This window comes from Sminthopsis crassicaudata, chromosome 2 (genome assembly GCF_048593235.1).
Source record: "Sminthopsis crassicaudata isolate SCR6 chromosome 2, ASM4859323v1, whole genome shotgun sequence".
Taxonomy (NCBI): domain Eukaryota; kingdom Metazoa; phylum Chordata; class Mammalia; order Dasyuromorphia; family Dasyuridae; genus Sminthopsis; species Sminthopsis crassicaudata.
Genome location: NC_133618.1, coordinates 207129474 through 207201562, shown reverse-complemented (window position 1 = coordinate 207201562; position 72089 = coordinate 207129474). Strand labels below are relative to the sequence as shown.

Sequence of the window (72089 nt, the reverse complement as noted above, 5' to 3'; positions counted from 1 at the left end):
AATATTCCAATCTTAATACTATCTAGTTGTTTTGAATAGCCTAAAACAATATTAATGTGGCTGATATATGATGTAGTTTCTCTATTTTTCTCTTTTTGACTAAATCTATTTTAACTTTAACTTTGTCTGAGATCAATGATTACTACCCCTGCTGGTTTTTTCTAACAAATTTTACTCCTGATCATTATTAGTGTGTTTCAGAGAAAATCTTGAAAAAATCGCATGACATAGTTGATAGATTGCTGGATAAATGCTAGCAGTGTACCTTCGACATCAGCTAGTGCTGATGGCAGCATGTGTCTAGAATTAAGAACAAGCTAGACACACTAAAGACACAAGGCACCCAGCAGAATACCCAAGGGATTCTTCATGAATTTGAAGGGGGGAGAAATAATCACCCATTCTGAGAAGATAACATTTTCCATAGTATAAAAGGAGTTTGGGGGATAATAACATCAGTGAAAGAAAGAATGAAAGGAAGGAGAGAAGGAAGGAAGACAGAAGGAAAGAAGGAAGGAAGGAAGGAAGGAAGGAAGGAAGGAAGGAAGGAAGGAAGGAAGGAAGGAAGGAAGGAAGGAAGGAAGGAAGGAAGGAAGGAAGGAAGGAAGGAAGGAAGGAAGGAAGGAAGGAAAGAAGGAAGGAAAGAAGGAAGGAAGGAAGGAAGGAAGGAAGGAAGGAAGGAAGGAAGGAAGGAAGGAAGGAAGGAAGGAAGGAAGGAAGGAAGGAAGGAAGGAAGGAAGGAAGGAAGGAAGTTAAGTTCCCCACCCCATATTGTTTTTATCTTTTATCTTATCAAAATGTTCCAGCTACTAATGTGGATTTCCCTATGACTTAATCCTAGGCTTTCTCCTTTCTTGGCACTTTTCCTTCAGAGAACTCATCAGTTTTGGAAAGTCAAGTATTGACTCCCAAATCTACATATCCAACCATTTATTATTTCTCTTGAAGTCAGTCTGTTGATATTTAGTCATGCCTGACTCCTTGTGTTCCAATTTGGGGTTTTCTTGGCAAAAATATTGAAGAGGTTAACCATTTCCTTCTCCAGCTAATTTTACAAATGAGGAAATTGAGGCAAACAGGATTAAGTGACTTCACAAGATAGTGTCAGATTTAAACTCAGGAAAATAAATCTTCTTGTCTTCAGACTCATGATTTTTATCTAGTGTACCACATAGCTATGCTTATACTGATTCGCTCACCAATCAACTTCATGACAGATATCCATTCCTTGATATCATATGTGCATCTTAAATTTAAAATGCCTGAAAAAGCCCTTGTTATCTCTCCCCTAATCCTACCCCTACTCCAAACTTTCCTTTTTCTGTTAAAGATATCACCATTTTCATAGGTTCATAACCTATGGTGTCATTCTGTTGCCAAAACTTATTAATTCTATCCTCATAATATCTTTTTTTCCTATATACTTTTCTCTCAAATAGCCATTACCCATGTTCAGATACTATCACTTCTTGTCTAGACTATAATAGCTTCTCAATCTGTCCCTCTATTTCCAGTCTCTCTCTTTTCCAATTTATCTGCCATACAACTACCAAGATAACCTGAAGATATAGGTTTACATTGTTCCCTCTGCTCAAAAAACCTTCATTGTTTATCCAATAAAATAGACTGTTCTTAGCTTTGCATTTAAAGCCTTCAGTCTCCTCCTATCTTCTCATCATTATATCAAACCCATTCCCTTTCATGAACTTTACAATTCTGCCAAAATCAGCTACTAACCACTTCTTGAACTTAATGGCCTTCATATATTCACCCAGGGTATTGATCTTTCATCTCTGTCTGAATCTATGCCATCCTTCAAAATTCAGCTTAAATGAAAACATCAATAGGAATCCTTCCCCAATTTCTCCCAATTTGTTAGTTCCCTCATCCTTCTCAATTTTCCTTGTACTATATACAAATAGTCCTATTCCAATGCCTTATCAGAGTATAATGGGATCTCCCAAGGATTTCAATGGTTGCAACAGCTAAGCTATTAATAACTCTAACAGATCCTACCAGGGTAAAAATGTCTTGGATTGAAAATGTCCCAGCAACAGACTGAATCTGCCTTCTAAGAACCAGACTAGCTAAAAAACATGGAGGCTCACTATAATATAACTATATAGGTTAGCTTTGCAAAACTTGTATGCCTTCTATAATACAAATTGATAGCTCAAAATATAACATTTTCTTACAAGTTACTTAAGTATTGAGAAGCATGATATAGGGTCTAAAGAACCATCCTGAAGTTCAGAAGACCTAGGTTCAAGTCTTATCTAGCCAAGGAGTTTCTTAAAGCTAAAGGCAGGCCATTTAATGATTAACAACTGGCTTTCCCCAAAAAATAATTCCTTGTGTCATATTTTAAAGTTTAATTTGCATGATTAGCATTGCTCCATCACTTTCTTAAGCATTTATAAATTATTTTATTATATATCATAAATTTTGATAGCTAGGTGTTAAGGATACAGAGGCAAAAACCAAACAGCCCCTTCCCTCAAAGAGCTTCCATTCTACTGTGAGATTATACTGTGTACCTCTAGAGATAAGTACAAAATACAAGTAAAGTAATTTCAAGGGAGAGAAATGCTAACAACTAAGGGAATCACAGTGCCTCACAAGTTAGGTGACATCCGAAGTGTATTGTCAAGGAAGCCAAGAATTCCAAGATATAAAGAGAAAGTGCATTCTAGACACAGGAAACCACCTCTCATGGCAGTAGGAGGTGGAATGTTGTACATAGGGCACAGCTAGCAGTATAGTTTGACTGAAATGGAGAATGTTTGAAAAAGCATAATACAAAACAAGCCTTAAAAGAAATGTGGGAACCAAATTATGGAGAACTCTAAATGTCAGGATGAGTATTTTATATTTTATCCTAGAAGCAATAAAAATATCTTTGAATAATATGGAAGCATGATTAGATTTATGTTTTAGAAATATCACTTTGGCCTCTCTATGAAGGATGGATGGGAGAAGAGAGAATCCGGAAGCAGGTGAACAATTTAAGAGTCTCTTAAATGTCCAGATTAAAAGTCAGATATTTAGATATTGAGATATGAGTGGAAAAATGAGACCATGGAGTCAATAAATGTCATTGTCATTGTTCAGTTATTTTCAGTCTTGTATGACTCTTCATGAGGTTTTCTTGGCAGATAATAAAGCTGTTTGCCATTTCCTTTTATAGATCATTTTATAGATTATGAAAATGAGGCAAGCAGGGTTAAGTGACTTTTTCCCAGGGTCATATAGTAAGGGTGAGAAGCCATATCTGAACTCAGAAAAAATGAGTTTTCCCCAGTTCAAGTCCAACTGCTTACCTGCTCATCAATGAATGTAGATGATCCTTTCACAGAGTTTGGATATAAAAGAGAGCAGAGTTATGTAGAAATAGCTTTAAGGGATTGCAAAGTCAAATAAAGGTTTGTTTTTATTTTTTTTAAAGATATGTAAGACCTGGTCTCATTTGTAGGTAATTGTGAAGAAGCCAATGAATAAGGAAAGAGTGAGGATAAAAAAAAATGATAGAAGGGTTAAGCTCCCAGAGAAAGTGGGAAGGGAGGGGATCAAGAACATAGGTAGAAGAGCTGGTCTTGGCCAGGAAAGGTCTACTTCTTCATCACAGACTGGAGAGAATGAGGGATAATGAAGGGTCTTAAAGGGGTACGGCAACATAAAAGAGGAAGCCTCAAGTGAGTAGGCTTGGCTTTCTCTGTAAGGTGGAAAGATTTGCCTTCTGCATAGGGAAAAGAAAGGGGTTGGTGTGGGGAATTGGAAATGAGAGGTGAAAGTTTGTAACAACTATTGTAGAGTGGGTAATAGGGAATCAATCAAGAAAAAATAAAATGATTGTAGCCTGGCAGTTATGGTCTAGTTTAGTTTAGATAAATTAGTGGCTTAACTAAGTAAATTGATAGGCAATGAGGTATGGGGAGGGGGAATGAGTACCCTTTATTTGCTGTATAATTTTGGGAGACATAAAGTCCTCAGTTTCTTAATCAGTAAAAGGAACAGAATTGGCTAGTTGATACCCAGATTGCTATATAAAGCTGCATTGGGTAAATAAAACTTCACATTTCCACCCAATATAAGGAGAATATTAGGATTCCATTTTGAAGGTATTTGATGTTTTTATTGAACCCAAACTCTTATTTTTTAATATATTGCTATCATTCCCCAGTGCCTATGCTCCCCATTTCAGTCTTACATTCCAACCACTGATAGAACCCTTCCTTGCCATGAAATTTTGTTAGGCAAAACAAACTAATACATCAGTTATATATGACAAGTATTTTATTCCCCACCTGTCCACCACCTGTCTGCCAAGAGATAAGAGTATGGCTGGACTATTCAGTCTTTCCGAAATAAGACAGATCAGTAGTATTCTTTCAGTTTGTCTTTTCTTAACATCATTGTGGTTATTGAGAAATTAATAAGATTTTTCTGATGACAATATGGAGAGAAACCATGAAATGCCAGAACTACCAACACTGGAGGCAATGGAGAAATGGATGCTGCAATCATACTGCAACTTGTTGGCCACAAGACCCTATGTGACAAGAATAATGTCCAAGACATCACTCAGCCCATATACAACACAAAATTTCATGATAGTACCTTCTGTGGTAGCAAAGAACTAGAAATCACACAGATACCATCAATTAGTAAATGGCTGTGGCACATGATTGTAGTAGAAAATTATTATGCTGTAAAACCAATAAAAATGAGGAATTCAAAGAAACATGAGTGGACTTCTATGAACTTGTATAGTAAAAAATAAAAAAACAGAAAATCATTACACACAATGACTACAACAATCTAAAAAAAAAAGAGCAATGGAATGAAATTGAACGATATTTAATTGTATTAACCAATTTTGACTTCAAAAAAAAGAGATGAGGAATTGTACTTCCTTTTGTTAAATAGGAGAGGGAATATGGATGTGGAATAGTTCATGCATTGTCAGGTGAAATCAATATGTCCATTGGTTTTACAAAACTTTTTTTTCCTTTTTGTGGTTCAGAGGGAAAAGGGAGAGCTGGAAAGCATGCACAGTGTACATCTCCACAAGGAAACTGGAGAGCCTGCTTCCAGAAAGGCCTGATGACATGGAATGGGAGGACCCTACTCCCTATTCTCAAGGATGGGCAAGACTTTCTGTAACTGGTTCTAATTTAATCAAGGCACACATACATAATGAAGAAGAGTGCTTTTGATTGGTCATGGAGCCAGGATACTTTCAAAAGGCATTCACCAGTTAAAATGAAGCTCTTGGGGTCTTCATTTTCTACCATCTGCTGTCCTGTGAGACATTGCAGCGGAATAAAAAAACTTAGGCCCTTCTCCCCCCACCAGGACCATGCTATAGCCATTTCTGTTGTGTCTGTCTTTCCTGTTTTTGCATGAAGAAACAGTGGAAATTACTACTTTATTAACTTTGAAAGATCAGAAGGGAACCCCCCGTAACATAAAAGCTGGCAATTGTGTGAGCACCGACCAGAAACCAGATGGTGAGGGACAAAGCTCCTAACGATCTGTTCCACCCAGATTAAAAGTGGCCAAAGGGGAAAGGTACTGCAGTTCATCTATCCCCTGACTATGGCAAATTTGTACAACAATTTAGCGGGGGAAAGGCTTGCGTCAGCTATTTTGTTTGAGGTAATTGTCCCCAGCGACCAAGATGGTATAGGGAAGAATGTGTCCCTAGATGTTAGGGAGAAATACTTAGTGTTTCTGGTTATATCATTAATCAATCAATAGACATTTGTTAATTGGTGAAATGAAAGTGGGGTGTTAATCACTGGTGCTTAACATTGGAGAGAAAGAACCAGAAAACATGAACCAGGAAGGATAGCATTAGAGAAAATGACTCCTAACCCCTAATAACCCTGAGGGACAGATGCAGCCAGACTCTCTCTGGAAAAGTGAGCTCTGAGTCTAGTCCTGTTGGTTTGTTTTTAAATGAGTTTTTATTGGTGGCTTGTTTCTTGCATCATCTTCATTGTCCCCAGTATCTTTCCCTTATCCCCTCCCAGAGAGCCATCATATGTTTAAAAAAAAAAAACTATTTTTAAAAAGGAGAAACAGTCAGCATTATTGATTGAGACATTGAAGAAGTCTGAAAACATATGCACTAAGTAACATTTGTGTGTAATATCTGGGCTAGCTTTCTGGAAGGCCTTGGGACCAGCCTTGATCTCAGCAGAATAATCATCACGAGAATAGTCAGGAATAAAGTCCAAAGTCTTTATTGTCTGCTTCAATCTCCCAGTCTGAACCAGTCTCCCCCACAGGGCAGGAGAGCCACCACTAGGTTGGTCAAAGATAGAATGTCTGTGGCTGACTTTGTCCTCAATTTAAATACCCTATTACAATTATATCAACTGTAGAACTATTACATCACCATGCTAAGTACTAAGTATATATAAACTAGATAACCATTGTCTCATAAATTCATCTGAGTTAACACCTTGTTTCAAGTATATTTCTTTCAACTATACTTCTCCTGAGTTCCACCCTTTGCAATGGTGGACTTCTCACTTCAACAAAGAGATGGGCTGGGGGTATCTTCTCATAGCTCTTCCTTCAAGTCATGCTTGATCTATAATTATAAGATTCTTTAATCTAATTTTGTTAAATTGATTTATAATTTTGACTAGTTATAATTAATAATTATAATTTTATTTACAATTGTGTTAAATTCATCTTTGATTTTTTGATGTGCCATATGGGGGGCGGGGGGGGTTCATTTACATTGTAGTAACTGTGTGTTTTGTTTTTTTGATTCTGCTTTACTTCACTCTAAATGTTTCCATGTTTCTCTGTATTTAGTAGATTCATCATTTCTTTCAGCACAATAACCTTCTATTATATTCATATATCAGAGTTTGTTTAGGCATTTCCCAATTGATGGACATCTACTTGGTTTATAATTCTTTGGTATTATAAAAAGGGTTGGTATAAATATTTTGGTGGATGTGGGGACTTTCTTCTTATCGATGGCTTCCTTGTGGTTTAAACTTTGTTTATGAGTGTTACAAAGATGTGCTCACACAGTTTAAGGTGAATGGAGGAAATGATGTATACAGAAATGACTGTGATACATAAACAAAGGGCATCAATAAAATTGTGAAAATAAAGCAAAACTACCACCTAGAATACATATGATCAGAAAAGAACATGAAGGGACACACAGAGAGGCGAATGATTAGATGATGGTCTTTAGAAAAGGAAATCTTAGTCATAAATTTTCTGTGGTCTGTCTCTCAAATTTAAGAGATTTTATTTTAAATCATAATCTTTAAGATGCATTTACCACTAATGGTCACTAGAGAGAGCTGTGGGCCTTTAAATACTTATATCACTGAGAAAGTTTAAAAAAGTATTTTCCCAGAATGCGGAGCCAAGAATAACACACACACACACACACACACACACACACACACACACACACACACACACACACACACACACACACACACACAAACACACACGCACGCACGCACTCACGCCCACACAGACACATACATATATAGATGCACGCACGCATTTACACACACACACAGAAAAAAGAAAAGAAGAAAAGGGAGAAAGAAAGGGAGAGAGAAAGAAAGGGAGAGAGAAAGAAAGGGAGAGAGAAAGAAAGGGAGAGAGAAAGAAAGAGAGAGAGAAAGAAAGGGAGAGAGAAAGAAAGAGAGAGAGAAAGAGAGAAAGAAAGAGAGAGAGAAAGAAAGAAAGAAAGAAAGAAAGAAAGAAAAAGAAAGAAAGAAAGAAAGAAAGAAAGAAAGAAAGAAAGAAAGAAAGAAAGAAAGAAAGAAAGAAAGAAAGAAAGAAAGAAAGAAAGAAAGAAAGAAAGAAAGAAAGAAAGAAAGAAAGAAAGAAAGAAAGAAAAAGAAAGAAGGTAGGGAGGGAGGAGGAAGGGGGAAAGAAGGAGGAAGGAAGGAAGGAAGGAAGGAAGGAAGGAAGGAAGGAAGGAAGGAAGGAAGGAAGGAAGGAAGGAAGGAAGGAAGGAAGGAAGGAAGGAAGGAAGGAAGGAAGGAAGGAAGGAAGAAGAGAGAAAAAAGAGAAGAACACAGAAAGGAGAGGCAGAAACAGGGAGGAAGGGAGGGAGGGAGAGAGGGAGAGAAAAATGTCAGCTTGTTTTGAAGGAACTGAGAAACAATGAAACTTGGAAAGAAGATAGAATAAAATAAAGAAAAATTCCAAAGAATGCTTTTTGTTGTTATTCAGTCCCTTCAGTCATGCCCGAGTCATCATAACCTTATCTGAGGTTTTCTAGTATTTGGAAACTAGAGCGATTTACCATAGTCTGCTGTAGTTAATTTTACAAAGGGGGAAACTGAGGTAAACATAGTTAAGTGACTTACCCCGGTCACACAGCTAGTACACATCTGAGATCATATTTGAACTCAGGTCCTCCTAACTCTAGATTTGGTGCTCAATTCTAGCTGCCTCCCCCAGCACCTACCAAGAAGACTAGAAACTTTACATTCTCAGAGGTCACAAACCTCAAACCACAAGCTCCTGGTCTCTCTACTCTAAATTACTTCTTGAGTAGAAAGACAGATTCAAATCCTGACTATGTTCCTTGTTGTCCCACATAATGTTATGATCCCACACAAGTTATATTATCCCTCTGAGTCTCTGTAAACAGAGATAATAATATTTATACAACCTACTTCATGAAATTGTTGGGAGTAAAGTACTTTGTAAATCTTAAAATCCTATAAAATTGGATGTTGACAAGGGCAAAAGAGAAACATTGATCCTGTTTTTCCACATCCCAACAAGGTTAGCCTTTTGTGCATTACCCTCTTCATTCTCCTAGATCTGTCTGTAGCATCAGAGACAGAAAGAGAGACAAAGAAAGGAGAAGGGGAAAAGAGGGAGCTGAGACAGAGAGATAAGGAGAATTCATCAAGTGCTTACTAAGTGCCAGATCCTGAGCTAAGTTCAGAAAATACAAAGACAAGCAAGTAAGATAGTTCCTATCCTCAAGGATCTTCCATCCTAATGGTGGAAGACAACAACTAAGAGGAGCTAGAACATGAGAATGAAGAAAGAAGATTATGATGAGATTAACATCATTAGCATCCTCTTCTGTATGTTTTCTTCTCTTGTGGCTACAAAAACATGACATGCTCCTTTATCTCTGTGTGTGTATTTCTAACACTGTCTCCAAGTACAATTTAAAGACCTTATCCCTGCAAACTATCTGGTGTCACCGTTTTAATCCTATATTATTCTTTTCTTCTACTATAGTCCAGCCAAGGGTTATCCTCTGATTTTGAAGCATGTTCCCAATTTGGCCGTAGAAAATGCCTACAACAGGCTTCTTTACCTTCTTCAACTGTTGACTTTCTTCCTATTCCATTATCTTCCAGCCTAATTCAAATGCCATATGCCCCATGAAGGTCAATGACAATCTTTTTTTTTTTTTTTTCACTTGGAATAATCATTTTATTCAACTCCTAGCTAATTATTGGGTTTTAAAAAATAGATTGTTATCGATATTTTTAGTTTTTATATCACCTAGACATTTTCTTTCATTCTTCTTCACTTTCAAATAGCCATCTTGTATAACAAAATACTGTTTTTAAAAAAAATAAAAGGAAGAAGAGGGAAAAAAATCAAAAAATCATCCATATATTTTAAAAAGATATTATATGCAAAGCTATGCCCATTATCTCTGCAAAGAAGTTAGAGGAAGAAATCTTAAAACTCTTAAAGCTTTGAGTCCAACTTATTCATTGTTATTTGCAACTTTTTTATTGTTTTGGAGTTCTTTCCACCCACACTGCTGAAGTCATATTGTTTTCTAAGCTCTGTTTATTTTATATCAGTTCATGAAAGAATGCTCTTTTTCTGCTTCAATTTCACATAGCATTTTATTTGTACCTTCTACTTGTCATGCAACATTTCATATTATAGTTATGGATGTTGATGTTTCATTCACCCCACTGGACCCCATGGGGACAGAGATTGGTCTTACTCAGAGACAAATTTTTTCTCCCTTAGTGCATAGTTTAGTACTCTGCATATGACAAGTATCATGGAAACAATGAAGAGTTTGAAATCAGAACCCTCAGGTTTGAATCCCATCTCTGATGTTACCCATGTGACAAACCCAGAGAAAAGTCACTGGGCACAAATAAAGTGTTGGGATTGAAATAGTCGGTCTGTGAAAGCCATCTAGTGCCAGTTCCATGATCCTCTAATAAATGATTGAGTAGGAAAGCATGGTAAACAAAAAGAGAAAGATAAGATACATAGATAGAGGAAATAATTAACTAATCAATAAGTAAATATATTGTTGAGACAGGAGGAGGGGGCCAGGATGTACTCTATTACTTCCAAGTGTACTATATTACTCTGAAAAGATAAAAATAATCTCCAGTATAGTCATTCTCTTGCTGGATGCAAATCCACATTCCATGCATTGCCTGTTGATAAGAAATTGATCAGTAAATGATCAGCTTCTGATGATGAGCTTTTCTATGTCTCTGACTAAGCTGGTCCCTGATTGGTTCCACTATATGGCCTTTCCATAATGATTGGATCTTACAGAGTTTTTCCTCTTATATGGGCAAAGTCTTTTAGAAACTAGGAATAATACCATCCCTACCATCTCCAAAGATACAAACACACACACACACACACACACACAATCCTTGAGGGGAAAGATTTTGGCAAAAGATTTTACATCAGAAATGAAAGAAATAAATGTAATTACCAGAATGGCAAAAGGTCTAGGAATCATTCATTGACAAAACTGGTAGATGGTACAATTAAGAATACAGTAGACTAGAGTAAGGAAAAGGAAAGTTTTCATCAGTCTCAGATACTTAATAGATCTGTGATCCTGGGATTTGTTTACCCCAATGTTATCCGTAAAATAATAGCTCTTATACCCCAATGTTGTTATGTCACACATGTAAAATTATTTGCAAATCTTAAAGCAGTATAGAAATGCTACCATGTTTCCCCGATAATAAGACCTATCCTGAAAATAAGACACCCACATACTCTTTAATATTCCGCTAAAATAAGCCCTCCCCCGAAAATAAGCCCTATCGAACTTACTATGAAAACGGTCATCATGGTGATCCCCTGCGCTACATGCTGCGTAGCGGTACCTTCAGTAAGCAGCGCCGCCCTCCCCTCCCGGGTGAAACGCACGTCGCGCTCCGAGCTGCATCCAATCAGAGCTGCAGCAGTGAGCGCGTCATCCTCTTCTTCCCTGGTGATTTGCTTGCTGGCGCTACTGAGAGCAGCGCCGCGGAGTAGAGCTGAGACAGGACCATCTAAAAACTCGGTAAGTTCAGTAAGCGATGGAGAATAAAATAAGCACTCAGGGGGCATGATGGAGGCTAAAAGGGGCATGATGGAGGATAAAATGGGCATGATGGAGGATAAAAGGGGCATGATGGAGGATAAAATAAGCCCTCCCCTGAAAATAAGCCCTCTGGTGTTTTTTAGTCCCAAAAAAATAATAAGACAGTGTCTTATTATCGGGGAAACACGGTAGCTATTATTATTATTAAATGATGATAAAGTTTAGTCTAAAAAGGACCATCACTATTTTCAAATATCTGAAGTCCTTATATTATAGAAGAGGAATTGAATTTTTTCTATGAGGACAGAACTAGAATCAACATATGAAGTTTGAGGACATGGTGGGTTAGAGGAGATTTCTGTTCAGTGCAAGTGCAGTAGATTGGTCAGATGACAGAGACCCTCTGGAATTTTGACTCTATGGAAAGTGTGTACAGAAGATTAAAGGCCCTATCTTGGGCCATGCCCACAACATCTCATTGAAGAGGAGGTGATCTCTTTAAGTCTCATGAATTTCAGATAAATTGAGAGACTCATACTCTTGTGTTTTGGAACCACTTTGTTCTGGGACAATTTAAAAAATGAGTTGTAAAGTTTATATTTTTGCTGAGACCCAGCCTTCTACAGATAGAAGGAAGAGCACCTGGACAGTGCTGACCTCTTGGCAAGAAGTAGATGTCAGAATCAAGCAAGAAGAATTTTTAAGATATGAAAGCCTTAAGGAGGGAGCTATCATGGATGAAGCCCCCTGCAATTAGAGAACCTGACAGATTTCTAAGCTGATATGGGGGAGTAAAAGACTTGGATTTCAGCCATTTATTTATAATAAGCTATTTGAATAATGCAGGTATGATGGGAAAATAGATTATTACTTTTGGTAATATTGGTTGGTGGTAATATATGTTGGGTAGATACATGGGGAATCATTCATAGAATTGGGAGAGGGGCTTAGAGTGGAAAGGGAAAGATATCAAGAGATAAACTTTGAAATATGGCTGAGGACTAGCTATTTTTTGTAACTCTTAGTTCCTCAACCAGCATTATAAACTCTCCAAAAGTCTAGAATGAATCTTCTATATATTCTATACTTTCTTTGTACCTGGTATAATATTGTGACCTCACATTTATTTTCCTTCTGCTTCACAGTAGGGAATGGGAAGAGGGGAGAGGAATCTAAGATCTTAGTGTAATACCAAAGTCCTGTGTAGCTCCCTGAATAGTTGAAAAGACTCCCCAGAATATTGGGGTGGGGCTATCTCATTAGCAACTGAAATTTGTCTTTCAGGTATAGTGCAGGCCCTCAGGGCAGTATCATGAGGGTAAAGAACTGCATTGCTTCTGAGTGAAAATGAAACCCACTGAAATCTTGGAAGATTTCTTTCTAAAATTTACCTTCCATTGGGCATCCACATCACACAATAGTAATATGAGTGAGGAATAATTCAAGACACTGAAGATTATCATTAAAAACTATGTGAGCTCTGTGTATGTGAGAGAGGGGAGGATTGTTGAAGGTTTTTTGAGGGGTTACATTTTTGTCAGATGAAACAATAACTTGTCTGTATCTAATAAACACTGTTACTTTGAACTAAGTACCATCTTAGCCATATAGAGATTTAGCCATGAATTATATCTAATCTATATCTTCAGTTTTTTTAGGGAAAATGTTGGACAAAATAAACCAGTATATGATTTTGGGGGAAAGTCCAAGAAGGGGTTGCTACCAAAACTGAACCTGGTCCCAGAGCTTGGGTCTTGAGTTACACAAGAATAAATTTTATAACTACTGGAGCTGTCCAGCAACGATGGAAGCTACCCTATGAAGTAGTAAGTTGCCTTTTAATATTAAACAGTAGAGGGGCAGCTAGGTTGGGGAGTGGGTAAATAAGTCCTGAAGTCAGGAAAATCTGAATTCAAAATCTTGACTTTAGACATTTTCTAGTTGTGTGATCTTGAATAAGTCACTTAATCTTGATTGACTAAAAAATTTATGTATTGGAACAGTAGAGAATTTCAAGCAGAGATTGGCCAGACCATCAACCAACATAAATGTTATTAGAGGAAATTACTGAAATGAAGTGAGAAGTTAAGGATGGATGAGTGCTAAGGTCCAATCTATCTTATAGAATTGTTGTAGACAAGGTGTTCTAGAAATGCAAAATGGTGCTGATGATAACTCTACTGATCAGGTTTCTGGAAATCAAAAGCAGCAATGACCATTAATCCTTTGATGTGTATAATGTGAAGATTCAATCTCTCATCACTCATGACCAGAATATATTCTGTCTCCATCCCCTTTTGAAATTATTTTCTTCTTTCAGGGTCTAGCTAGGAACTACCTCTTTTCTGGGATTTCTCCAGTTACAAATAAGCTCTCGCTCATATTTTCCTAGACTACTTTGCCTCACTTACCTTTGTCCCATCTCATTCTGTTTTATGTCATCTGGGTTTGTATATTTATGACTTTTCTCCCTATCATGAAAGTCCCTTCAAAGCAGGGACTATTTAATTTTACAATTTTATAACTCCTCTCCTCCCTCTCCTACCAATGAGCAATGTTGTTTTTTTGTTTTTGTTTTTTAAACAAAGTAGGTACTTAGTAAATGTTTGTTGAATCAAATTAATTCCACTCCTAAAATGACTACATATTTTAAAAACTCAACCAAGAAAGGAAAGGATTACTTATTACTAAGCAATGAACTTTTGACCTTGGATCATGTTTGAGATATTCCCCTGGAACTTTTTTCCCAGTATTAAGCCAGAAACAGTCTATTTCACCACCAAATAATAATTAATAATTCTGAACAAGAGGCAGATCACAGTCCTTGTATCCCAAGTGTCACTATCACTAACATGCAGGCAGCCTGGTATGAAGAAATCATGAGATCATACATGTAAAGCTAAAAGAAATCTTATAGGTCATGGAGTCCAACTAGAAAGTTCAAATAGTCATAGAGTCATTTTGTAGAGAAGGCCCTTAAACTTTTCCCCAAATCCCACAGAGATAATGTCAGAATAAAGATTTAAACAGAAATCTGAAACTAAAATCTTTCTCGCTTCCACAAAACCATGTAGTAGAAACAAGGCAACTTGCAAGCATTTATTTTGTGCCGGGCACTGTGCTAAGTGCTGGGGACACTAATATGAGGAAATCACACTGTGGATTATAGAAACCTCTAGAAATCTGAGCAATTCCCCATGCAAATATCTGGTAAATAAAAACTATTAAAATTTAAAAAAAAATTACAGAGTTGGAGCCTTTGGAGTCCCAGGTCCTGACTCTTTCATTTAGTAACTATGATCAAGTCACTTCAATTTTCTCAGTCTGTTTCCTCATTCTGTAAAATGAGGGAAACAATTCCTGTCCTTTTTTACCTTAAAAGGTTGTTATGACAACAAGACTTGTGGGTGAAAGCTTTTGTAAATCATAAAGTGCCATCCAAATACCAGTGATTGTTTTGTATAGGTAACGGAAAAGTGTCCTCTGATGAACTCAACATTATGCCATATGAAAAATGGGGATAGAAGAAGACTTGGTCTAGACCTCTGAGCAGCTTAAAAGCCAGGTGAGGAGTTCAGATATAGACACATAAATATGGCCAGTGCTCAGCAACATTTCAAAACAGACATCTTGCTCTCCTGCCTTTCCTACTCTGAGCCCCTTTTCCAACTCACATGAATCACTCCTTCCCCTATGTACCTACCCAACATCACCATCATCTTCAACATTCTGTGAGAGAATTGGATTCTGAGGATTCTGCTTTAAAGGTCTCTTCCACCTTGTAATACTAGTGATAGAACCCTTGCTTGAGGTCTTCTGGTTAATATTAGAACCACAACTTGACACTGAATCTTCTGCCTCTAAAGCCAGTGACCATTCTATTGTCTGTGGCAGCAATCACAGCAGTGCCATTACTAAACAGAACTATCCTGACAATTTTGTAAGCTTGGAGCCAGCCCTATTAAGCAGTAACTCTATCCCCTTTATTAATTCTCCTCCACCCTCCCAGCCCTGCTGACTATCTCTGAGGCAACCAGAGTTTCAGCCAATGCCAGTTGCCTTCTCTTTGTCTGAGAAGGGAATGGGAAGCCGATAAAGATCCTGCTTTTGATCTCTGACCAGATTTTGGCATCAATATACCCAGCCTGCTCCAGTTCTCCACCTAAGGGTAAAGCCCATCTCCCATACCTGGATATCTGATCTTTTAGGACCAACTAAATTTAGAGGAAACAAAAGTAATAGGGCTTCCAAGGCAAAGACCTGCATCCCCTTCTTCCTCTCCCTTCCCTACATCTCTAGGAGAAGTTGTCCATGTGAAATTAGTCTCCAAGGAATTTGGAACTATGTCCAAAGGGTAATCAAACTGTGTATATTCTTTGATCCAGCAGCGTCTCTACTGGGCCTGTATCCCAAAGAGATCTTCAAACAGGGGGAAAGACCCACATGTGCAAAAACATTAGTTGCAGCCCTTTTTGTACTGGCAGGGAACTTTTAAGGTGATGTTCATCAATTGGGGAATGGCTGAATAAATTATGGTATATGAATGTTATAGAATATTATTGTTCTGTAAGAAATGACCAGCAGGATGAATTCAGAAAGGCCTGGAGAGACTTACATGAACTGATACTAACTGAAGTGAGTAGAACCAAGAGAACATTGTGCACAGCAATAAGATTATGTGATGATTAACTTTGATGGATATGGTTTTTTTCAACAACTAGATTAAATTCCAATAAACTTGTGATGAGGAGAGCCATGTATCGAGAGAAGATTGTGGGGACTGAATATGGCTCACAACATAATATTTTTACCTTTTTGTTGTTGTCTGTTTGCTTTTTGTTTTCTTTTTCATTTTTTCCTTTTCTGATTTTTTTTGTAAAATATGATAAATGTGAAAATATTTATAGAAGAATTGCACATGCTTAACACATATTGGATTACTTGCTGTCTAGGGGAAGAGGTGAAGGGGAACAGGGAGACAAATTTGGAACACAAGGTTTTGCTAGGGTGAATGTTGAAAATTATCTTTGCATATATTTTGAAAATAAAAAGCTATTATTTTTTCAAAAATCACTAAATGAAAAAAAATAAAGAAATGTGATTAGGAAAAAAATAAAGAAATTAGTGTCCAGCCTGGTCTTATTAGAAGACTGTTATCCCTCTGGTAAGAAATGCTTTCAGTTTCCTGGAAGGACTCCAGATCCCTTCTCCATCTTTTCAACGCATATACCCCAAGGCACATCTATGGCATGCAATCAATTCCTATAATCAAGACTACCTCTTATCAACAGAACATGAATGTTACAACCTCCATAATTTTTCTGGCTGTTTTGTTTATCCAAGAGAACTCTGACCAGAGAATTAAGGCTAGAGCAGGGAGATTTAGAGCTAGTAGAATCTTTAAGCAACATAGATATATTGTATTAACAGTACCTTTGGTCCTATGGAAACTGTGTGGGAGAGTGTTCATAGGTAATCCTGGAATGTCCCTCTCCATGTCTCAAGGAGGCTGGAATTCCATCATTGGTGAGATTAAAAGCATGTCTATGACTGGGATCCCATTCTTGATTTCCTATTTTCAAAGAAGGGATGAAACAAGCATTTACTCAGCACCTATGTGCCAGGTGATATGCTAAACACTTTGCACATCTTTCACTTGAGCCTCAAAACAACCCTGGGTGTAAATAGTATTATTTATCTCCATTTTACAGATGAGGAAACCAAGGCTAAGAAGTATTAAGTGGCTTACACAGGGTCACATTTGAATCCAGATATTTCTGACTACAGGTAAAGTGTTCTATCCACTGTGCCAACTAGCTACTTCTAAGATTTACAATTACTTGCAGCATAAGGATATGATTCTTTTGTGTGGGTGGTTCATTTTCCCTGACTATTCAGAGAGAAAATACTTTGAATCAGAGGGCAGCTAGATGGTGCAGTGGATAGAGCACCAGCACTGATATCAGGAGGATCTGAGTTCAAATCTGATCTCAGACGCTTAACTCTAACTAGCTATGTGACCCTGGGCAAGTCATTTAAACCCAAATATATAAATGGAGGAGGGGAAAGGAGAATACTTTGAATCCTGAACAAAAAGGTAACAATTAATTTGATCCTGACCAATTTGACTTATTACACAAGTTTAGGTAATAGTATTCACAACAGAAGGCTTTGCAACTTGGAAGTGAGATGTTCAAGCAAGAAGAAAGTAATCTCACCCAAAAAGTCTGCTCTTAGCAGTCACTGGGGGAGTAGAGGCTGGGAATAAAATGATGGGAATGGCAGGACATCACCTGAGGCTGTAGGAGTCTCCACTAAGGGTTCCTGCCTCCTCCCTTCTCACCATATCTTCCTATCTGCCTCCTCTCTCACCAGACCTTCCTGCCTTCTCCCTTCTCACCAGACTTTCCTATTTATCTCCTCTCTCCTCACCAGACCTTCCTATATTCTCTGCTTCCTCCTTCTATCTCAGAAATGTCTCCAATAATCTCTGCTAGAACCAGAAGATCACTGTACACTTCAACAACAATACTGTATGAGGATGTATTCTGATGGAAGTGGAAATCTTCAACATAAAGAAGATCCAACTCACTTCCAGTTGATCAATGATGGACAGGGGTAGCTGCACCCAGAGAAGAAACACTGGGAGGGGAATGAAAATTGTTAGCACTAATATCTGTCTGCCCAGGTTGCATGTACCTTCGGATTCTAATGTTTATTGTGCAACAAGAAAATGATATTCGCACCATGTATTGTACCTAGACTATATTGTAACACATGTAAAATGTATGGTATTGCCTGTCGTCGGGGGGAGGGAATAGTGGGAGGGGGGGTAATTTGGAAAAATGAATACAAGGGATAATATTATAAAATATATATATATATAATAAAAAAAATAATAATAATCTCTGCTAGTCTATAGTATCGCAGGGACCCATAAAATCCACCCAAGGATAAGGCTTCATTTAGATGAGGAAGCTGAGACTCAGAGAGAGGAAGAAAGACTTACTTTGCTGAAAGTAGCAAAGCAATTGGCAGAGCTGATACCCTAAGCTTTGTTCCCATGGTGGAAAAATTAAAAAAATTTACAAATGGCACCCACAAGTCTATGAGCTTTTTAGAGGCTCGGTGTCTAACTGAAACCCTGCACTTGATTGGTGCTAAATAAATATTTGCTGATAGATTGATGTGATAATGTTATTTTACTCTTTTGTTTTCAAAGAGAACCAGTGATTTTTTCGGGTAATGACTTGACTTTCTCATTGGATTTAAATGAAGCTGAGTTGCACTTACTTTCTTTGCCAGAGTCATCAAAGTCCAGTGGCAAGATGAAGGGTGATGGATGACCCTGGCATCTTTGACACCTGACCAAGTTCCAAGTGCTCCATAGCAGCTGCTTCAGCAAGGCTTTTTGGAACAAATTATTCTCATCTGCTCATTCTGCCAGGGAATGTCTTCAATGCTTAAGACAGATATTCCCCTAATTTAAGGAGGCCTGTCAGTTACCTTCATCCTGGTTTAGCTTGTCTGCAGAAATGGTTTTTACCGGAGTATGCAAATGCTACTGTTTTAGGGAGCCATAGGTGAGTGTTGTTGATAAAATACTACTATTATAGTATATATCTCCCTTTGGAGAGTTAAATCAAAAATTAAGTCAAAAGAAATGTGAGTTCCAAACCTCTTGACACTTTCTATGTGATTATGGACATAGAATTTTTTCTTAATAATAGCTTTTTATTTTCAAAATATATGCAAAAACAGTTTTCAGCATTTACCCTTGCAAAATTTTTTTGTTCCAAATTTTCCCCTTCCTTCCCCCAACCCCTCCCCTAGACAGCAAATAATACAATATATGCTAAACATGCTGCACAGGAATAATCAGATCAAAAAGGGAAAAATGAGAAAGAAAATAAAGTAAGCAAAGAACAACAAAAAAAAAAAAAAAAAAAAAAAAAAAAACATGAAAATACTGTGTTGTGATCCACATTCAGTTCCCACAGTCCTTTCTCTGGGTATAGTTGGTTCTCTCCATCACAAGTCTATTGGAATTGGTCTGAATCACCTCATTGTTGAAAAGAGCCACATCCATCAGAGCTGATCATCACATAATCTTGTTGTTGCTGTGTACAATGTTCTCTTGGTTCTATTTACTTCACTCAGAATCACTCCATATATGTTCTCGCCAAGCCTCTCTGAAATCATCCTGCTGGTCGTTTCTTACAGAACAATAATATTCCATAACATCTCATATACCACAATTTATTCACCCATTCTCCTATTGATGGCCATCCACTCAGTTTCAAGTTCCTTGCTGCCACAAAAAGAGCTGCTACAAACATTACAACAGAGTTCAGTGACTTGTCCAGAGTCACACAGCTAGTTAGGTATGTGAGGTCAGATTTGAATTCAGGTTCTCCTGCCCCCAGGCCCAGCACCCTGTCCACTGCACTACCTACCTATTAATTTTTGTTATTGTTATTATGCTTTATTCAACCAAGTTCCACTTGATATCATAGAAAGATAAATTTACAGTTTGTGACTATGGGGAAATGTTTCCTCCCCTTTAAAATAAGAATAACAGCAATGACAACGGTGGTAGGTATTAACATTTGCACAAGTATTTACTAATCTCATCTGATCTTCACACCATCCCTATAAGGTAGGCAGGGTATTATCCCCACTTCTCAGATATAGAACAAGTCAAAAGAGTCATGAAATTCCTTGCCTAAATCACAAAGCTCATCAATTACAAAGTCACAATTCAGACAAGGGTTCACCACTGTCCATACATTTTTATGAACTGCCTTCACATAGGTATTATAAGGAAAGCATTCTGTGGATGTGACCTGCGGTCTAGCACAAACCATACCCCCATCCCACCTCAAGACTCCAGATTCACATGGATTAGACCTAATATCCCAGGAGCTAAACTCAAAGGGATTATTTACTATCTTTGGTCTATTGTGCCCACCTAGAGCTATTCCTGGAAATTTTCAAAAACAGCTTATGCTTAGGTCTCCTCAAATATCAGAAATAGGATTCATAGCACTCAATTATTGGGAATGAAAATTAGACACTGGATCATCCTTTTTTCTCTCCACAGAAATATGAGGAAGTGTGGAAAACTGGTAAGAATCCATGAATACATAAAAAAAAAAAACCTAAATCCTTCAAATCAGCAGCAGCAGCAGCATTATTATTTATTTCATAAATTTCTCTTAAAGAAACTAAATTTGAGATTACCATCTGGTCATTCCTTTGATATTTTGATAAGTCCCTCTTTCCCATAGAATTCTTCACAATCCATCCACAGCTAGCACTGCTTTGTGATTTAAACTGCTCTCTCCTGAAAGTAAACATGAAAAACTAAAAAAAGCAATCACCTTCTCATGGGACCTCACTGTTCAAATAACTCACTTTTGTGTGGGGTGGCAAACTCTATATAGATTACAAGCTCAAGAACTATGTGAGCAATTAATCCCCCTCTTTCTCTAGAAGATCTTAAATCTTTTTGCTTTCATAATTTCTCAGTTACATGATTAAAAATTGTTTTAACATTTTTTTAATTTTGAGTTCCAAATTCTCTCCATCCTTCTCACCCTTTATGTATGTCTATATTGATAATACATGTGATTATACATATACATGCTAAACTTGTTTCCATGTTAGCCAGTTGCAAAAAAATACACACAAAAGAAGAAAACAAAGAAAAATGAAGTAAAAAATGCTTCAATCCCCATTAGATTTAATCAGTTCTCTCTCAGGAGCTGGATAGCACTTTTTATTACACATCCTTTGGAATTGTTTTGGATAATTTAATTGATCATAATAGATAAGTCTTTCCCAATTGATCATCCTTGCCATAATCCTATTTATATGTACAATGTTCTCCTGGTTCTGTTCTCTTCACTTGACATCCATTGATACAATCTTCTCAGGTTTTTCTGGAACCATCTTGATTATCATTTCTTATAGCACAATAATATTCCATCACATTCATATACCAAAACTTGTTTAGCCATTTTTCACTTGTTACAAAGCTTTAATTCTTGAACTTGAGAATTTGAGAACTTAGGATACCTTTGAGACAATTCCCATGGTTGTCACTGGTCAGGAAATCTGAAAAGTCTTAAGAATCAGAGCATTTGCACTTAAATCCTACCCACTGATATTAAGTCTTTGTGAGGGTCTTTCTTGGACTCCAAGTTTCCTCATCTACAAAATTAAGGGAACTAGAATAAATGGACTTTGACATACCTTCCAACTCTATATCTTTGATCCTAGGATTTTTTCTCTAAGTAGATTTTCTTCTGGAATCACATTACTTTGACAGTCAAAATCTTGCCCTACTCCTGCACAGTTCCTTGCACAGACAACTAAGGTTCATGAATATTGTTCATGAACTACCTTCTTAAGCCACATGGGAGCACATATTGGCTCTTGTCATGCATTTCTGCAACAATACCTTGGCTGTTGCCATTTCTTGGGTTGGGAAAGTTGAGTCTCAGGAACACAGTTTCAGACTCATGCTCAGATACATATAACTACCAAAGTCCTCTACCCCAAGGAAGTTATTATAATTTGAGGAGAATACAGAGCATAAATGTGTCTACTTCTTTCTCTATTCTATCTCCTTGTAGTACACAGTCCCATATATTCTGCTGTTAGTAGGACTTCTAGAGGGGAAAAAAATTGACCACACTAGCCTATTAGATCATTTCTTTTTATAAACCTTTTATAAATGGAGTAATATGGTTCCCCTAAAAAGATTCCATCCTCTGAAGTGCCAGCCAGCCAAGCATGCTGGAGGCATTCCCAGTCCAAGAAACCAATGAGAAATTGTTGACTATCTTCCTAACAAGACACTAATTTATCTCCATTCTCCATAGAAAAAAAATGATGCTGAAAATGATCGGTTCCCTTCTCTAAACCATAGTGATGGTGGCCTTTTAAAACAGCCTCTGGTTTTGAAAGTTTAGTCTTCTTTGCAGCCAGGTACCTTCTACACTAAGCATGTTTCTTCCTCATGTCGTACCATTTTTTACATGATAAGTGTTACATCTGGAGTTAAAATTCCTGCGTTCTATTCCTGACTCAGTCTGCTCACTGCTACCAGTATGAGCTTGGACAAGTAATTTAACCTCTCTGGGTCATTTTCCCCAACATGTAAAATAAAGGAGCCAAAGGAGGGGACCTCTAGTTTCTTTTCAAGCTCTAAAATCTATAGTTCTATTATCCTGTGACCCATGGTACAGGAGGGACCGTGAAGGCCAATCTCTAGCACCAACTTATCCTGTGATATCAAAGGTAGGAAATAATATCAGGGAGATCTTCCCTAAAAAATTCCTGTCCTTCTCCTTTGTCATTGAACTTGACCTTGAGCAAATAACTTAATCTCTGCCTCAGTTTCTTCATTTGTAAAGTGAAGATAATTATAGCACCTTTCTCCTACAGTTGTTATAAGGATAAAATAATATTGTTAAAGTAAAATACTTATATTAATTTATTTTAAAGTAAAATAAATATTTTAAGCCTTAATGTAGTTGTTAGCTATTATCATCCTTACTATTCAGTCATTTAAGTCATGTCTAACTCTTTGTGACTCCATTTGGTATCTTCTAGGCAATGGTTTGCCATTTCCTTCCTTAACTCATTTTACAGATGAGGAAACCCAAGACAAACTGGGTTAAGTAAGATGCTCAGGATCACACAACTAGTAAGTGTCCAAGGTCAGATTTGGACTCTAGAAGATGAATTTTCTTGACTCCAGGCCAGGCACTCTACATTGTGCCATTTATCTGTATTATCATCATCATCATCTTAAGCTTTATCTCCATTCATAAAGTGACAGTAAACTGAGGTATCCACCTGGGAAAACTGAGAGTACAATTTAACCTAGATATTCCAAGGTCAGAGGTGGCCTCTAACAGGAACATTATGGACTCAATCCCTTTTCCTTGTGTGAGTTAAAAGGTTACCAATAAAGGTTTCTTGACCTTTTTTGGACCATTCTAATTCATTTGCAGTCTCCTTTGAATCCCAGGACAGCTACAAGGACTGAGATGATTATATAGCCCTGTAGAAATGTGGACCATTTGGCTGTCCAGTTGTAATGTCTGCAGTAAAACAAGCAGTTCTTTCTTCCAGTCTTGCTTGAAATTGTTATTGTAACATTGCAAGCAGGATCAATTACTATGGTAACCAAAACGTGGTCCTCTGGCCAGAGAGGTTTAGCAGCTGCTGGAAATGCGTGGAACTTCTCAGAACTCAGATGAAGAGTCCAACAATCGCTGGACCAACGAGAAAGTGTTCCAGTCAATGAAGCAACTGTCAAAGGGGCTTGTGGCAAGCCAAGTGTTTAAAATCAGCCTTTTGCCTGACTCTAGGTCCACTCTTCTCATCAGAAGATTGAAATTTCTGAAGAGAGAACAGGTAATATGAGAAAGCACTAATTGTTTTGTTTTGCTTTTTGGCAGTTCTTCATAGGTAACTCAAGTAACCATGTATATAGGCTTAGGTCATATAATGCCAGAGCTTTAATGGGATTTATAAATAATTTGCTCCAACCTTCTCATTCAACAAAGGAGGCATTGAGAATACAAGATTTCACTTGAGTGAAATATAAATAAATGAATGAATTAATAGATCGATTTTAAAAATGAATTTAAAAAGCATACAACTACCTTTACCCTCCCATCATGGTCCCTTAGCCCTCTCTGCTTCCCCTCGCCTATAATTCATTAAATTGTTGGTTTATTTAATTTTTTATGTTTTTAAACAAGCTAGGAGTTCCTTTAAAACATTTTTTTCTATTTGTTTCTTTTTTAATTTACATTTTAATGTTAGCTTTTGTTTTTATAACACCTTCATTTCTCAACATATCCCTCTACTTTCCTTTTCTGAAAGAGCCAGAAGATGTCTTATATATGTTGTAGCTCAATCCCTGGAGGCTGGAGATACCCTTCTCCTTACTTACAGAAAGGCATGTCTTCAAAACATCATGAACAATGTCTTTTCTCTTCTGCTGGCAAGTCTTCTATTTTTAGTTCTCTTGCTCAATCTCTGCTCAGTATGAATGAACACAGATGAGCTAATATTCCTCTGTGAGATTAATTGAAAATAGGATACACTGAAGGCTGAAATTAATACAAGTATATCCAAGTTTTAAAAGGTTGTTTGTTTGTTTTTTTTCATTGACCTACTTACTAAAATCTAAATATAGATAAATACTCTTTCTCCATAAACCTTCTGTAGAGCCTGTCTAGTCACATACTGGCCAGCAGAATATGAGAAGTGTAATTTTCCTAGATGGAAGGAAAGCCTTAAGCAGGGAGGGTTAGAGTGTAAGCCTAGCTGGACTGGGGAAGCCTGGGAACTTGGGAGCCCTGGGGGCTGACTGCAAGGGAAAGGCTACCCCTAACTGAATATTATCCTGGGCAGCTAAAAGCTTGTCTGACTTACTGATCTGCTTTCTGGATGGAATTTGCTACAGCATTAGTCACCTTTTCACTTCTTCGCCATTCTCTGCCTTACTACAAGGTAAACTGTCCTTATTTATCTTCAAATTTTGTTTATTTATTGTCTGTACTTTTATAATGAATTTTTATTTCATTGCATCTCAAGCTTGTGTTTAATATATAAGAGTTAACCACTAATAATTTTGGGGGGGAAGGAAACTCACAGACCCACTAATAATTTTTGGGGGGAAGGAAACTCACAGACCCACAGTTCTGGATCTGTGAATCTACATTTAAACTACTTCACTATAGAATGAAGATAATTTGGTTTGAAGAAAGTTATTAAAGACAAGTCTAAGCCTAGAAAATTACATCAAGGTAGAAGAACTGTGTGTATGGAGCTAATGATGCTCCAGGACTAGCTGAGCTCAGTTTGGACAGGTTCACTACAAATAAGTTATGATATTTTTTTATTGTTTGATCATTTAAACTCATGAAGACCATTTTAAGACAAAAAAAGTGATATATTTTCTTTAACATATTTAACATGTATTGGTCAACTTGCCATCTGGGGAAGGGGGTGGGGAAAAGGAGGGGAAAAATTGGAACAAAAGGTTTGGCAATTGTCAATGCTATTAAATTACCAATGCATATATGTGGTAAATTAAAAGCTATAATAAAAAAAAGATATATTTTTAGTGAAATTTGAGTTTATCTTTTTCAACTAATAAACATCTGTTTCTTTCTGCCACCACCATGCATTAAAGAAAAAGAAAAACAAAACCTTGTAATGAATATGAATACTTAAACAAAACAAATTCCTACTCTGACATGTCCAAAAATATGTTTAATTCTTCTTTTTATTTTTCTTAATTACATGTAAAAAAATGATGTACATTTTTCCAATTTAAATTTTTCTAATTCCAAATTTCTCCTATTCTCTTCCCCCTTTCCTTTCCTTGAGAAGTTCACAAACAATTTAATATAGATTATGAATATGCAATCATGCAAAAAAAAATTCCATATTGGCCATGATGCAAAAGAAAACAGACAAAAAAACAAGAAAAATAAGCTTTAAAAAGCTTATTATTGCATTTTTTACATTTAAGGGTTCTAATAAAGGCCTCATTTCTAAAATATATAGAGAATTGACTCATATTTGTAAGAAGTCAAATCATTCTCCAATTGATAAATGGTCAAAGGATATAAACAGACAATTTTCAGATGAAGAAATTAAAACCATTTCTAGTCATATGAAAAGGTGTTCTAAACTATTGTTGATCAGAGAAATGCACATTAAGATAACTCTGAGATACCACTACATACCTCTCAGATTGGGCTAAGATAACAGGAAAAGACAAGGACAAATGTTGGAGGGGATGTGGGAAAACTGGGACACTGATACATTGTTGGTGGAGTTGTAAATGGATCCAGCTATTCTGGAGAGTGATTTGGAACTATGCTCAAAGAATTATCAAACTGTGCATACCCTTTAATCCAGCAGTGTTACTACTGGGATTATATCCCAAAGAGATCATAAAGGAGAGAAAGGGACCCACATGTTACAAAAATGTTTGTGGCAGCCCTTTTTGTAGTGGCAAGAAACTGGAAAATGATTGGATGCCCATCAATTGAAGAATGGCTGAATAAATTCTGGTATATGAATGTAATGCAATAATATTGTTCTATAAGAAATGATCAGCAGGATAATTATATGAACTGATGCTGAGTGAAATGAGCAGAACCAGGAGATCATTATACATGGCAATAACAAGATTATACGATGATCAATTCTGATGGGCATGGCACATTCCAACAATGAGATGACTGATGCCAGTTCCAATGACCTTGTAATGAAGAGAGCCAACTACAGCCAGAGAAAGGACTGTGGGAACTGAGTGTGGATCACAACACAGCATTTTCCCTCTTTTTTATTATTTGTTTGCATTTTTTCTTTCTCATTTTTTTCCTTTTTTGATCTGGTTTTTCTTATCTCAAAAACAATCTATTGATAATCCTTTTAACATTTATATGGTGGGAAATTGCTCAAGTTCTTATATTGCTCATGTTCATATATTCCCTATATACCTTAGATAGCAAACCTCTGTTCAATGCAATTCAATGCAAATATTTTTTTCCTATTTAAATGTTTACCTTCTAATTATAATCATATTGCTTTTGTTTGTACAGTACTCTTTCAATTTTACTTAGTCAAGATTGTCCATTTTATGTGCTGGGATCCTGTCAATCTTTGGCCAAGAATTTCTTCCCCTCTCTGCGGATATAAAAAGTACTTCCTTCAAGTTTCAGCAAGTTGTTTGAAGTCAATGACATGCTAGGGCCAGTGAGGTGGTGCAGTGGATAGAGAGTGCAACCCCTGGAGTCAGAAAGACCTGGTTTCCAGTCTCAGATATTTCTTAGCTGTGTGACCCTGGGCAAGTCACTTAACCCTGTTTACTTCCATTCCTTCCATTCTGTGAAAATAAGCTCGAGGAGGAATGGCAAACCACTCCGGAAACCCCCAAAATTGGATCATGAAGAGTTAGACACAATTGAAGTAATTTAACAACAATGACATGCTCCTGGTTTAATTATTTAAATTACAGAATCATAGCATTTAAGAGTTGGAAGGAACCTCAGTAATCTAATTTCCTCCCACTCTACTTTAATAGATGAGGAAACTGAGGCAGAACAGAATAGATATTTATTTAAGTCCACACAAAGCAAAACAGTGACAAAATAATCATTATAGTCAGGTGTCTATTGATCCAGTTTTTTCCATCATTCTTATTTTACCTTCCTATCAAAATATTACACATATATACACATATATTACACACATATGTATTTACATATGTGTATACACACATATACATATATGTGTGTTATCTATATATGTAAAGTATGCATGAAAACATATACATATATATTTAAATTACATAATAGTGTGTATATATATATATTATGTATTTACTATTTAATTACATCAAAAGAGGGGTTCTGAATATTTTTCTGATACTATTTGTCCCAAAAATCTTAAAACTAAAAAATTTCCAACTTTCAAGTTTGTGTCTTAGAAGAGGAAAAGGTATTATCTAAAGTATTTAAAAGTTTAATTGAAAGGACAAACAAGCAGTAGACATACCAGGAAATGATGAAATTTTAGTTCTTGCTTTCGGTCTCCATAAAAACAAGAATTTCAGAAAGCCAGGATATTAAATTATATATTAGAACCCTTTTACCTTGGGATTCACAATCTCTCCTGGGGCCCCTCTTGGGAAAGTATTTCATGTGTGGGAGAAGCTAAAAATAAGTTACTGAAAAACTTGGATAGTTAATATTAACTGGCATTTCTTTCATGCATAAACAGCATTTAACCAGCTCCTTGCATGTATCTCGCAAGACCATCAGCCAAACATGCCATTCTGGGAGACATCTGCTAGGCATATGCATTCCATTCCCCTAATATGAGATAAATCACAAAATTCCAGAATCGGATGCGGCCTTAGATCTTCTAATACAAGTCCTTAATTTTATAGAATAGTTAACTGAATACCAAAGCAGTGAAGATATTTGCTCAGGTTATCATAATGTCAAGATCCTATTATCCTGGCATGGACATGGCTGAATGAATGAGCATTTATTAAATGCCTACTGTGTAGTAAGTAATATGTTAGGAATTAGAGATAAAAGTACAAGTGTATCTCTGAATATTAAGGACCTACTATGTGCAGAGTAGTGGATGTTCTGAAGGATATCCAACCGAATATGTTATAATCTTCAAAGAACTTATACTTTCAGAGGGGAGAAAAGAGATTAAGCCAATATAGGCAATATGGTACAGATGAACATCTTAGTATATTAGAATAAATTTGAGTGAGTTCCTTCACCTTCTTGGCCAAAGTTTCCTTGTAAAACGAGTTATAGTTAGGCAATATTTCAGTTCTTTTCCAAACCTAAAACTATGATCTTTTCATAATCTTAAAAAATGCGGTTTGAGATTAGGTATGTATGGGCAGCTAGACAGTGCAGTGGCTTAAGTAGACTTAAGTAATGCATTTTAAAAAAGCATTTTGTGATATATCTATCTATGAGTCAGCTGAGTAAAGCAGAGAAGGCTTTATGGAAGAAAAGGCATTTCAAACTGGTCCTTGAAGGATGGATGCATTGAAATAGGCAGTAGTCATGGTGAGAGACAGACAGGAGGAGTTAAGAAGAAGAGATAAAGGATGGCATTACAGGGGTAGGAAATAGCTTAATCAAAAATAGAAGGGAAGAAAAGCAAGGAGTGTGTCTTTGGGAAGATGGATTGTAGAACTGGAGCAAAAAGTTGAAAAGGATGAATAGTCCATGGTAGTGGAGAAAGAGGGAGAAGATCAACTTTCACTTCCACATGAACAGGCGGAGCCCCAGCTGCCAAGAAAAATATTTCCCTCCAGACTTTGGGTCGGAAAATTGCTTAGGAATATGTCTCCTGAAGAACCTCAGGCAAATGCAAAAATTCACCAGCTTCTTAGGCTGAATGCTATTGTATTTCAAATTGTAATTTGCTTGTTGAAAAATCATTTCTGATTTTCCAAGTTTCAAGTGCATAGTTTTCGAGTTGTGCTTTGACAACAAAATATTCTCACTCACCCTTTACTCATTACAAATTCATGACGATATTTTCCAAGTAATGTGTGAGGCAACATGGGATAATGATAAAGAATATTGTTCTTAGAGCAGGTGGCACAGTGGACAGAGAGCCTGGCCTGAATTCAGGAAACCTCATCTTCCTGGCCTCAGACACTTACCAACAGTGTGACTCTGGCAAAGTCCTGTAATCCTCTTTGCCTCCATTCCCCATCTGTAAAATGAGTTGGAGAAGAATATGGCAAACCACTCTAGTTCTTGCCAAGAAAACTCCACACGAGGTCAGATATGACTGAAATGACTGACCAACAAACAATAACAAGCCAGAAGACCTGAGTTCTGGTTCCGTTTATACAAATGTTAGCACTTTATCTCTTTGAGCCTCTGTCTCTCCTCTATAAAATAATTCAATAAGAGATCAAGCTGGATTACATTTGGGATATTGTATGAAGCTTTCACTATTTCCTGCTGTCAAATCCCCATCTTTCACTTTTTAAAAAACCTATGTTATATTGTATCTAGGTTATATTGTAACACATGTAAAATGTATAGGATTACCTGTCATCGGGGGGAGGGAGTGGAGGGAGGGAGGGGATAATTTGGAAAAATGAATACAAGGGATAATATTATAAAAAAAAAAAAAAAAACCTATGTTGACAGAAGGGAAGCAAAAAACTGAGAAACAATCTCTACGGCCAGTATCTCTGATAAGAGGCCTAATTTCTAAAATATATAGAGAACTGAGTCAAATTTAATAGAATACAAGTCATTCCCCAATTGATAAATGGTCAAAGGATATGAACAGACAATTTTCTGGTGAAGGAATTAAAGCCATCAATAGTCATATGAAAAAATGCTCTAAATCACTACTGAGTAGAGAAATGCATATTAAAACAGCTCTGAGATATCATCTCACACCCATCAGATAGGAAAAGATAAACATTGAAGAGGATGTGAGGAAAACTGGGTAATGCATGCTGGTGGAGTTGCAAAACCACTCTGGAGAGTAATTTGGAACTATGCCCAAAAGGTTGTAAAACTGTGCATACTCTTTGATTCAGCAGTGTTTCTACTGAATCTGTATTCCAAAAAAATCATTTAAAAAAAGGGAAAAGAACTCGTATGTGCAAGGATGTTTGTGACAGCTCTTTTTGTGGCAACAAGGAATTAGAAAATAAGTAAGTATATGCCCATCAATCAGGGAATGGCTGAATAAATTATGCTATGTGAAAGTAATATAATATTATTGTAGCATTAAAAATGATAAGCAGGCTGATTTTAGAAAGACCTGGAAATATTTATATGAAGTGATGCTGAATGAAGCAAGTCAAACCAGGAATATACACAGCAAAACAGCAGGATTGTGTAATGATCACCTATGATAGACTTGGTTCTTCTCAGCAATCCAGTGATTCAAGGTAGTCCCAATAAACTTTGGATGGAAAATGCCATCTACATGCAGAAAGAGAGCTATGGAGATTGACTATAGATCAGACTATTTTCACCTTTTTTTTCCTCATGATTTTTCTGTTTTGTTCTGATTTTTTTCTCCCAACAAGGTTCATGTGGAAATATATAAAAAATAAATGTTTTTACATGTAATTGGGGAAAATAAAAATAATTAAATAAAAAATAAAGTTACAGCTGGTGGAAGTTCTTAAAAAAAAAACACCTATGTTGATATTTTCCCATCATCTACATTTCACACTATTGCAATAATTTATTTAAGTCTTCACATGTTTTCCTTTATTTTTCAGTCATCATTTCTTGCAGTTCAGCAATATCTCATTGCATTCAACTTGTTTAGCTATTTCCTAACCAATAAAAACCCATCTGTTTAACACAAGTATGGTGATGCTATATGCCAGGGAAAAACCACAAGATTTCAAATGGTAATCCATAGATAGGGCTGTGAAAAGATAAATAGGGTTATATGGTAAGGATAAATAAACTGAAGGATATTAGCAATGATAATCTGTGAAAGAAGTAGAGTGAAAACATTGCCAAGGAAATTCATGATTGGAAAAGGAGGTGGGCCAGCTATCCAGAAAGAATGAAGAACAGATGACAGCAAGAGGGTTGCATAGCCACTGCAAAATGTTAAAAAGAGCCAGAAGAAAACTTCTAGCCCATTGGCTAAATCCCCTATGGAAACCCACAGAAAAAAAAGTGCAAGATGAAAAGGCATAGATGGGATGTAATCTGCCCAGATGAAAGGAAGACTCACCTTAGGGAGATAGAATGGGATGATAATACTTGAGCTAACACCCTCACAAGATTGGTTTTGCTGGGAAGGGATGGGTTTTTGTTATATATGGGAAAGCAGCACAATACGTAGAAAGACAGATGGATTTGCAGTGAGAAGAACTGAGTGAGAATCTCAACTTTGTCATTAACCAAATGGAGCTGGATCTGGATCTGGAGTAAGGAAACTAAATTCAAATCCTTCCTCCATCACTTCCTAGCTTTGTGATGTTGCAAAACTCTTATTCTCAACTTTCTCACCCGTAAAATGGAGATAACAATAGCATCTACCTGCCAGGGATTCTAGAAAGATCAAATAACATGACATATGTCTTATGTAAAGTATTCTGTAAACCTCAGGCTAAGCTGTTATAGTTGCTATGTATGTGACTTCAAACAAATTTTTTCACTTCTCTTCCTCATCCATAAAATGAGAACTAGACTAGATGAACTCTAAGAGTCCCCATGGGTCCTCATTTATGATCCTATAATATTTTTGTTATTATTATTTTCATGGCAAAGGGTTTGGTTCCTATTTCTAAATGCCAAACATTTCTGAGTCTCAGCTAATACTCCTGGACAAGTCAACATGCTTAACTCCAGAGAGACAATCAGTAGATGTTAGTTATATTGAAAAAGCTTAGATGATTTGCTCATTGTGGAAATTTTCTAATGAACTTAAATCTAGCTATAGCTTGTCTTGTAAATTTTCCCGAGCCCACAAAGATAGATCATTTGAAAAGCAAGCTTATGTTCTGAAGCAGCATAAATTTCTGCATCTAATTCCCATTGGCACAAGGGAAAAAACAATTGTCTCCTAAATCATCTAGGTTTGTGATAGAAGAAAAGGCATCAGACCAGAAGTAACAATAAAATGATCTTAAAGGCTTTTTCCTCCCATTAATCTTATAATCAGAGAAACTACACAGCAATACAATCATGCTGAAACAATCAATTAACAGGCATTTTAATTAAGTGCCTACTGTGTGCCAGGCACTACATTAGGTACTGTGTGAAAAAATGTGAGATGGTCCCTGCCCTCATGGAACTTCCATTCTACTGAAGGATCCAATGTTTACATAAGAATAAATAGAGGATAAACATAAAACAAATACATAGTCCTTGGGAGTGGAAGGCTTGCTAGGAATTGAGAGGAATTCTTTCTGAAGTAGATGGCACCTGCGTTGAGCTTTGAAAGGAGTAAGGAGTTCCGATACACTAAGCGGAGGAGGGAAAGCATTATAGATATGGAAGACAACAACTTACAGTTTTAATAGCAGAGGAAAAGAGGTATAGTATTCTAGATATGGGAGGCAACAATCTACAAACAGACAGAAAGAGAAAAGATGGGACTATAAGTAGGCCAGTTTGTCTGGAAGGTGAGAGGGCATGAGGGAGAATGATGTGGAAAGGGTAGGCTAGAACTATATTATTAAGATTCCATGACCAAAAAAAGAGTTAAGATTTTAACCTAATAAAATTAGGTTTCATTACCAGGTAATAATATGATCATAACTGTATTTTAGGAAAATCAATTAGGAAAATCAAAGAGGGGAGAGAAATTAGATATGGGGGTTAATTAGAAAACTTTTAATAACTGGGATGAGATGTGATGAGATCTGGACAAATGTGGTAATTGTATGAATAGAAAAAAAGGAGATGATTTTCAGAGATGTTGAGGAGATAGAATTGACAAGACTTGGCAACTAATTGGTTATGGGAAACAAAGGATAGTAAAGAATTTAGAATGACTTCTAGGTTTTAAAATTAGTTAAAATGAAAAAAATGATGGTTCCCTTGACAGAAATAGAGAAGTTAAAGGGAGGAATCAACTTAGTAGTAGAAATGATAATAAGATCCATTTTGAGCATGTTGAATTTAAGATACATATGGAACCTCCAAGTGTAGAGAATTAGTATACAACTAGCAATGTGGGACTAAAGCTCAGGAAAGATATGAGAGAATAAAGATTTAGGAAGTGTCTACATGGATGAGAACTGGATGCATTGGAGCTGGTGGTATCAAGAGAGAAAATACATAACTTGTTTTTAATTTGATGAGTCAGAAGGCATTTTAGGGCCTAAATTCTATTTGGGGGCAACTAGGAGGCACAAAACCTGGATTCAAATCCCATCTCAGACACTTAATAGCTGTGTGACCATGGGCAAATCATTTAGGCTATGTATCCTTGGTTTCCTCATCTGTAAAGTGAGGGTGACAATAATAGTGCCTACCTCTCAGGGTTGTTGTGAAGATCAAATAAAATCTTAATTACAAAGTTCTTAGTATGGTGCCTCACATGCAGTAGGCACTATGTAAATATTAGCTATTATTATTAATTCCAACTCTGCCACTAAACAGCTAAGTGACTGAACAAATCACCTTTTCCTCACTGAGTCTGTTTTCCAATCTGTAAAATGAAGAGGTGGAGCACTTATTATCTGCCAAGTGGTATGCTAAGCCCTGGGGATAGAAATATAAAAGCAAAGATATTTCCTGCCTTTGCCCACAACACAGACAGGGAAATAGTGACCAGGGAGAATACCTGGGTCCAGAAAACTGGTGGAGAGAGAGACAATTGGAGGTGATGAGGGGAAGAGAGACAGAAAAATAGACAGAGGTGACTGATAAAGCTTTCTTGAAATAACAATGTGAAAGAGTAAGTCACTAATCAAAAGAGCAGGGAACCAGTCCAAAAGTTCATCCAGGATAATGGGAAGTCTGGTGAAGAAGCTGTGAAGGAGGTGACCAGACAGGAAGGAGAAATAAATTTCTAAAATACTGTCCAGTTCCACAATTCTAGTCTATGGGAAATTTGGTTATGTGAGTTTGGGAGAGAAATGTATGTTACTGAGATATTTTTAAACTCCAAATCATATGACTAGATATTTTTTGGGAAAGACTAAAAACATGTTTTAAATGATTAACAGGTTGATCTCAGTTCAAGAATTATTCCTTCTCCCTCCCCCCCCTATTTTTCCCCTCTCAGCTTTAGAGTTTCAAGATGATTTTTCCTAAGAGAACAAACAAAACCTACATCAGTATCCTCCAAATGAGATACATCTGTAGACTTAGTTTGCCCCAACTGAGGCCAAAGCATGCATTTCTTTGGCTCCATCTCATTCATCTGGCTGGTTAACCACAGTACACCAATAAGAAGGGGGGAAAGGATGTAATTAAGTAATGCCTTGTTCCCTTGACAATTAAACACAAATGCATGTTAATCATAACATTATACTATATCCTGATTCTCTGATTTTCCTTCCTCACCTACTGGGTTAACATGGTAAATATTCAATTCACTCCCAGGTCAGGAAAGTCCACAAACATTAACTATCCTGCAATCTATTCTGGACCAGAGTCAATGCCAAGTCAAAATATGGCAGTTACAGCTGCAGACATTTGAGTTGTCCTGCCCTGAAAAGACTGAATTTGAAAGTGAGTGAGAAAAGGAAACACAAATATATATGCTTACCCCAAAACCCACTAAGTAAAACATAGAAGCTGTCTTTCTTGAATCCCAGTTTAATTCTGAGACAATTACAGATCTATCTTCTCTTGTTTCATTTATTTGGGAATTTGTCTGATTTTTTTTAAATTATATGTTTATTTTCATTCTAGTCCAATGTCCAGAACCAAGAGCATATTTGTGATCACTACATATTGGTATTTCCTTTCCTCATTCTTGTTCTCTTTTCCCACTCTCCTTCCCTCTTTTCTTTCTTCTTTTTAAAAATCATTACAGACTATTTTTGAACTGGGCCCACTTTCACACACTAAAATTCAGATGAAGAAGGAGAAGGAGGGGGAGGAAATCTAGGGAAGCCCTGCCAACTGAAAGTTGTTCTGCTTTGGGAAAAAGGAAGGCGTGTTCAGTGGAAATACAGGCTGGGTTCTGATCGGGCGAAAACTTCTTTTCCCTCTCCCTTTCCCTTGGTATCCCTGAGACTTCATGCAACAGCCCAAGCTAAGGGGAAAAGTGAAAATTTGAGGTTAAAATGGAGACTGTAGAGAGAAAAGAAATGGAGAGGGGAATAAAACAAAGGAGAGAGAAAGGAATGATGGAGATGAAGAAAAAATACATGAGAGATTAGAGGGAGGACAAATAAAAGGAAGGAATAGGAAAAAAGGATAGAACATAGGGAAAAATAAAGAGGGGAATGAGGAAGGTAAAGAAAGGGAGGGAGGAAGGGAATTGGGGGAGAACAAATAAAGGAAAAGAAGAGGAAAAAGAAAGGAGAGAATGTGGAGGGAAATAAAGAGAGCAATAAGGAAAATGAAAAAGGAAAGGAGGAAATGAGAGAGATGAAGGAGAGGGGAGAAGAGCAAGGAGAGGAAATACTAATGACAAGATAAGGAATGGAAAGGACAAAAAGAAGGAGATGAGTGAGGCAAAGAAAGGAGGAGAGAAAGGGAGAGAAAAGCAGAGAAAGAAGGGATGGGAAGGGAAGAGTGAAACAGAGAAAAGCAAGACGAGGGAAGGAATGAGTGAATACATCAGGGTGGAAAGAGGGAGGGAGGGCGACTGAGGGAATAGAGAGCAGGGAGGGCCTGAGAGTGGGCTCACCGCCCGCCAGCCCGCCCGCCCCTCCCAGTCCCACCCTCTCCCTCCCTTCCTCCTTCCCTAACCGGGATACCCGGAGCTCTCCGTTAAGGCGGAGGCTCAGCAACCTTCTCCCACCGGGGAGGCCAGAGTCGGGCCATGGGCAGCGGGAGCAGCAGGAGCAGGCGGGCGCGGAGGCAGCTGCGTAGCCCTAACAAGAACCCAGGGGTCCCTGGTGTCCAGGAGCTGGGCGATGGGCAGCGGGACACCGAGGCCTGCCAGGAGGAGGAGGACGGGAAGGATGGGCAGCAGGAAGGCTCAAGAAAAGGGGCCCACGGGGATTGCGCTGTCCAAGACTATGAATCGCCCCAAAATGGAAAGGAGAAGGAGCCGGAGTCAGAGTCACTGCTGCTGGACCAGGTACTGGCCGAGTCGGAGGCCTGGGACCCAACATTCGAACCCTGGCCAAGTCGGGCCTCCCACTCTCGGCCGGGACCGAACTCACACCTGGGTGGGGCTCCCCCGTCTCAGTCGAAACTCAGCTGCGGTGGCGAGCGCAAGGTGAGTGATAAGAATCCGCTACAACCCCCATCCTGTCAGTCCCCGGCCTCAACCTGCGCCTCCCTCTTTCGCCTCTCTTCGGCTTCAGTAGAGACTTTCCGGGTCCCCCAAAACCTCTTCTCCTCTGACCTAGCAGCCCCTGTGCGACTTAATCTTCCCATCGCTTCTCCCTCACTCTGCCTGGGATTCCAATCTCCCTGCTTTCCTTAGGTCGCAAAGCAGACCCCTCCTTCTCCTGGGACTCAAACATCATCGGCAGGGACGCGAGGGGGACTAGGGGCTCGGGGACAAGCTGAAGATTTCACCGTCTGAAAACTTCTTGAAATCTCTCTCTCCCCCCCTAACCCCAATCCCCACCCCGTCCCAATTCTCTTTCTCCTCCCTTTCACTCCACTCTCCCTCGCTTCCATTCCTTCTTCTTCCCTCCCTCCTCTTCGCTATCGTTTCTCACCCCATTCTCCCCTGCATTTTTTTTCTCTTCCTCACTCCTTTTTTCCTCCTCCTTTTCTTCCCTCTAAATCTCCCCCACCTCTCTCCATGTCTTCTCTCTGACACAGAGTCATAGTTAGGATCCCAAATGATCCTGACAGACTAGAACATCAGACTGAAGCTAATACAAGGAAACTTAATAAGAATGTATAGACACCCTTAAACTTTGGTTCAAAAAAATTGATTTCAAGAACGCAGAGGAGAGGAGGCAATCATTAGCTAGCAGTTTATCTGGAAAAAAAAAAAAAAAAAGATACGAGGGGATTAGTGATGGACCTTAGTAAGTCAACTTAATAAGTCAAACAGCCAAAACCAAACCAAAACCAACAAAAAACCTAAGGCCATCTTAATGCCTAGGAGAACCAGAGTTTTCAATATTAAGGAACTGATAGCCCTATTGTGTGCTGTCCTGTTTGGCTCACATCTAGAAATGTATGTCCATGTCTTGGCACATTTCAAAAAAGGACATTGATAATAAGGTAGATGGTACAGTGGATCAAAATGCTTCCTGCTTTAAAAAGCTGTGTGTCCCTGAGCAAGTCATTTATCCTCACAGCCTCAGTTTCCTTATCTGTAATATGGGGATAATATCTTCCTCCCAGAGGATAAAATGAGATAAATATTATATAATATAATATAATAGATATTTATAAAGGGCATTGCTATATAAGTGCTAGTTATTATCTTCATCATCAAGAAGAGGGCAATTCAAATTGAAGAGGATTTTAGTTCAATGTCAAATGAGAAGAAGGAATTGAAGAGAGAAGAAGGGAAGTAGCTAGTAGTGCATGATAAATATCTTCAGGCATTTCTAAGGTCATCATATGTTATAAAGATTACACTTGTTTTGTTTGACCTCAAACTAGATGCTGTAAGAGATGGTACAAAGAGGTAAATTTGGGCTTGATCACAGTAAAACTTCCTAATAATTATAGCTACCCCCAAAATGAATGGGATGGCAAATGAGATATAATAGGTTGCATCACCCTTCCTTTGTAGATCCTCAAGGAGAGTCTGGATCAATACTTGTTAAGTAGGTTGTAGGAATACTTTGGGGGATATAGTTAGACTGGATTGATGCTGACAGCCCTTTGAACTCTGAGATTCTGTGATTCTTTCTTATCTTACAATTGTTCTGTGTGTCTGTGTCTGTTTCTGTCCCTCTGTCTCTCTGTGTTTTTGTCTGTCTGTCTCTCTGCTTCTGGCTTTGTCTATATCTCTGTCTTTCTCTGAATCTCCTTCCGCTTCTGTTTTCCTCCCTCTCTCTGCCTTTCTTCTTTTCCCTTTACCTCTCCCTTTCTCTTTCCTCCCTAATAAAGGAGCTAAATTGTAGCTAGAACCTCTGAGTACTAAACCAAAAGTGGTTTTCCATGTATGGTGAAGTTCGAGCGAGGCTAAGGCCCAAAGGCAAAGGAAGTTGGTATCTTATGGTGTAATCTTGGAATCCGTTATAGAAAATCAAAGCTGAAAAGAACCTTAGAGAATATCTTTACATGATAGACTTTACACACACAAAAAAAACTGGGGATCTTGCATTAATCCAAGGTCACAAAGCAAATTTGTAGCAAAACTGGGCTTTACATTCTTCGTTTCCTTTCCCAGCCACCTAAAATAATAACCCTAAAAGAAAAAATTTTAAAACACCTCGATTTGAAGGTTTTTTCTGCCCTTTCCCTCTGAATAAACAGGGGAATTAAAGTCTTTAATACCATGGAGAATCACTTGATCTGGGAGTGCTGTCAAACATCCCCCCTGAAGGATCAACAGCAGGGTCTAAGGATACAGGAAAAGTGAGTCCTAAATATTTATTTGTAACTCAGAGGTTTTCCTTAACAATTATTTTTAAATGAATTTGATGAGTAGAGTCCTAGATCTGAAGTCAAGAAGATTTTATTTCAAAATCAGACTCAAACACATACAAATTGTATAATCCTGGGCAAGCCACCTAACTTCTGCTTCCAATTCTGTAGCTCTATATGTAATAACAATAATATCACTTAATTCCCTGCAGTACTGCAAGGAGTAAATGAAAATATTTGTAAGACATTATATAAATTCTAGCTATGATTATGTTAATTATCCATCATTATAACAATGAATCTTTAAAATTGTATCAGTATTTAATTATATAAAGCTTTAAAAAAAAAAAAAAAAAAAGTAACAGTCTTGGGAGGGGAAAAAAAGAAACCTCTCTCCTGAAGTGAATCTGATCTCCCAGTGGGGAGCCAGGTTTTAATGTTCTTTTGTTTCCTAAGGCCTCTGGTCAACTCAGTTGGTAACTGAGGGAGGACAAAAGGGAGAGTGGTGTGTATGTGTGTTGCAGTCTGATTAGATAAAGAGGATGAAGCACTGAAATTTGTTTTTGGCCCTTGAAGGCCCAAGTAGAAGGACAGTGGAGAGTCATTTAAAGGAAGTTAATACAGTCCTGAAGAAATATCTATTTGGAGATGATTCTTTATAGACTACACCTTTAAACAGTGTATCCTTAGCAACAGCAGTCTCGTGTCACATGACACAATAGAATCTTTACCCTGGAAAGGACCTTAGAGATAACCCAAACCTGAGCTGCTCATTTTACAGGTAAAGAAGTGCTGGCCCCTAGAGAGGTAAAACAATTTCCCTGAGATGACAGAGCTACGTTCCCCCACCAGGGTTCTTTCCAAGGCACCATATGTCTCTCAGGAGAGGATGATAATTATCATTATAATAGTAATAACACCAAGGTCAGACCGCTAGGAGGGACCACCTTAGAGGCCAGCTAGTCTAACTCCTTCATTTTATCAATGAAGAAACAGGTCCAGAAAAGTTAGTGACTTGCCCACTTACAGACTCACTAAATCAACCAACATTTATTAAACACTTACTATGTACCAGGCACTGTGCTAAGCACTAGAGATACTGAGAGACAAAAGACAATCCTTGTTCTCACAGTCTAATGAGGTACACACAAGCAGACAACTCGATTTATCATTTGTTCACTTGTGTCCAGTTCTTTGTGACCACAATGAGACTTTCTTAGCAAAAATCTGGAGGGGTTTGCCATTTCCTTAGCCAGTTCATTTTACAGATAAGGAAACTGAGGCAAACAGGGTTAAGGGACTTAGCCAGAGTCACACAGCTACCAAGTATTTTAAACAGGATTTGAACTTATGTCTTACTCTATCCATTACACCAGGGCATACAAGTGAGACCCTCTCAAACATCCTTGGAGATAGGTGTTCCTCCCAATTTATCAATATAAATTAATTTTGTACATTATTTTCATATATTATTTATTTTATATCTATATATGTGTGTATATGTGTATGTGCCTATACATATACATATATCTTTTCCTAATAGATATAGAGTTCACCAGAATACATGCACATAGCTTAATAGATGCTTGTTTCTTTTGCTTTTGCTTTCTTCCTAGTTTTTGACCATGTCTCAGATATGTAAGGCTTTTACCTCTAGATCAATGAAACTTTTTAAGCTTAAAATTTTATTGATATATTTTGTCTTCAGATTTACAAATACTTTCAGACAAACACTCAAACAAGGTATATTCCTTAAAATATAGTTTCTTTATTGAAAATTAATAGATGGGTGAGCTTGATAGTTTGATATTTCACTTTTGATTAGTTTTGGACACTGTCCATATTGACTTATATTGTTGTAGTCATTGTGTAAATGTATAAATATATGTATTGCATCAATGCATATATACATATATGCATACACACATAGTTTTCTTGGCTTGCTTTTTCTATATCAATTCACACAAGTGTTTCCAAATTCATTTCCCATACTTCTCTGAATTCTTTAGTCACTTACTGTGCAGTAACATTTCATTATATTCATTTTTACAAATTGTTAAGTCATCTATTCCTTGATTGCTGGACATATATTTGAAAATACACCTTTATGAATGCTTTTTGTATTTTCAAAGAAGCTGAATTCATTATCTTCTCCACTTCCAAACTACCTCCTTCCTGAAAGTCTCTATTTCTTACAAGAGCTCCCCATGTTAGTCACCTAGATTCACAACTTCAGTGTTAATTCTGACTCCTCACTTCCTTAATATCACTAGTTGCTACATTTGTTCTTTTCTTTTCCCAGTTTCTGTTTACTCACATAGTGAGTAAACTCTAATCACCTCTCTACTAGATTATTTCACTAATCTCAACCTTCTCTAGTACATCCTCCCCACAAATCCCAAAGTGAGTTTCTTGAGGTTTTAAGTCTGACCATGTTACTCCCCTACTCAATTAACTTAAATTATTCCCTATAATCAAATATAAGTAGCTCTGTTTACTTTTAAAGACCTCCAAAAGCTGACTAATCTACATTTTCTTATTTGTTACTCCCCTTCCCACATTTTATGGTCCAGTCAAACCAGACTTCTTAATGTTCTCACGAAAAACTGTCTTCTGCCTTTGAACCAGCTGTCCACATGTTTGGAATTCATTCGGCTCTTACCTCTGCTTCTTAGAATGCCTTATTGACTTTAAAACTATGTTCATGATACATTCAGCGTGAAGCTTTTCCTAATTATTCCCCTTCCCCAATTTATCTTGAATGTATTGTATGTATACAAATATATACACACATGTAGGTACATACACATATGTGTATACATACCCACATACATATGTGTGTTTATTGCTTTCCCTGATATAAGTTCCTTCAGGGCAGAGAATATTTCATTTTTTTCTTTGTATTCTTCAGAAATTAGAAGATGCTTAATAAATGCTTACTGATATGGTGAGTGATTATTATGTCACAGTTATTTCTGGAAAAAGAAGAAAAATTGATTGCATACATCCTTATGATGAAGAGAAAGAACTAAGTAAAAACATTTTTGACATTCACTAATTTGCAAGTTGGGTTCCCAGCAGTTCTTCTCCTCTCAGACTACTCTCCAATTAACTTGTGGGTTTGTATTTAAATAACTCTAGCTCACAAGCACCTACCACTGAGTTTATCTTTAATAGTAAACCAGGAGACACAATCAGCTTAAAGCAAAGGCATTACTGTGATAAAATGTCAAGAATAGTAGCTATAAAACATCCCTATAAGCCAGGGATACAGCTTCCCCAAGGATATAAAGCATCATTAGGAAGAGTAGGCAAAAACTTAAACTATGCTGGTAGTAAGTTACACATATAGGGAATACATATAGACAAGCCAACTCACATCTCTCATATGCAGGTTACTGATGTCCCATTTATTATTTATTATCCTCATAATACTGTTCTAATGAGTAGTTTCTTAGAGCCTGAGAAAGTAACCAGGTTTCTAAATATTCATTGGAGAGAGAGTGCACTCTGGAGCATGAGTGCAATCTGGGGAGGTTGCCTAGAGAGATCATTTCAATAGAACAGTGTTTGCTGAGACAAATTGCCCCCATTTTTAAGTTAGGGCAGAAACCAGAACAAAGAATTTGTCTTGGGGAAATGTTAATATTAAGATTTAGACATAGGATGAAGTATTCATGCTATAGGACACTTAAAGAGGTCCTAGAGGATCTTCCCTCAGAATAGAGAACCAAAAAGAGACCTCCAATTAATCTGTAATATATTGGTCTCAGAGGCCAAATAAATACCCAAGTTTTCCTCTAGGGTTTGTTGCTGACTGGCTGTGACCTTGAAAAAGTGCCTTTGACACTGGACCTCAGCTTTCTTAGTTATAAAACCAGAGGAAATCTAATTAGAATCGGATCTGGTCTATGTAGTGTCTATGTTCTGTTTCTGTGACTATGAGAAGTAGTAGAAACAGGATGGCTGCCAACAAGAGGAGGAACCCTGGAAACCATTGTAACTCTGAACCTTCAAAAGGCTCAGCTCTACAAAGCAGAATTCCTTCACCAAATTTGGTTACGCTACTTGGCAGTTCATCAGGATCTTCTGAGAGTTTGTGTTGGAAATGAATAAAGGAACAATTTAAGGATAGACTAAAGGTCCTAGAGTTGGGCTTCTTAAAATGCCCAAGTCTGTTGTGGTTTCTTGGGGGGAAAAAGGGGTTGGTTTTTTGTTATTACTAATTTAAGAAAAACCTCTCTTCGCTGGCTATTCATTTCCCTAGAAATCTCTTTTGATAACACATTAGCCCTTCCCTGAGGAAATAATTCCAACAGATCAGATTCAGAACTGGAACTGAACCTTAAAAATTCCTGGTCCCCATTTTACAGAGAAAGAAACTAAGGCTTCTTCATAATGATGATTCAACCAGAAGTTTGAGGTTGCCTGGAGGCAGAGGAAAGAATCCTAGACTTAGGGATGGTTGGAATTCAAACCCTTTTTCCTGTCCTGACTTGGTGAGTCACTTCTCAACAATTGAACAGCAGACATGTGCAGTGTCTGCTATGTTCCAGGCATTGGATTAGAAATTCAGGATACAAAGTCAGCAAAAAGAAGCTGCCTCTGTCTTCAAGGAGCTTACATTACATTGGGAGAATATAAACATGTATCACTAAGTCAGTGCAAAATGTACGGAATAATTTAGGAAAAAAGACAGCTGGATGGTTCAGATAGAGAGCTAGGTCTGGGATCAGAAAGACCTGAGTTCAAATATGTCCTCAGACAATTATTAGCTGTGACCCTGGACAAGCCACTTAACCCTGTTTGGGTCAGTTTCCTGATCTGTAAAATAAGCTAGAGAAGGAAATGGCAAACCCACTCCAGTTTCTCTGCTAAGTAAATCATAAAGAGTCAGTCAGGACTAAACAAATAGCCACAACAAATTGTGGAAGGAGAGAAACATTCAAGCAATGCTCTTTATAAAAAGTGGTTCCTGAGGAGCAAATGGATTAATGACCATGAACCATTTTCCATAATGTACTCTGCAGGGTGTGAAGATCTAAGATAAAATTCCTCTTTGATACTCAACAAGATATTGGTATTGAACAAATCATTCAGTCAGTAAACAAACATTTATAAAGCACCTACTGTGTGCCAGGTGCTGTACTAACACTGGGAATACAAAGACAAAAAAAATTTTGTCCTTGCCCTCAAGGAGTTCACAGTCTAATGGGAAAAACAATACACATGCAATACAAATAAATTCTATACAATATAAATGAGAATCAGTGGAGGGAAGGCACTAACTTTGGGGGTTTTTTTAATAATAGCTTTTTATTCCACAACATAGCATTTACACTATTTTACACTATTTTATTTTATAATTTATGATAAAAAATGGCTTTTTATTTTCAAAATATATGCAAATATAGTTTTCAACATTCACAACTTTGTGTTCCAAATTTTTACCCCCTTTTTCCCCCTCACTCCCTCCCCTAGACAGCAAATAATCCAATATATGTTAAACTTGTACAATTTTTCTATATACATTCCCGCATTTATTTTGCTGCACAAGAAAAATCAGATCAAAAAGGGAAAAATGAGAAAGAAAGAAAAAAAAAAGGCAAGCAAACAATGACTAAAAAAAAAAAAAAAAAAAAAAAGATAAAAATACTAGGTTGTAATCCACATTCAGTACCCACAATCCTCTCTCTGGGTGCAGATGGCTCTCTCCATCATAAGATCTTGGAACTGGCCTGAATCATGAATTTGTTGAAAAGAGCCACATCCATCACTGCTGATTATCATATAATTTTGTTGCTGTGTACAATGTTCTCTTGGTTCTATTCACTTCACTTAGCATGTAAGTCTCTCCAGGCCTTTCTAAAATCATGCTGCTGATAATTTCTTATAGAACAATAATATTCCATAACATTAATATTCCATAAACCATAACTTATTCAGCTATTCTCCAACTGATGGGCATCCACTCAGTTTCCAGTTCCTGAAAGCACTAGCTTTGAAGGGGAGTCAGATGAGGTTTCATGTAGAAACCCTGAGAGTCTTCTCCTCCTAGATTAATTCCCTTTTTTTTAAAAGACTGAGTAAAAGAGACTATCCCTTCCTCATTTCTTTCTTACCCTTTAATCACTGAATAGGTGCAGTCTCAGTCAAACTAAGACCTGTTGAGGACTTTAGCTTAAAAAGGTCAAGGTCTCCCACTGCATTCAGGGTCATCTTCAGTCGTTTTCATACATATCTGCATATCTGGAGGGGAAGTGAGGCAAGTGACTTTGCCCAGCCCTCCCTCACTCAACTCCAAATCACGGACATGTCATGGCAGCCCCTCCCTGATGCCATGGCCCTCTTTGAGGAGCAAAGGACAAACAACAACTAAAACCAGCTGCATCCTGAAGGAAGCCAGGAAAGACCAGAGGCAAAGATGAGGAGTGGGGAGATACTTATGGTGATAAAGATGAAACTAATAGCTAGTATTTATATGGTATTTTAAGGTTTGCAAAGCACTTTACAAATGTTTTTGTCGTTTCAGTCATGTACGGACCATTTCCTTCTCTAGCTCATTTTACAGATGAGGAAACAGAGGCAAGTGACTTACCCAGATACTAGACAACTAATATCTTAAGCAGGACTTGAATTCAGGTCTTCTGACACCAGGACTACTTATTTTATCTTCACAACAATCCTAGGACATGAGTGCTTTTATTATTATTCCTATTTTATGACTGAGACACAGGATGATTTTACAAGTGTAAGGTAAGAGGGCTAAATAGTAACTTAGATAAGGTCACATAGCTGGTCAGAATCTAAAGCAGAATTTGGACGGAAGTTTTGCTGATTCCAACACCAATGCTGAAATCACTTGGCTACCAGCTGCCTCTCTTCAGAAAGTTTCTATGCTCCCTCAGTGGCATGTGATACATTTATGGGTTCCATCAAAATAATTAAATCCTCAAAGCAAGGGCCAACTTGGTTCACTGGGAGACCCCTGGACTTAGCATCAGAAGCACAGAATATGAACCCTGACCCTTCCCTTGACTATGTGACTTTGGGGAAGGCACTTCACTACTCTAGGTCTCAGTTTCCTCATATGTAAAGAATACCTTGTATGATCCATCCTGAAATTATGATGATGAAAGCCAAATCTCTCAATGTCTCCCTCATCTATAAACTGAGGATAATTAAACTATTTACCTTTCACAGTGGTTACAAGAAAAGCATTTTTCAAACCCTAAAGCTTAAAATAGAAATGGGAATTCTGGGCAATTGTCTGAGATTCTAAGAGTGAAGAATTGCTTTGATAAGGGAAGTTCTTCAGCCAAATCACTTAAATAACAGATCCAATAATGGGGGAAAAAATCAAACAAACTTTTAAGTCTGTGGCCAGATTTCCTGGGAAGCTTCTGGAGAACCTGCTGCTTCTCCTTAGGCAAAGCAAGCCCTTTTCCAGCATTCTGGCAAAGATTAAACTGTGTTCTGGCAGAGAATATTATGGCCTCCAAAAGGAAGTCACTTTACCTTTATACTTTACAATTACTCTCCTGAGGGGTGCCATTGCTAAACTGGAATGAAGATGACCCAGCAACAAAGATGATTACATGTTGAGAAAGGCAACTCTACAAAGCCACGCTAAAGCCCCAGGATAAATCAGGAGAGGATTTTCAGTCTACATAGTCACTGGTTACCAGTCCTGCCTAGAGAAGCATCATAGGCTCCAGTGCAAAAAACTCAGGCTAACAAGAGAACTAATATGGTAACTGGTGAGCAATGTGAGTGTGCTGGTTCGGGCTGAACTAAGATTTATCCTTTCTTTTTAAATGCCATAGTTTTCCTCAGGAGTCTAAACTTGGTTTCTGATTTCCCTTTTGCCTTCTCCAATGGGGAGGAAATATCTGTGGCTTTGAAAATATTCTCCTCATGGGAAGTATGAGTGGACAGTTGGCATGGCAACAGGGAGGGTCTGGCTGGCTCACTCCCCTTACTTTCCTTATGTAAAGAGGCCTTTCTGATAGGCAAGAAGGTGTGTTTGCTGAATGTTGCCCAACATGGTCTGCATTTACCCAGAAGAGGGATTGAAGCATAAGATATCAGAGCAGGAGGGGATCTTAGAATACAAACCATCATGGCCAGAAGGAACCTTAGCATGCTGAATGTCAGCATTAGAATGAACGTGAGAGAACCTTTAGTTTTTATAGAGGAGGGATCTGGGACCCAGAAAGGGGAATCCGCTTGACAAAAGATAAAAGGCAAGTTATTATCAGAGTCAGCATGAGAATGGGGGTATGCTGATTGTAAGCCTAATGTTCTTTCAACTATTCTGGGAGTCCTGGATTTGTAGGGATCAGATAAACTCCAAGAAACTCTTGTCAATCTCAGCAGCAAACCAGCCGGTCAGCCCTAGCACTGGGGGCACACCCACAGTCTGGGGAGTTTTAGGCATTTCTAATGATTACCCACTGTGTAATATTGCCCTCTTGTGGCAGAGACAGACTGATAGAATTAGAGAAAGCACAAATAATAGAATTTGTATCTTTGACGTTACATCTAAACCCGAGCAGGAGAAAGTATTGGCCCAAATCAAGGTCCTTTGATTCCAATTCAGTGATTTGGGCTACACTACACCATTACTCTAAGCTCACAGGACTTTTTCCTCTCCCTTTTCCAATTCTTTGTTTAAAGGGAAACCCATTCGACTTGGATTGATGGCAGTATTGCAAATAGAATGGATATCCCCTGAATTCCAGAATCACATTGCTTCTTCTTTTTTTAATATATAGCTTTTTATTTACCAGATATATGCCTGGGTAATTTTACAGCATTGACGATTGCTAAGCCTTTTGTTCCAATTTTTCCCCTCCTTCCCCTCACCCCTCCCTCAGATGGCAGGTTGACCAATACATGTTCAATATGTTAGAGTATAAATTAACTACTATATATATATACATATATATATATATATATATATATATATATATATATATATATATATATATATATATATATATATATATATATATACACATGTCCAAACAGTTATTTTGCTGCACAAAAAGAATCGGACTTTGAAATAGTGTACAATCTTGAGTTCAATAAGGGAAAGAAGACAATATTTGTCTAATGCCCTCAAGTTTACAATACATTCTCTACAACAGGCCAGGAATCATAAATTAAAGCAAAATATTTAACTAGACAGAATACCAAAATAAATAGGACAAATAAAGCAATAGATCTGTATCAGTCCTCCACCTCACTCCCAGACACACTAACAGATATAATCTCCCACATAGTCATGCTTCAGTGGGAAAAAGAAAGACTACCCAGACCTCAAAAAGGAACTGGGGTTTTGGCCTAAGTGCTTTGCATTGCACCTCGGAAATTCCTCCCACGTGAATCTGTTAAGCTTTGCCTAAGGCTACTTGGTGTGGTCCAGGGACTCCATTGTGGGCTGGAAGTTCTCTACCTTACTGGCAGTAGCTAAAATCTACTAAATCTACCCATTGCTGTTACTCTCTACTGGTCAGCTTCTCTGTAGCTACCTACCCTGCTCTGGTTTCCCATTGCCCCTATTGGAAATTGTAATCTCCATTTCAGAGTAAGCTTCTTGGACCACATGCCTCAGATTAATCAATATACCTTCATTTTTGTTAGGTCAACTGATTCTCAAAAGGGCCACTCAGGCCAACTGTTACACTACAGAAACTTATTTTTCTCATGGAAAGTCTTCAATTCTTACTTTTACCTGAGTTAGAGTAACTGAACTGTAGTTAGAAAAAAAAAGGCAAAAATGTGGTTCCTTCCCTTAAAGGATGCACAGTCTAATGAGGGAGACAACTGCAAATAATTGTACATATGAGATATGCAAAGTAAATGAAAGGGAATCAGAAAAAAGGCTCTCTTGGATGTAAGCTGAGTCTTAAAGGAAGGAAGGGTAGAGGGTGCAAGTGAGGAGAAAGAACATTCTGGACATGGAAGACATGCAGTGAAAAGGTATTGGAGTGAAGAAATAAAATGTTTATATGAAGAACAGCAAGAAGACCTGTATTGCTGGATTGTAGATTATGTAGAAGATAAAGGTAAAAGGCTAAAGACATAGAAAGGGGTGAGGCTGTGAAGAGCTTTAAAAGTTCTTTTATATTTTACATTTTTATATTTCATCTTGGAGATATAAAGAAATAATGGAGTTTTTTTCAGTCATCTCTGCTTTAGAAAAATTGCCTTGGCAGCTTAGTGGAGTATGATTTGGAGAAGGTGGAGAGAGGTCTGAGGTGGTGAGACCAAAGCGAGGTAATTGCAATTGTTCAGGTGAGAGGTCATAAGAGTACTAGAGTGGTGTGCTATAAAGGGAAAGGGAGAGGGGAGATGTAGAGAGGAAAAGAAGAACACAAAGAAACAGAAACAGAGAAAGAAGAGGAGGAAGAGGAAGAAGAAAAGGAAAGGAAAAGAAAGAGGAGGAAGAAAAAAGAAAAGGAAAAGGAGAAAAAGAAGAAAAAGTAGGAGAAGATAAGAAGGAAGAGAAGAAGGAAAAGAGAAGAAAAAGAAGGAGGAGGAGAAGGAGGAAGGGAAAGGGCAGAGAAAGAGAGAGTAAAAAGGAGGGAAGGGAAGAAGGAAAAAAGAGAAAGAAAGAGTGCTAATGTTTATAAAGTACCTAGTATGTGCCAGGAACTATACTAAGCGAGTTTTACAATTACCTCATTTGATCTTCACAACAACCCTGGAAGGTAGGTGCTATTACTATCTCCATTTTATAGTTGAAGAAACAGGTAAACAATGGTTAGACTTCTTGCCCAGATCTTGCTAATCTGGATAAGTGAGGTGAGTTTAAGTGAGGAGGTGAGGATGACACTAAGATTGTCATTTAAAGCCCAGGAGCAGCAGTACAATACCCACACCAACATAAACATGGATCTTTTGAAATATGACAGAAATCCTGTATATCAAAAGCACAGGTTAATTGTTTGGACCAACTCTCATGCTGAAAAAAGCTTGACTCAGTATATTAACAACAGTCACAAAGAGCAAGAAATTATAAGATTTTTAATGTTAAAACTTCTGAATTTAATTTTCTTGAAGTGAGTAAAAGGTTTTAGTCTTGATTCAATAAATATTTGTTAATTTAGCTCATATTCCTAAGCAATTCAAACATTTTCTTGCCTAAAAGAATCCATTTATTTTTTGTTTGTTTTTAAGTCTTAAATGAAGCTTTTCTGTGGTAGGGTCTGTTTGAGATTTTGAAAATGGCTGTGTGTGTGTGTGTGTGTGTGTGTGTGTACGTGTGCCCTCAGTATGAGCAACCTAAGCATACCTGCTTTTTGCATTCTTGTCAGTAGCTCTTACTCAGTACATTCAAACAGATAGGTGTTTGTTTTTGCTCTTTCTGATCCCTAAATAATACAGTACATGCTCCAGGGACAACAACTAAAGCCACCAACACCTTGCTCGATCAAGAACAGGTCTAACCAAGTCCCAGGTGATCTCAGCCATCCTGACCCTGACTGGGGATCCCAGCTCATATTGACAGCTTGCCCTGACACAGATGGCATCAGTAGCTCAGCAGGGAAAGGCTGGTACTGCCATATGCCACAAGAGGGAGATATTGTGTCATTCATTGTCCACAGGACCATCTACCCATTCCTCTCTTCCCTTCAATTTATAAAGAAAAAGAGGCACAGAATAAGAGACAATTAGTAAACAGCAAGGGCTAATCTGAATCTAGGTCACTGAATTGCAGAATCACAAAGGACCTGGGAATAAAATCTCTAAAACATACTCACTAGGTGGGTTTCCAGCTTCCAAATGGAATACCTAGGAGAAGGTCACTATTTTCCTCGAGGAAGACAAGAAAAAGAGAACAGTTAAAAGTGCCCATTAGAAAGTGTCAGAAAGAAAGAAGGATTTAAGTACTCTGCCAGTAAATGATAGATTTTTTTTTTGTACATGACAACTCATAAAGATCTGTGTGATCATAATAGGAATTCAAAAGATTCTATACATATTATTTTAACCTCATCACAACCCCAGGAAGTAGGTGATATCATCATCCCAATTTTACAGATAAGGAACCTGCCATAGACCAGATTAAGTTATTTGCCCAGAGTCACAAAGTGTCTGAAGCCAGATTTTAACGCAGGTTTTCTTGACAGGAGATCCAGTGCTCTGTTTTTTTTTCTTACCTAGCTGCTAGTCAGGCATGGGGTTGTTTTGGTTTCTACCCTAGAGTTAAAATGCCCAGAGAAGAAAATAGAGGACCTTCGGACCTGATCTTGAAATGACCATGAGCGCTGAGAAGTGACCTGAAGTATGTGCATGGCTTTTGGAGGCCAGGATGTAGTTGAATAAAACACCTTCTTGGGTAGGAAAGAAACAACTTTTCAAGTGTTAACTGGACTTGTTTGAGCTTCCTCAATGTCTAGGCCTTTGTTTGTGTAAAATTTCTTCCTCTAAACTTTTCCTATACATCTGAAGGGTCCTTTATTGCAAGATATACATGTTATGTTCTCATCACTCAGCTATAAATATCTTTTAGACAAAAAACTTCTCATCTTATCCCTGCTCTTAGGAACTCAAGGAAATATGACTCTAGTAGGCAGAATTTGCACAAGATTTGTTGACTGAAACACTACTTCAATAAGTCAGTTGATGCAGCATTTATCAAAAATTTCTATTTGCAGTATCCCTGATTTCATGGACTTCATCGTCCAAAAAAGAACACCAACAGAACTAACTGTGATATTCCACCATTCTTATTTTATGTTTTATCATTTTATTTTATATTATCTGGTTAGTGATATTTACTTATTGTCTTATTATCTCCTCAACTAGTTCGTAAAATCCTGATGCTGTGCCATCTTTTTCCCTAACATTCTGGGCATATTAGGAAAAAGAACACTAGTTCTAGAATCAGGAAACTTACATTTGAACCCTAACTCTGACAGTTGCTACCCTAGTGAATATTAGCAAATTATTTTATTTCTCTAAGACTCAAGTATAGGCAGTAAAAATTTCTTGCTAGGACAAAATTTGAATTAAATGGTTAATGGCATAATTGAAAGGAGAGTATTAGCCCTGTTAGATCTTAAAGGAAGGGACTGATGGCAAATGTAAAATGTATCTGAGTGTTTTAGGGGACAACAAGGTCAACATGAGTCAGTAGTATAATATGGTGGTCAAAAAGAAAAAAAAAGTAAGGCCATCCTAGATTCCATTAATAAAAATATTCTATCCAGTCCTCCAGTCAGACCATGTCTCGGGTATTATCTTCAGTTTGCTAGGGTTTAAAGGAACATCCTCCAGCTAGTCTCTGTGAAAGAAAGAAACAGCTACTGAGTCCATCAAAGAGTTTGTAGAGAGGAACAGTCAACAGTCATAATGCCCAGCCTTTCTTCACTAACCTACTAACTTCTTAGGTATGACTACTGATTTATCTTGGTAACAAGGAAGCCATAAATCTTTGTTTCCAAAAGGTAATAGGAAGTTAAAAGATTTGGATTCTAAAATTATAGAATTATAGAATGAAACTTGAGAAGAAGAAGGGATCCAGATGGTACGAGTCAGAGGGGGATTTGAACCTAACTCCTTTTGCTTGGAGCTACTGCTCTTTGCACTGAATATCAGGGAGGATGCAATGAGGTTTAGTGCAAGGACCACTGAATTTGGAGTCAGAAGATTTAGGTTGTAATGCCAGTTTTGAGGCTTACTAGCCAAGTAATCATGGACAAATCAATCTACACCTGAGGACCTCTGTTTCTTCACTTGCAAAATGGCAGGGTTGGATTCTAAAGTGCTTTCTAGTTCCATAAAAGCTACTATGGCTTCTTACAGAGTCTGAAGACTCCAAGGACTTTAAGAATTAGTGTCAAAGAGCCTTGGATCTGGTTTCAAATCCTACCACTGACTCTTACTACCTGTATGATCTTGGAAAAGCCACTTAACCTACCTGAGCATTATTTTCCTCCTTTAAAAAATGAGGTGACTTAATAGCTTTTGAAGCCCCATAAAACTCTGTATCTATGACCTTATGAAACAGTATTCAGGAAAGGTCATGGAGAGTCAATGGAAGGGAAATGACTAGCCCATAGTCTCACAGATAGTCATCAACAGAGTTAGTATTCAAACTTTCTCTCTAGATTCCCAGATCTTTCCAAAGCCCCACTATCATATTTGTTAGTCTCCAGATTCCCTTCCTAAGCAGAATCATGTATAGCAATATTGTATTAATGAAGGAGGAAATAGAATTGGGAGATTACTTCAAGAATCAATGGTTTCATCAGTATGGGTACATTGACTTGCTCATCTTCAACCCATCAATAGATGATTTTTATAAATGATTCCCCCCAAAAAAATCACCATCTCTATAGACTAACATTCCTTTAATGAGGCTCTAAACATGAATTCAAATCCTGCCTCAGACATTTACTACCTGTGTGTCCATGGGCATGTCATTTTACCTCTCAGCCTCAGTTTCCTCATCTGAAAAAATGGGATAACCACATCACCAGCTTATGATGAGGATCAAATGATTTCCACAGAAAATAGACATACAGTCAACTCCCAAATTCAAATCTGAAGTCTTTCTAGCCTGATAGGAACTGGCAGAACTTATCTCCCGCCGTCCAAACCTTTGGGAGCCCAGAATCATCTTCAGCCATGATAAACTAACAGAAGACTTTGGTAAATAAAATTGAGATAAGATAAACAAAAAGACAGGTGCATCAGTTGGGTTGCCATCTGTGATCAAAGACAACTAATCCTTCTTGTTACTAGTACAACACTAGATGGTACCCAACCAAGTTCAACATCTCAGTTGCCAAAGCAAAATAATTCTGAGCCTAGTGGCCTCCTTCTGGTATAGCTGAAGGTGTCTATGGGCAGAGCTTCTGAGAAGAGCTGCTCAGGATTGCTGAATTGACAGAAGCTGTAGTGTTCTTTGAACTTTCAGATGAGAGAGAAGGCATTGAACTGGTTGGAACAGTCACATGAGTTTTTATTTTAAGTATTCAAATCCTAGGCTAGGAAACTAGAAAGGAACCTTAGGGATCATCTAGCCTAAACTTCTCATTTTAACAATGAGGCCCAGAGAAGTGAAATAATTAGTACAAGGTCACAAAGGTAGTAAGCAGCAGGGCTAGGATTTGAACCTGTCATTAGAGATAACTAGAAGGTTCAGTACATAGAGAGTCAGACTTGGAGTCAGGAAGACATGAATTCAACTCCTGCCTCAGACATTTTCTATGTGTCCCTGGGCAAGTCATTTAACCTCTCAGCCTGAGTTTCCTCATCTGTAAAATGGGGATAACTACTTCACCAGATTGTGATGAAGATCAAAGGAGTAAACACATGTAAAATTATACTTTATAAACATTTAAGCACCATATAAATTCTAGTTGTTATTTATTCAACTCTAAATTCAACATTATTTTCATTACTATTTCTTCATTGGGCTGTACTCAGAGCCTGAAGGCTGCCCTCCAGGGAGGAATCCCCAACATGGATATGGATATTGTCACTGAGCCTAAGGATTATATATTGTAATATATATGTCTGGAAGGTTCACCAACTAGATTTACAGGAAATGGGGAGGTTTATTTTCATAATATCATCAACATATCATTCCTATGCCATCCCCCACCTCCTAGAAACTCCTCTAGTTCCTCATATCCCACAAGACAAAGTTCAAATTTATTAACTGATATTCAAGATTCTGTGCCATTAACTAGCATTTTTTGTGACTCAGTACAAGCAACATAGAGCATACCTTCCAATAAACTTTAAATACAAATGCATTTCAAAGAAGAGGGAAAAGGAGAGAGAAAGAGAGACAGAGAGAGAGATCTCTAAGTAGCATACTAATTACTTAGAACAAGAAATAAAATGCTCCATTTTAATAAATAGAAATGTTAGCTCTCCTTCCAAATGTCCAGGGATCCCATATGTACTACACCCACTCTTTCAAATCTGTTGAAGGGAGGCTTGATGTCTGGACTAGGCTGAAAGTAAGATCTTTGAGACAGATATTGCCTAAAAAAGACAAAAAGAAAACTGTTATGGAAAGCCTAATAGCCCTTTTTTTTCAACCCAATGATCACATTTTGACATTTCTCTTGTGGAGAGCATGGAACTAAAAAGATTTTTGACCTTTAACTAAAAACAAAACATTTCATTTCTATCTGAAAGCAGCCAATTCACAAGTATTGATAAGACATCTTCAGTAAGGAGGCTGTATCATGGAGAGAATGCTTTGGTAGTCTGCTGTTCTTGGTACTACATAATAAGCATATATAGTCTTTAATGAGGTATATACCTAATGATGAGGTATAACCTCAATAAAATTAGGATTAATTGAGGTCTAGTGGCAGGTTTGGGGTATAGAGAGTCACATAGTGCTCCCCTGCAACCCCTTTGGATTTGGTGCAAAGATACACAGTTAAATGAGTTCTAGTGGCAGCGAGAGTCCCCTGTAAATGAATTTACGGGCCCGAAAACCTAGATTGATAAAAAAAGGTTTATTGTAGAGTTTGGAACTAAGGTTCAAGTCTGGTTAGTAAAAGGTATTAGATAGAGGAAGAAATACACCAAAAGTGGCGGGACAGAGAGTCTGTGATGAAAAGCATGGTTGCCAGCATTGTTTCAACTCTCCTCCATGGGATGATTCCACCTTGGCTCTTTTATTTGATTTAAGGAGCCTAGGGCAGTGCCAAATTCTTGGCAGGCTTTTCAGATAAGGAAGAAACTATTTGGGGGAAACCTGAGCAGATAGTGGGGGCTGAAAACTCAAGCCAGCTCAGATCCGGTGGGGGCTGGGTACAGCCCAAACTGGCTCAGATCCGGATCTCTCCCCTTGGAATACAATCTTGTAGATCAAAGATCAGTCCCAAAGGAAGTTGGAGATCAGACAAGGAATCTTAAAGGGGGCTACGCCCACATCAGTCTTTATATTCAGCAGCATCATAGAGATTGGCAATCTTGACAATTTCCTGTAGTTGTATATTCAAAAAAAGTCTGATCTCCAAAGGCTGAATATTTGGTGGCTTCGTGTAGGAGACTGTGATGTATTAGTTCATTTTGGCAAATTGACTTTCCCAAAAGTAATATAACCACCTGCTGAAGACTATCCTAGCTATCTCAGGGTCCCAGACACTCTTGTGGTTACAAGCAATAATTTTGATATGTTTGTGTCTTGTGACAATCATGATCATGGTGGACTGAACTTCATACCATAGACAATGGTTTCATTGGTCCCTTTTGTTGCATTCTTAACTCTGTAGTTTGTAAGAATGAATATTACTTGAAGGAATTGTGTGAAATATATAGCTATTTGTAGCACACATTTCCAACAAGATATTACAATAACTATTGGTTGGGTAAAATCAAGGGTTTCAAAGATCATTCAAGCCCACAATGAAATAGGATCAGCTGCAACATAGCACAAAGGAAAATATGTTCAAAAATGAAAATCCATGCAAAAAAATGATACCTACTAAATGTACAGGTCTATACTAGGCTCTGGGGCTAGAAGAAACAACATAGTCCCTGATATCAAAGAAGATTCTAGTACAAAATTATCTGTCCAAATTTATATCATAAAACTTTCCCTCTCTGTATTCTATGCTGTGGTGAAATGATCATACACTGATTTCTAAAATTGCTTTTTGTTTTCCCACCTCCATGCTGTTACTTATGCTGTGCCTGAAATTCTCCCCAAAATAATCAGAAGATTGATTCTTCATATATTGAATTTTTAATTATCCTTTAAAACCCATTCCAAATGCCACCTCTTCTATAAAGCTTTGCCTGATCCCCTGAGCCTCCAAGTCATTAAAGAGTTTCAATCCCAGACTCAGCATGTGGTTTGTTTTGTTTTGAATTTTTTTTTTTGCAAACCTCTAATGTAGTTATCACATAATACATAATATTGATATTTGTTTATATTTTATCCCCTTAGTAAACTATAAATTGTGTGAGGGCAGGCTTAGGTCTTTTCTAAACTTTGGGTTGCTCTCTGTACCTAACACAGTGCTCTGTATATATCAGGCTCTTAATAAATAAGTTTTCTGAATAAATGAATAATTTAAAAAGTAAGGTACTATAGTCAGTTGTTTAATGTTATATTATATGTTTGAGGTGAAAGTTATCACCATCTTATAGCAAATATTTGACTTGGATATTGCATTTACCACTCTGATAGCTCTCTAATGTTTTTTCATTTTATTATTCCCAAGGTATCTCCAGTTCAGAGCACCCAAGATATAGAGAACAATAACAACTTTGAGTAAGTATCATGGAAATCCTGTTTTTACCACTATAAAGGGGAGATTGAGTCCCCAGTCCTTAGAACATGATTGTTCTTCTGCAGACAATTAATAAACTTTTAATCATTATATCAGTATAAGCCTCTAGTGTCACTTCTATCCCCACCCCCAAACCCACTTGGAATCACTTTCCTAGTCCCTGAACTTATATTTATATCCACTTGGGGATTTCATCAGTTCTCATTAATTAAATTATCTCTATTCAGATGAGTCCAAAAAATTTAAAATAGATAGATAGATAGATAGATAGATAGATAGATAGATAGATATAGATATATATACCTATGAAATGAGTTGTTTTTTCTTTTTTATCAACAACAACCCTTTTGGATATCTCCACCTATATGTCCCATATTTATCTCAAACTTAATACATATAATATAGAATTCATTATCTCTCTCATCCCCAAACTCCTTATTAAACCTTCCTTATTTCTGTTGATGATAACATTCAGAGATTTGCTGAGGCCAACTCTAACCAACTTTAAAAAGAATTATTAGATTTTAATTATGAGTATTTATATGTTAGAAATCATTAATCTCTACAAATGAGAATTTGTTTTATTTTTTTGTTGAGTATTTACACTTAAGAAAATGTTAATAATATAGATTCAACTTAAAGTATATGTGGTTGATTTTTTCCCCCAAATAGCCCAGTACTTATCCATTTTAGCAGCATACCCCTGACAACACCATCCTTCTAGTCATCCAAATTTGCAAGTTATCTTTGGTTCTTCCCTCTTTCTTATATTATATATCCAAGCAATATCTATATCTATATCTATTATGGTAATAAAATGAGCAGAGACTTAGATATTGCCTAGATGTATATACATATATATATAAAATATCTTTTCCATCATCTCCATCTTTTCTGTCTATTCCTTATTGACCCTTATTATCTCAGATCTAGCCTATTATTATTAGGCTAGCCTCCTAGTTCTTTCTGCTTCTGGTCTCTCCTTTTTTCTCATCCATCCTCTGTGAAGCTGCCAAAATATTTTTCCTAAAGTACAGATCTAACTTTGTCACATACACATATCCCCACCTACCCCCCGCCAAACAAATCTCCTTGTTGCCAGCCAAAGACAACATTCTATTTTCTGTTTCCATATCTGCTTCCCCTGACTGGAAAACATTTCTTCCTTACCTCTGCTATTTAGAATCTTCAGCTTTCTTCAAAATTCAGCTCATGGGAAGTTTCACCTCCTATGCAAAGCTTTTCTGGATCCCACTCACTGTTAATATTGTCTTCCTTCTCAGGTTACCTGATATTACTTTACCTGCTTCTATGTTCTATTTCCCAATAAAGAGTAGCTCCATAAAATTAGGGAACAGTTTTGGCAAAGCCACATATTTTCCTTTTAGCCATGCTGCTTCCTTTATCCTGCCATTCACAACCCATCAGTCCTCACCCACTACTGCTGAAAGGCATCAGATATCTGAATTTACTATAAATTTATCTCATCTGAACATCCCCTATTAAACTGGAAGCAACTTGAGAGCAGAGATTCTTTTTTTCTTTTCTTTGTATTACCAGCACTTAGCATAGTAGGTACTTAATAAAATTCTAGTTGACTAACCAACTGCAAAACCAGTATCTTGCACATAGTAGATGCTTAATACATTTTCACTAAATTAAACTCAATGCAGCATATTAGAGATAGATGTGGTAGAGTTCTAATATAATGGTCCCACTATCACTGATTACTAGGGTCAATTGCTATGAAAACATTGTGAAACTTCTATTTCTCACTTATTTGTTGCCCTTTTCCCATTTCAGCAACTGGTGCTGCTGGAGATTATAAGATGATCATAATATCATCTAGTGACTAAGTAGCAATATATTGGGAGTACTATATCTCACAATTTCAGAACCAAATATGAACTATAGTGGTCACCACCTCTGGGATGTTCACATTAGTAAGATGGGCATTTCAGCCTCTCTTATATCACCAATTTTGCTTCTAAGGACTTTCCATTCCACACTCCATAACCAGGTCAGGTAGGCTAAAAAGTAGAGTCTATGCAGTTATTAGAAACCATGATAGATGATAATGGGTACAAGCTTGACTTCTTTCTTTCTTCCCCTATCTAAAACCGCTCCTCTAATATGCAAAACATACACACACACACACACACACCCCAAAACCTAATTCCCACCCTTGCCAGAAAAAATTCAAGAATCTCTCTCCACTCTGACTCACAAATCCACTCCTCTCTTCCAGATATGCAGGCCTTGCTGTAGCTGCACCCTTTTGACTCTATGCCTTTTCATAGACTCAGAAGCTAAACTTTCCTTAATGTGTTGTTTTCCTCTACTAGGGAAAAATATATAGCTATAAGATTTGCAGAACATATTATACATCATTTCATTTGAACCTTATGACCAACACTATGAGGTAGGTGCTATTGTTATCCCTATTTTTCAGATGAAGAAACTGAGACTGAGAGGAGTTATGTTACTTCCGCAAGTAACATCTGAACCACGGTTTGCAATTCTGTCTTCCTGACTCCAGGTGCAGTGCCCTCCTCACTGCCTCCTTGACAACAGACTCTCTTTTTTCTGTTTGTATAACCATCACTTAGTACAGTGCATGACACATATTAATTGCTTAATAAATATTTGTCATTCATTCATTATAAGAAACCAAAGGCAAAAGGATTATTTCCCTTTAATCCCATGAGCTTCCCACCTTTCACCAAGAAGATAGACAAAGAGGCCTAAGTGAACTCTTAGGCAACATATTTTAGTGGAAAGAGTACCTAACTGAGCCTGAGGATGCTTCGTAACAAACTTTAGTTAGAAGAAAGGAAACAGGCATCTAGTAAAGTGCTGTCCTAAGGTCTTTGTAAATATTATCTCACTTAATCCTCACAACATGTTGTAATTACCCCTATTTTACAGTTGAGAAAACTGAGGCAAACAAGTTAAATGACTAGCCCAGGTTACACTGCTAGTAACTAATACCAGATCTGAACTTCCAAAAAAAACCCAAAAAACCAACCCCAAATCAACAGTGTAATCTTGAATAACTTTTCCCATAACCTCAGTTTCCCTATTCCCAATAATGATAGCTCACATTGATACAGAACTTTAAAATTTGAAGTATTGTGTACGTATGATTAATTATCCTTATTTTACAAATGGGGAAACTGAGGCTCAGAGAAATTAAATGAATTACCCAGAGTCTTATCTGTAAAATGAAGGGAATGGCCCCCATGACTTCTGAGATTCTTTTCAGCTTTATCATTATTTTATTCTTTAGAGTAGGTAGCAGAGTATAGTGACTAGAGCACAGAAATAGGAATCTAAAGACCTGGATTCAAATTCTGACTGACACAAATTATTTATGCTTCACCTATAAATGAGAAGACTGGACAAGGTAATCACTATTTCTTAGATCCTATGATGTATAATATTTGTGCTTTGTGTCAGACTTACTTTTATTTAAAATTCTCTTTATCCTTAGACCCTGGATATACATTCAGTATATGTCTCTGAGCCCATCCCATGGGACCAAATTGAGATTTCCACTCTCTGAGACTCTATTGTTCTGTCTGACAGCTCTTGCTATTAAGCATCCCTGTCATGTCTTTTTGCCCACAGGACTTCCACCAGGAGCAGCAAAAGACCTGAAAGACAAACTTCCATCTTGTATGACTGCTCAGAAGAGGAGTTGATGGCGAGCATTGAGCGGGAATATGGCCGCTGAGGGTTAGCATGACCAGAGAAGACACATGACTTTGTATGGCAGCCCCTGAGCAGTGAGACAAGTTCTGTTTCTGCCTCTGCTCCCCATCAACCAGAAGCTCAAACAATACATGGGTCAAGTTACTCCTTCACTAAGAGCATCCTCTCTCTAGCAGGCAATGGGTCAATGCAGAGGAAAGTGTAGAGTCTTTCTATAAGACAAACACCATTTATTTGTAGATCTGTAGACGATAAGCCTAGAAGGGAACTTGGAGATCATCTGGTCCAACATTTGTATTTTGCAGATAAGGAAGTTGAGTTCCTGACATGTAAAGATCATACAAGGTGCTAATTGACTGAGTTAAAACTTGAAATTGGATCTCTTGACCTTTCAGCCAGTATTCATTCTACTGTACTATCCTATCTTCCCCTTGATAGCTGGCTTTTTAAAATGTGATCTTTTGGAAGTCAGTCCCAAAGGACAGTTTCAGCATGGTGAGCCATCCTGCATTGTTGTCTGGAGTATCTAGTCTAGGACTGCAGTGAGAATCATTCTTACGTGATACAGTGGAGAGAGCACCATATCTGGGCAATAAGAGGACTTGAGTTCAAATTTCAGCTCATATTTAGTAGTATGTAACCTTGATCAAGTAATTTATTGTTCAGTCATTTTCAGTCATGTCCAACTCTTTGTGACTCCCATTTGTGATTTTCTTGGCAAAGTACTGGAATGGTTTGCTATTTCCTTCTCCAAACCTTTTTACAGATGGGGAAATTGAAGCAAACAGGGTTAAGTGACTTGGCCAGGCTCATTCAACTGGTAAATGTTTGAAGCTGGATTTGAACTCATGTCTTCCTGACTCCAAGACCAGCATTCTATCCATTGCTATCTCAGGAGAATTTAGTATCTCTGTAAAATGAGGGGGTTGAACTGATTGGTCTCTAAAATCTCCTCCAACTCTAAGCTATGGTCTATAATGGTGTAGTCTGAATTTTTAGCATAGTGAAGGGAAACTAAACTGGAGTACTCTATAAGTAACTTGTTCCTCTATCCATTATTTTAAGAAAAGGACTGTGGCCCTTTGGGGATCATGTAACCCTTCTTGGGGTCCCAAGTCCTTCATCTCTGAAATGAATAATTTGAACTGGCTCCTTCCATCACAGATGTTCCTGTGAATCTAAATATTTATTCCCCTCATGTCTGAAACATATCCCTGGTTATGAAATACATAAAGACGGAGAGACAACTCAGTGATATTTTATTTAAAGCAAGAGGATCTCAACTCTCTCCTTATTCCCAATTTGACCTTGGGCAAGACATTCCCCTTTGCTCAGCCTCTGTTTCCCCATCTGTAAAATGAGGATAATAAGTCATCATTGATTGCTGCCTACCCCTACAAGGTCATTATGAGAAAGTGCTTTATGAGCTTTAAAGGAATATGCAAATGTTAATTATTTATTATTAGTCCCATGATCCAAATTGCTAATTATTGTCAGAGACAAGGTGAAGAGTGTGCATTCTAAGTTCTAATTGAAATAAGTTTGTGCTTTAAGACTTTGCAACATAAACTGTCCATTGTGTCTGAAATATAGTTGTCACATTGTATACTACAAGGGAGGATGAATTTCAACAACACTTTATTCTAAGAAACTCTGTTACCAAATGTAGAGATAAGGTAGAAGATACTTACGTGAGTTTGAAGCTAAGTGAATTCTTTCCCCTCTGAGTTGCTGTCCAGCTCTCAGGATCACCCTGTCCCTGAGTCTCAGAGCTGGAATAGACCTAAGCAGCCATTGAGGTCTACTTATACCTGGAAAAAAAATCCCCACCACAGCATATCTGATATAGGACAGTTTTTGAAGACTCCAGTGATGAGAAGTCCACCATTTCTCCTAGGAAAAACTCTAATCCTAGGAAGTTTGGGGCATTTCCCCCTGGTATCAAGGCAAAATTTACTTCCTTGCAAATTCTATTCATCCTTTCTGGTTCTAGCCTCTGAGAGGGCCAAGTAGAACAGCAAAGTCTTTCAAATACTTCAAAGACACCACATTTGTACACACACACACACACACACACACACCACACACCTTTTTCTCTTCATCTTTTTCTTCTCCAAGATTAACTTTCCCAGTTCTTTTAATGGATCCTTATATGGCATGAATGTGAAGCCTTTTACCATTGTGACTGTCTTCCTCTGGATACCCTCCAATTTATTTTCAATTCCTTTTCTGAATGATGGCATCCAAAACTGAATACAATATTCTCCGCTATTATCTGACTTTTTATTCTCCCCCTCTAGATGAGGTAAGATGTGGCTTCCTGATCCCCTTGAGCCTTATAGGAGGGTATTCTCCTGCTTTTTTTGGAGATTATTCCAAACTCAGTGAAATTGAAATTGCCTGCATCAATAAGCCAAATAGATCTTCCATGGTAACTAGAGGTACTGACTACATGAGACAGAGTCTCTGCCTTTCTTTGCCTAGCCACAGGTCATAGATTTTGGAATTGGAAGAGATTTATGAGAACATGAGACCCTTCTCAGAACATATATATATATATACACTACATGTAGATATACACTATATATAAAATTACTAAGGGAAATGATAAATTTCAGTTAGAAGTTATTTAAAAAAAAAAAAAAAGATGCAATTTTTTTCCCCATCCAAGTTCACAAATCCATTGACTTCAGGTTACCAGTTACTAATCAACCCCCTCATTTGGCTAAGAGAAATCCATGGCCCAAAGAAATGAAATAATTTGTACAAAGTTGAATATATTGTAAGTGGCAGAATTGTACTTGTTGAACACACGTCCTCTCATTCCAAATTCAGTGTTCTCTTTCTATTCCAACACACTGACTCACCACTGGGTGATTCATTGCTCACTACCCGACCTATGGCAAAAACAATTAGAATTTTTCCCACTCTCACCCCTAAATCCAGGCCAACTTGTCTTCATAAGCTTCCACAAGGAAGAGCTTCATTAACCATTGTGGAGGCTTATGATATCCACATAGGCAGGAAGCTTAGTGATGTCTTCCCCCAGGGCCCTCCCAAGCCAACTTTTACTCCTCTTTTCAAAGATACCTGCCAGCTCCCTGCTAGCTACAATGGCACTTACCTGTACATACTTACATACTTAAGTAACTACAAAGCTGAAACACAAATCTCATTCTTATCAACTCTTTTAAGAGTAGCATACTGCCTTTAATACTAGGAAGACTGAAAAAAAGATGAGGAGGCACTGCTGAACTGGAAATTATAAAAGACAAGTCCAAATAAGAACAATTACCTGAAAATAATTAACAGGTATTTCACAAAAGTGGCCAGACCTAATGATCTGTGATTTCCAGTGCTAGTCATAGCTGCAATGGGCAAATCCACCCATTAACTTTTTCTTGGACAATTCTGATTTACGATCTTATTCTCTGATCTAAGTCCAACCCCCTTATTTGACAGCTGAGGAAATAGACAGACAGAAAAGAATGGAGTTATCCAAGGTCACACAAGTTATTCATAGAGACAAGATTTAATCCCATGTTCCCTGACTCCAAATCCATTAAACCAAATCCAGCAGACTTTTTCCAGGGAGCTGGTAGATGGAGAAAATATGCACATGCCACCCAAACCTCTCAGTTTGTCTCAAAACATCCCCAGAGTTAAGGACTACTTTTATTCAAGTGCCTGAGGGAAACCTCCTTTTTTTTGGGGGGGGGGGGAATATATATATAAAAGCCCAGTTTCTGCTCTTCTATCATCTGGACTTCTTTTATTTTAGTTAGAGCTATTTCAGGAAGCAGTGAGGTGCAAAGATGTAGGTTTTTCTCAACCCAGTGATTCTGATGCTCTCGGTCTTTTGTCTGTGCCTTCTCTGGAAAGCCAGTGTTCCAGCTGTTGAGCCAATTTGTAAGAGAGCATCAACTGTCTATATATCTGGGTCATATAACAAATGTAGAAGGAAAGGAAATGGGACTATTTTTAATTAGAGAATATTCAACTTGGAGGAGGGAAAGAATCTGTTATCCTCAATGGGTAAAAGAATCATGCATAACTAAATTGTACTAAGTATAATTGAAAGTTTTTCATTACTGTTTTAGTAATAAAAATCTTCTTTGTGAAAAGAGATGTCTCATTTCAGGTTTTACATCCCTAATTCAGATTTCACAGGCATTTTCTAACATGACACTTGGGCATTTTGCACAAACAATAGATTAGCATGGTTTTTTGGTTTTGCTTTTGCTAGCAAAAGTTGGTCCCCCTATATTTTTCCAATTTAAAAGAATACACTTTAAGAATTTAAGAATTATCCAATTTAAGAATACAAATTAGGGGGCAGCTAAGTGGCACAGTGGATAGAACACCAACCCTGAAATCAGGAGGACCTGAGTACAAATTTGATCTCAGACACTTAATACTTCCTTGCATACTTAAGTAACTATGTAACTAACTAAGTAACTTAAGTGACCATGGACAAGTCACTTAACCCCAATTGCCCCAGAGGAAAAAAAAAAATAATACTAATTAGGATATATTTAATTTTGCTTAATCAGCCTTGTTGTCAGTAACACCTGGCTTCCAGTTAATGTCTCTGATACATATACATGTAACTTAGTAAAGTCTCTTAATTGTTAGTTAAGTCTCAAAAATTGTAAAGTGCTGTACAATGCAGATTTTACATAGATCTCCTTACTAGATATGAGGAAATATACCCATGAATCACATGTCTAGGGGGAAAAAAACTTTCCTGAAAAGAGGTAAGAAATATATGTGACCAAAAAAAATTAATTCTAATATTTATTTTGCGGCCAGGCAATAAAATGGGGCTGACATGGCTTTAGAAGAGCTGAGCATTTACTTTTGTCACACAGGGAAATCTGCTTTCCACAAAAACATGTATTAGCTTACTGTACTCAACAGTGAGAATACAATAATATAATATGGTATGATTCTAGCTGGAGGAGCTTATGATCTCCTGGGAGTTGGATTGTTGTTCATTCTTCATTTTTGAAGAGGACCAATGCCAAGATGGGATGATGTTTCAACTTGCACTGAATTGAATTTAAGTGAAACAGTTGCACAAAGTCTTCAGCCTCTTCCAGAGCCAATGAACTCCAGTGACAAGACAAAAGTCCAAAGACTGCTGCAGTGATTGAATTTGGTGTCTTTGGATGTTTTATCAAGCTCTAAGTGCTCCAAAGTACCTGCTTTATCTGTCTTTGTGGTCACTGGAATAAATTGTTCCTATCTGCTCGTTGCACAAGAGGAAGTCTTCACATGCTTGAGGGAGACAATCCCTTAACTCAGTGATGGGTCTAAAGTCTCTCAGTTACTTTCAACCTGGTTTAGCCTTTCTGTTGAGATGGTTTTGCCAGGGTAAGGCCGTTGCATTACTACAGCTTCTTGAGTTGGATTGGAAAACTAGTGACTGAGAGTGAAGAGTGTAAGACTGAACACAAAAGGCTTTAATGCAATTTTTAAAAAGATCAAATCAAGCAGAATATTCTCCACCTTTGGTGTCTGAAGTCCTAAGCTTATGCTGGAAGAGATGCATATATAAAAAAGACATTTCTAATCTCAAAGAGCTAATTTTTGAAAATACCTCTCTGTAATCTTCTAAGAAGAGAACAATGATCCCCAACCAGTACTTGGGATCTTAGAGCTTAGAGCTAAAGGAGATGTTAGAGATCATCTAGTCCAGGGTTCTCTGCATTTTGGTGCCATGGAACATCTTTTGTAGTCTGGTGAAACCTATGAACCCCTTTTCAGGATAATGTTCTTAAATGCATGAAATAAAATGCATAGACTTACAAAGAAAACCAAATGAAGTAAACATTTTTTTCTCATCCACATTCATAGATATGCTGAATTTTCCCCCTCATTTTACAAATGTAGGGAGACTCCTACATTTTTTACAATTACAAGTTTTTCTGCTGGCCAGATGATAAAAGCAAAACTTGCTCCTTAATCCAACTGGTTTTGGCTGGAATCCATTTGCACACTAATCTGAAGAAGACCTCTAGACTATCTAAGTTTCTAACCTCAAGTAAAATAGTTATCTGTAATAAAAATCTGATCTTCATTCAAACAAAGGGGACTGGGTGGAACGGAAAAGACCTAAATTTAGATTATCTGCCCAACTTTTGTTTGGTGGAAACACTGTGGCCAAGAGAACATAAAATCAGCATAATATCAGTAGTCCCCACAGAATTTGCCCCGTGTGGACTATTTAATTAGCTGCCATTAGGGAAGCAATGGGGACTATCAGAATTAGCATCAGTGAGAGAAGTTTGAGAACATTGGTTATGTAGACCTGAAATGTACCTTCACAGGTATTCCCATTCAGTTCAGCTTTCTGTGTGCTCACATTAATGGTGTGTATATTTATTGATAAGTATACACTAGATTTATAGCAAAAATTACAAGCTTTTTTATTTTGCAAACTTTCTTGCTATGCTATTTTTTAAATCAATTAGTAAATTGATAAAAATTAATTAAGCACCTACTATGTGCCAAATACCATGCTAAGGGCTCTCTTTTTGTTGTTCAGTTGTTTTGAACTCTTCATAGTACCTGAGTAGTTTCTTGACAAAGACACTAGAATGGTTTGCCATTTCCTTTTCTAGCTTATTTTACAGATGAGGACACTGAGGCAAACAGGGGTAAATGACTTGCCCAAGATATCACAGGTAGTAAGTACCTGAGGCCAGATTTGATCTCAAGATCTTCCTGATTTTAGGACCCATGTTCTATCCACTGTACCACCAACAGAGCTTCCTTTGCTTTGAATTGTTTCATCTGGCCGGAAAGAAAAATTTCAGTATTACTTTAAACTCAAGGTAGATGCTATGGGGATCTCACCTGAGAGGGAGTACCATGCAACATGGTAAAGCTAGAGCACTTCATGAACTTGGCAAAGGTAAGAAAGCTTAAGATCCAATCCCTCCACAGTTACCTACTTGTGGTGAAAGTCATTTAGCCTCAGATTTCTCACCTGTAAAATATGAATAATAACAGTATCTAAATAGGGTTGCTCTAAGAATCAGTTGAGAATATGTAAACTACTTTGAAAACTCTACACATTGTATAAATGCTAGCTATTGTTTATTACACAAAAAGGAAACGTAGAACAAGAGAAAAGACATTCAAGATCTCAAAGGTAGTAAATGACAGGATGATTCAAAGTAGTTTTCTGACTTGAAAGACAGCCAGATATTCAGGCTTTCATTCATTCTATCAGTCTTTATAATCAGGTTCTGGTCTCAGCTGGGCAACTCTTCAAGTCCCTTAACTTCTCAATCCCCTCAGGCAACTCTCTTAAAAAACTATAAATTGCAAAACAGTTGCTTATCTGCAGAGATCAGCCTCCTTGCAGCTCTACAAATGGAACTATCTCTCTCATCTCTCAGCTAGGGCTTTTTCTCTGGCTGTTTCCCTTGCCTGGAATATTCTCCCTCCTCATATCCACTTAATAGTTTTCTTTAAATCCGAACAAGAATCCCACCTTCTATAGGAAGACTTTCCCAACCCCACCCTTTAATTTTAGTGCCTTTCTTCTGTTAACTATTTCCTATTTATGCAATATATGGGAATTAGCTTTTTATATCTCTAGTGCTTAGCAAATTGCTTGAGAGCACATAGTAGACATTTAAATTCTACTGGTTTACTGATTATATTAGAATGAATCTCCCTACAGGGAGCTCTCTACACCTATGAAATCTCAGATCTGGAGGACCAAAAGCAAAATTCTAGGCCAAACACTCCCTGCCATCTAGGTGTATACATTGTGTGTATAGTGACAGGAGGGGAGGAGCAACTCCTTCTACCTAGATTGCAAATATAAAATAAATACAAAGTAAATACAAAATAATTTAGAGATGGGATGAAGTCATTAGTAACTGGAAGGGGCCAGGAGGACCAGGGTAAGTCTCTAATTGTTCATTCCTTTTAGTGATGGTTGACTCTGTGAGGCAAAAGAAATTGAGACATCTAACCTTAATTACTAATTGGGTATGCCTCAGTCAAACTGAGACCTATTGAAGATTTTAGCTTAAAAAACCAAAGTCTCCCACTGCATCCAGGGCCATCTCCAGCTATCTTGATCTACACCTTGCCTCTAGACTCAGATGGCTCTGGGGGAGAAAGGGATTCTGGTAACTTTGCAAACAACAACAACAAAAAAAAACCCTCACTTAAATCAGTTCACTTGCATATCATGACATCATCTCCCTGATGTGATAGTCCTAGAGGTCAAACAACAATGATTCTCTGTGGCTGTATTTAGGATTTTTTTAACAAAGATACTAAAGCAGGGGAGGAGGTTGCCATTTCCCCCTCCAACTCATTTTATCTATGAGGAACTGAGGCAAATAGAATGCCTGGGATTATATAACTAGCAAGCATCTGAGGCTAGATTGAACTCAGATATTCCTGAATCTGGGGCTAGCACTCTATCTGCTGTACTACCTCTCTGTTCCAGGTCTTTAATAGGAGGTAATCTTTGAGCTGAGTCCGAAAGAAGCTGGAAATTCTGAGAGGCCAGCATGAGGTGAGAAATCATTCCAGAGCAAGGTTACTTCTCTCTTTCTTATGACCCATTTGATTTAGGACAAGTTGTTTCCCCTCTTGAATCCAATTTCAAGGAAAAGGTAGCAGTACTTGAGTTAGGCCTTGCAGTCTGATTAAAGCTTCAAGATGTGGAGAAAAGGTTTCTCAGCCCATGAGGAGCAGGTTGGAGCAATTGCCCAGAGGTGAGAGAAGGCAGGACTAAATGAGAATATAGCAGTCAATCAGTGCCCAGAAACTGCCTGAAAACCAGAAGCCCTTGCTAACTGTAAGGTAGGGTACCTCTAGAACAAACACTACCACTTGGCTGGAGAGATGAGGATTAATTGAAGGTTTAGGTTAAACATTTACCACTGTCAGGGAGTTAGGTTTACTGACTTAAAAGTTTCTCTTCTCTGGAAACCAATGTGAACCTCCTGCAGAATATTGTGGCAAAAAGTCCAACATCCATGGAAGTTAATTTTATCTTTTGCTGAGGTGGTTGTTGACTGAAGGGTTATTTATTTATTTATTTATTTTTAATGTGTAGATTCTCTTTCTTCATTCTGAGTATTTCCTCTATAGACTTGGGCAGTCATTACTCTTTGGATTTTAATTTCCTATAGAATAGAGGAATAAAACTGGAAAAGCAACATGGCACCATAAAATGAACTCTGAATATAGAATCATAGGGCCTAAGTTTTGAATACCATCTCTGTGTGACCTGAAGCAAATCGCTTCTTCCCTTTGTGTATAAATTTCTTTCTTGGAAAAACAAGGGAATAAGATTAGATGATTACTTGATCAGGAGGATCTTGATCAGAGAGGCCTGGAGAGACTTAGATGAACTGATGCTGAGTGAAATGAGCAGAACCAGGAGATCATTGTACACAGCAACATCAATATTATATGATGATCAATTCTGATGAACATGACTCTTTCCAACAATGAAATGATTGATGCCAGTTCCAAAGATCTTGTCACCCGGAGAGAGTACTGTGGGAACTGAATGTGGGTCACAACATAACATTCTCACTCTTTTTGTAGTTGGTTGCTTGCATTTTGTTTCCTTACTCATTTACTTTCTTTTTTTTAATCTGATTTTTCTTGTGCAGCAAGATAATTGTACAAATATGTTTATACATATTGGATTTAACATATATTTTAACATGTTTAACATATATTAGATTGCTTGCCATCTAGGGGAGGGGATGGAGGGAAGGAGGGGAAAATCTGAAACATAAGGCTATGCAAGGGTCAATGTTGTCAAATTATCCATCCGTATGTGTAATGTTCTCTTTTTTGGTTTTCTTGGGGTCTCTGGGAGCAGCCTTCATTTCATTTCAGTAATCACCACAAGAATAGCCAGGTAAGTCCAAATCCTTTATTGTCTCCTTCAAAGTCTTGTCTCCTTCACTTAGGGCTCAGCTAATTTTTCTGGAGGCCTCTCTCTCTTCTTGATTCTGAGAGCTTGAGCTCCCGCCTGCCTTCTCTGCCCTCTGAATCTCTCCGAATCCAAAGTTTTGTACTTCAGCCCCCAGTCACCATAAAGGTGCACGATGGAATGAATCTGTTTCAGCCTCCTAGAGCTTCTAGTGTGCTTGTCTTTTTTTTGCCCTGAGAGCTTCTTGCTTATATGGTCTATACTGAGTATAAATCAGTCATTATATCACTAGGAAACCATTATTTGTTGTAGGATTAAATCAATGCTAAACTAGATTTAGCCATTGCCTCCTCAATTCCACTTAGTACCTTGTTTCAAGTTCTGGACCATAACACATATGTTTTGAAAATAAAAAGGTTTTTAAAAAAAATTTTAAGTATGCTTATTATCCCCCAATAGATCTCTAACTGGTGCATATTTAGGCAATGGAAAAAATGTAGTGAAAACATTCATTAGTGTGAGGAAACACTGTATTTTCTGGCTGTGAGTTCCAATGATCTTGTGATGAAGAGAGCCATCTATACCCAAAGAGAAGATTGTGGGAACTGAGTATGGATCACCACATAGCATTTTTACTCTTTTTATTGTTGTTTCCTTGCATTTTGTTTTTTTTCTCATTTTTTTAATCTGATTTTTCTTGGGCAGCAAGATAATTATATAAATATGTATACATTTATTGGATTTAAGATATATTTTTAACATATTTAACATATATTGGATTACTTGCCATTGACAGGAGGGAGGGGAAAAGGGAAGGGAATTTGGAGCTCAAGATTTTGCAAGAACCCCATTCCATTGCTGATCAGCCAAGAAGCTTTGACCTGCTCTGTTTCTAACTGGACCAGGTTCATCTATTCTTAGGGAGCCCTCTGCCCCTCATTATATTGGTTCTAGACTTAATGCTGATGCCCACTCATTTTGGGCTTTACTGTTCAGATTAAAACTGTCAGCTTAAAACTTGTGAAAGGATCAGCCCACCCAAGTATCAAACTCCTCAGTAATAGGAACTATAAGGATGATCCCCTACCCCCAGATTCTCTTTT

General features: G+C 37.5%; 1 protein-coding gene across 1 annotated transcript; it reads left to right on the top strand.

The window, feature by feature from the left end:
- Positions 1-36286: 36286 nt before the first annotated feature.
- Positions 36287-62961, top strand: CYS1 (cystin 1). Its single transcript, XM_074288123.1, has 3 exons — positions 36287-36772; positions 57276-57325; positions 60975-62961. The coding sequence occupies exons 1-3, from the start codon at positions 36371-36373 to the stop codon at positions 61078-61080; spliced, it is 558 nt and encodes a 185-aa protein (XP_074144224.1). The 5' UTR covers positions 36287-36370; the 3' UTR covers positions 61081-62961.
- Positions 62962-72089: the final 9128 nt, after the last annotated feature.

What these genes read in the sequence shown, in the direction of transcription:
- CYS1 (XM_074288123.1), top strand. Translation starts at nt 36,371, where the DNA reads ATGGGCAGCGGGAGCAGCAGGAGCAGGCGGGCGCGGAGGCAGCTGCGT. An exon ending in GCTGCGGTGGCGAGCGCAAG is followed by an intron (nt 36,773 to 57,275) that starts GTGAGTGATAAG and finishes ATTATTCCCAAG; the next exon opens with GTATCTCCAGTTCAGAGCAC. An exon ending in GAGAACAATAACAACTTTGA is followed by an intron (nt 57,326 to 60,974) that starts GTAAGTATCATG and finishes TTTTGCCCACAG; the next exon opens with GACTTCCACCAGGAGCAGCA.